The following is a 72,089-nucleotide window of genomic DNA, read 5'->3' as shown; positions in this document are numbered from 1 at the left end:
AAAAATAAAGACCATATGATCCTCTCAATAGATGCAGAAAAAGCATTTGACAAAATTCAACACTCTCTTATGATAAGAACGCTTAATAAAATTGGAATAAACAGGACCTACCTAAAAGTGATACAAGCCATATATGACAAACCCACAGCCAACATCATACTGAACAGGGAAAAACTGAAAGCATTCCCACTCAGAACTGGAATCAGACAAGGCTGCCCACTGTCCCCATTACTTTTCAACATAGTATTGGAAGTTCTTGCGAGAGCTATCAAGCAAGAGAGCAAAATCAAGGGTGTCCAAATAGGGAAAGAAGAGATCAAACTGTCACACTTCGCTGATGATATGATGTTATATCTGGAAAACCCCAAGGATTCATCCAAGAGACTCCTGGAATTAATTAATGAATTCAGTAAAGTCTCAGGTTACAAAATCAATACACACAAATCAGAGGCATTCATATATGCCAATAACATTCAATAAGAGAACCAAATTAAGGACTCAATACCCTTCAAAATAGCAACAAAGAAAATAAAATATCTAGGAATATATTTAAATAGAGAGGTAAAGGACCTCTATAGAGAGAACTATGAAACACTAAGGAAGGAAACTGCAGAACTTGTAAATAGGTGGAAAACCATACCATGCTCGTGGATTGGAAGAATCAACATTGTTCAAATATCTATACTACCCAAAGTAATCTATAGATTCAATGCAATTCCTATTAAATTACCAACATCATTTTTCACAGATTTAGAAAAAATAATTATACACTTTGTATGGAATCAGAGAAGACCCCGTTTAGCAAAAGCAATTTTAAGCAATAAAAACAAAATGGGAGTTATTAATTTTCCAGACTTCAAACTATACTACAAGGCTGTGCTTCTTAAAACTGCCTGGTGTTGGCACAAGTGCAGGGACACAGGCCAGTGGAACAGAACGGAAAATCCAAATATAAAACCATCCTCATATAGCCATCTAATCTTTGACAAAACAGACAAAAACATACTCTGGGGACAGGAATCCCTATTCAATAAATGGTGCTGGGAAAACTGGATAGCCACATGTAGAAGACTGAAACAGGACCCACAGCTTTCACCTCTCACAAAAATCAAATCACGATGGATAACAGATTTAAACCCTAAATGGGAAACGATTAGAATTCTAGAAGAAAACGTAGGAAAGAGTCTTACAGACATTGGTCTAGGCAAAGAATTTATGAATAAAACCCCTAAGGCAATCACAGTAACAACAAAAATAAATGAATGGGACCTGATTAAATTAAAAAGCTTCTGCACAGCCAAAGAAACAGTCATGAAAATAAACAGACAGCCTACAGAATGGGAAAAAATTTTCACATACTACTCATCAGATAAAAGACTGATAACAAGAATCTATTTAGAATTCAGGAAAATCAGCAAGAAAAAATCAAACAACTCTATCAAAAAGTGGGCAAATGACATGAATAGAAATTTTTCAAAAGAAGATATAAGAATGGCTAACAAACATATGAAAAAATGCTCAACATCCCTAATCATCAGGGAAATGCAAATCAAAACCACAACGAGATACCACTTAACCCTGGTGAGAATGGCCTTTATCAAAAAATCCCAAAACAACACGTGTTGGCATGGATGCGGAGAGACAGGAACACTCAAACATTGCTGGTGGGACTGCAAACTAGTGCAACCCCTGTGGAAAGCATTATGGAAATACCTTAAACAGATTCAAGTAGACCTACCATTCGATCCAGCAATCCCATTATTGGGCATATACCCAGAAGCACAAAAGTCATTCTATAACAAAGACACCTGTACCCCCGAATGTTTATAGCAGCACAATTCACAATTGCAAAGATGTGGAAACAACCCAAATGCCCACCAATCCACGAATGGATTAGTAAACTGTGGTATATGTATACCATGGAGTATTACTCAGCTATAAGAAATAACAGTGATACAACATCTCTTTTGTTCTCCTGGAGAGAGTTGGAACCCATTATATTAAGTGAAATATCCAAAGAATGGAAAAACAAGCATCACATGTACTCACCAGAAAATTGGTTTCCCTGATCATCACCTAAATGCACATAGGGGAAGGATACCAATTGGATATCAGACTGAGACAGAGGGTGGTGGGAGGGGATGGGTGTATGCCTACATGATGAGTGCCTTGCGCACCGTCTGGGGAATGGTCATTCTTGAAGGTGCTGACTCGGGGAGGTAGGGGGTGGGGGGAGGGGATGGAGGTATGACTGCATGGTGAGTGCCAGGCGCACTGTCTGGAGAATGGACACGCTTGAGGCTCTGACTCAGGGGAATGGGCGGGACATGGACAATGTATATAACCTGAGCTTTTGTACCCCCATGAAGAGCTGAAATAAAAAAAAATAATAAATAAATAAATAAAAAGAAAACATTTGGAGAAGAGAATAACCGCTTTCCCTTAACATTTTATTTTAATTCATAAAATAAAATGTATTTTATTTTTATTCATAATTCATAAAATAAAATGTATTTTATTTTTATTATTAAGCCTTAGAAAAGAAGTAAATCCTGCCACAAAAAGACAAATACTGTGTGATTCCATTTATATGAGGTATTTAGAGTAGTCAATTCATAGAAACAGAAAATAGAATGGTGGTTACCAGGGGCTTGGGGGAGATATAAAGGGGAGGTTTTTTTTTTTAATGGAATAGAGTTTCACTTATGCAAGATGAGTAAGTTCTAGAGATCTGCTGTACAATATTGTGCCTATTGTTAACAATACTGTACTGTCATCTTAAAATTTTTTGAAGAGGATCTCATATTAAGTGTTATCACCACAATATGACAAAGAGAAAAAAAGGGAATAGTTATATATAGCCTGTCCAGAAAGTGTACAGCCATGGATATAATATATACATGGATATGATAGCTGGATACTTTCTGGACAGGCCTAGTATTTTCATACTTGCAACTTTTAAGCTTGAGCTAAGCCAGCTATACAACTGAAGAATGGTCAAGTAGATGAAGACCCCAACAAAATTTGAATTGAATTTGTACTACCTCCAGTTGATAGAGTTGTTTTTTAATGTTAATAATATGATAATATTCATATTCCTGATATTTTAATGAGAAGAGTCATTTGGAAGTAAAGTCAACAGTTTTCAAGGGAGAACAATGTGTGGTATAACTAGCCCCATCTTGGCAGAAGGTCTGCAAAGGCAGAAGGGATTTACACAAAGGATATGGGAAGAGGAGATCCAAGGGGATGGTCTTGAGTTGAAAATAAAGATGATTGTGCTGAACCTGCGAACTCGTGGAATCTATCAAGTACCGGCTTACCTTTTAATGACTTGGACTTAGCTATTTAGCAAAAAGAGACTAAATAGCATAGATCCATATTCTCTCACTTGTTCTTCCTAGGGGACTATTACTGTATAAGAATAATCACTTACCCTGAAGGTTACAGCGGTTCTTATCCCCTGGTAAGATGATTTTGTAAATTGGCTTGGATAGCTTACTTGCTGCCTTGATGGGTCTTCTAAATACTTTTTGCTATCAATGGGGGTTGAGCTTACCCAAAGGAGTTAGGAAGCACACACAGTGAAGTTCACATCATGCATATAAAAAATGATATGAATACACCAAATATTAATAGTTTCAATTGGATGGTAAAATCTCAGGTGTTTTTTTTCCTTTATTATTCATTTCTATAATATTCAAATATTTATTACCTTTAATCAGAAAGTAAAAGTTAGTTTAAAAAGTAACTCTTCAAATTAAAAAAATTACATTTAGCAAGACTTTTTTGCATTTAGTTCAGCAAATATTTATTGACTATCCAATATAACCCAAACAAGGTGTTGCACGCACAGAGATGAATGAGGCATTGTCCCCTATTTAAAAGACTTGCTGTTGGATGGTGGCTGTCAGAGGTGAGGGAGGAGGATTCAGATACTTAGATAGGATACTGTGTGTATTGAAGCTGATTATTATTATGAATTAAAGAGTGATATCTTGTTAATAAATGCTATAAGAATTCATTTATGATTAGTAACATTCTATAATATATATGAATTTAAAAATAAACTTGGCAATGTTCTCTCTGGTCCCATGTCCCCCAAATTTACAAGATTTTCATCTAACAGCAAATTCCTTAAATTGTAAACACGAGATCCTAAGGGCCTAAAATGTGGTAGGCCTTATAGGGATATAATTAAGTGCACATTAAAAGACATCTGATTTCACTAGTGGCTTTAAATAACATACAATTTGTGACACAAAGTAAAAATCTGTATTTTGATCTCAATCCAACCCTTAGTAAGTGAAACTGTACTATAGTATATCCCTTCACTTGAAGTGTTTAGATATGACTTCAAATCCATAGAAATTAGAGATATAGATCTGCAAAACTCTTTTTATAGAAAGATGGATATAATCACATTGTAATACACTGTAAAGTGACAGCATACTTTGCATTAAACAGTCCCCTGTTATTGATGCGTACACATTCCATCACCCCCAGTGGATGCCTGGAACCATGGAGAGCACTGAAACCTTTATATACTTATATATTTCCCCATATATACATACCCATAATTAGGCATAGTAAGAGATTAGCAACAATAACTAATAGTAAAATAGAACAATTATAAAAATATACCTTAATAAAAGTTATGTGAATGTTCTCTCTCTCTCTCTCTCTTTCTCTCTCTCTTCCCTTTCCCTCTCCCCTCTCTCTCTCTTTCTCTCTAAAATATTTTATTGTATGTAAAATTTTTGGACTGAAAGTACAGAAAGTGAAACTCCAAATAAAGGGGGACTCCTGTAATCTGCTTTTTCTTTTATGGTAAAATCATCACTTCCATTATTCTCTTTTTGTTTTTACCTTTGGCAATATGGTAAAGAGATCCTGATAAGTTGAACTGAAATCTCTCAGAAGTATGTTTTAAGAGCCAGGGCAGCAGTAGAATGAAGTGGATTGTTACCATTTGTACCACTTACTTTCAAGAAAATGTTTTCGTAAAGAAAAGCCATTAATGATTTTAACAAAATAAATGTTATTTTGATCAACTATTTCTTAAAGTTCTTGTGGCATACACTAACTTGAAAATAAGATGTGGATCCAAATTCATGATTCTGTACTCCACAAGTTCAGTAAGTCCTGGAAAAACAAAGTTTCTTCCAAAAGGATTTCATTTAGAAACCCAGCATAACGGTCTTGTGCCTATAAGTTAGCATGGAAATGTTACATGACTTGTCTGGTTTACTTGCCATGCAGGAAGACCTCTAGTAGGGCCCTAAAGTACTCAGGAGGTCAAGCGACACCTGACCCTCATGGTTTTTAATCTGAGGCATGTGACTTTCCTGCCTGCCAGTTCTTCTATAAGGTAGGCCCTGATGCAGTACATCCTTGTGCTAGTTTTCATTGCTCTGTTTAAATTTCTGTTCAAACTGTTGCAACTCCCATTTCCCACATGAGAACAGCAGAGATTTAGAGGTCTCAAGACCATCCCCAGTAGGCTTGTTCTCTAGAAGGACTCACAAGATGCAAGGATTCACATGAGCACGTTATGCTCGTGGCTAAGTTTCACCAGAGGGAAAGAACATAGAACAAGAACAGCAGGGTAATATGCGCTGGGCAGAGTTTGGAGAGGCCGAGTGCAGGTTTCCTAGTCACCATTGTATAGGATGTGCCTTTTCTCTGGATGTGAACTACCAGGACTTTAATATAAAAAGGGACTTTGCCAATAGAAGGCTTTCATGGAGGGCTGGTTGTATAGACACATCTTGCTACACTACCAGCCATCATAGCCAAAACTCAGGACCCCAACAGTGAAACCAGGCACCTATCATCAATCTTGATATTTGTGCAAAAGAGTCTTGACAAGCTCATACGGCACAGTCGGTTGTTCCAGGGATACACAGCAGAATCATCACCATAAAGAGTCTTCTGAGGGCCAGATTACCAGGGGGCAGTTAAAGGTCAGCCGTGGTTCTGGAATCCCATGGAGACATACAAGGCGCAAGTCACCAGCCCTGCTCTGGTAACTCTTTTCACAGTGCTCTTTTCTGGTCAGATGGAATTTTTAAAAGATCTGAAAAACAAATTTATCATAAGAATTATTCTTAATCAAACACATTTGATGAAACTGGGCATTTTCACAGAGAAAATGTATGTGTTAATACATACCCCTGTACACATACACATACACACTATTTCTGCGTAAACTGTCAGGATTCAAGGGCAAATAATTTGTATGGGAAGCGATCCCAGGAAACAAAGGCAGAGGAGTGTGGAAATAAGAGAGGTAAAAAAAGAAAGCCAATAAAATTTCATTATCCAGCCAGCTATCATTGTGGGCAACCAGGGTTCCATCATGCTGAGAAAATCTGGAGACAGTACGGTATATTACTCAGAGTTATCCCAACCAACAGCAGAGATATAGAAATATTTATCTACTAAGGCTCCTTCCATCATTTTCGAAGGACTGCTTTTAGGGCATTAAATCCCCAGCACGTCTGGATTTCTGTGTGCAAGTCATATTTGCACCCACAGCCATTTTTTAAAAAACCTCAAATAAAGATATAATTTTTCAAGTAAACAATCATGTATGTGTGAAAATGAGTGCCAAGAGGATACAGGCAGGGGATTGAAAGTGTCTGCTACATATACATGCACAGACACAGAAATGTTAATGCACACAATTTTAGAAAGCCTATGTAGCTGTGAATCATAACCATGCTCTTGTGGACCCTAGAGATTAAATCAGTCTGAGCTATTACCAAATAAAATTGTATTTAAAATTAAAGCTTTAGGAATAAACAACAGTTACTTTTAAGGACTGGGTTACTTGTGTTGGAATGTCAAGCATCATGTGTGACAATCAGGGAACTGAATTGCTTATGAATAGTTGTCTAGTATCCCCCGAATCATAGGACATAAGCTACTGTATTTATAGAAATAACATAAAATCAGTACTACCTTTTTTTACCTCCTCAATAGAGAATGTTATTAATCTGAAAATAGCACTGATTATGTCATCATTTTATATTTTCACTGCCACATGATGACAACTGCAAAATGCGTTTCTATTTCTGAGATGGTAGAACGTGGAAAACCCCAAGTGCCTTAGAAGTGATAAAATATAGTAGTATCAATCCATTCAAAAGCTGCTGATAGGAAATGAAAGAAATGAAGTTGAAACTGCAGCCTTGATCATTGGTACAATAACCATGATAACATATTTAGTATTAATAAGCACTCTTTTGAAGAACATTCACTGTTTTGTCCTATGCTAGGTGACTTTCATCTCTGCACATCAAAACCTGTTCTGAGAACAATACTATGTGGTCACAGGAAGCTAAATGTTCTTGCCAATACCAATTGCAAAACTACTCATTCTTCTTTCAAATATGCCTTTTCTTATAAAATGTTCTGTTTCTAACTAAGAAAAAGGAGAGAGAGCAAAGCTTCATATTTTACTTTCATCCTGGTTATTTCCCTAGCCCATCTTAGACTTTGTTCAAATACAACCTCTACAAAGCTTTGCAGCACTCTGGCCTCTAGGAAATAAGCTAAAAAGTTTAATCAGGATTTTGAAGTTCAAATCATAACAGGAAAAATTTTTAACAGTATGTTCACAGTAGTGTAGGGATTTCCCACCAACCTTTCTCAGTCATCACCTGGGCTTGGATCATTGTGAAAGAAGAGAAAAGAGGAGATGAGCTGGTTCTTCATTTTTTTCTCTCTCTCTCCTGTCTACTTACTCTGTCATTACTACCTGCTATGACGAGTGTTTGTGCCCCCCCATTCATATGTTGAAAACTAATCACTAACGTGATGGTATTGGAAGGTGGGGGCCTTTGAAAGGTGCTTAGGTCATCAGGGTGGAGCCCTCATGAGCGGGATGGTGCCCTTAAAAAGGGAACCCCAGAGAGCTCTCTTGCCCTCTTTCTGCCATGTGAGGATACAACGAGAAGCTGAAGTTTGCATGCTGGAGGAAGGCCCTCACCAGACACTGAATCTATTGGCAATTTGACCTTGGATTTCTCAGCCTTCAGAACTATAAGAAATAAATTTCTGTTGTTTATAAACCACCCAGTCTATGGTATTTTCTTAGAGCAGCCTAAATGGGCTGAAACATTACCATTTCTACTTTTAAAGAAAAATTGTGTGGAGTCAGAGTGATATTTGAACTCATATGTGCAGATGATACTTCTGAAAGATAGAACTCATCTTTGATGAGTGATTTTGTGAAATATTTGATAAATGTAATGTGCAATTGGGTGCAAAATAATAAAGGAATGACCCAATTCTACAGGGTGCTTCCTTTTTTCAAATGAGATATTCAGGGCCAGTGAAACAGAATGGTTATCTGTGTGCACCCTGGAGCCCACCACCTTAATACACGCCAGCTCAGGGAGGCATGAAAATTTTTATTTCTTTATCTTTAATTTTCATTTCTTCTATAGAGTGGGAGCAATTCTAGTATGTATGTCATAATGTTGTTGTGAGGATTACATGAAATAAAGCCAATAGAGTCCCGTACCTACCCAATTTCAGGGTAAGAGCTTAATAAGTACCATTATTATTTTTCATTACTGGTTGCACTTAATACAAATGGTATTGAATATGGAGTCAGCAGTTTATGGCTCACATTTTTGATCCATAATTTTCTAGCAATGTAAATTTGTGTCATTTAACTACACAAAACTTCACATTTCTTCTTTAAAATAGGAAAAATAGGTCAAAATGAAGTAAATGATGGGAAAGAACCTATTTCAGTCTTTGATGACATGGTGTATTTGTATTTTAAATAAAATAAATACAAATTAAAGTGGATTAGTGAGGAATATAAAGTGCTAGTTTTATGAACAAATGTTTTTGTTATTTAATATACATTTTAAAACTCTACTCAGACATTAGTTTTGGGTGGTGTTATTATTATGTATGTTTGAAAGGGAGAGAAAATTCATTCCACTGACATTAAGTACTTGTAAGACAAGCATACTAATTGTACCTAAGGAGCATGACCTCTGAAACTGTGAGTTATAGAAATAAAATAAAAATGCTTTATAAATCTAAAGACTTATGGTTAAAATAAATTTTCCTTGTCATATATCCAGGTCAAAAATGGTTCTAAATGTGAAGGAAAAAAACATAATATGTCAGAAATTTCAGAGCTTTTATTATTGCTATAATATAATTGCTCTTTTGGAATTGTAGTAAGAGTCAGACTACCGTTTTCTTTTATTTCATCTGGACCATCCTCCCTTCTCCAACATTTTGATTATGCATATAAGTATTCAGAAAAAAGAAAGTGCTTCTTCTTGCAGGAGGGATTGCCTTTGGAGAGGGTGTCAAAAGGATGATTCACTCTTAGGATTGATTCCAGATATTCTATTGCCAAGCTGAATTTGCTAATACAGTCATCTATATCCTGATGTCCATGAAATGCAGTGGAAGGCAAATTTGTCCTTGTCATTACATGGCCAAAGGCCTCCTTTAAATGATACCAGAAAATTAATTAGATGCAAATTCATTCATAAAATGAAAATATAAGGCACAGATATCTAGAAGAAAATTTATTTATTTTTTATTTCAGCATATTATGGGGGTGCAAAGGTTTAGGTTACATATACTGCCATTTCCCCACCCAAGTCAGAGATTCAAGCATATCCATCCCCTGGATGGTACATAGCGTACACAATAGATATGAATATACCCATACCCTCCTCCCCGCTTCCGTCTGCCTGACACCCAATGAATGTTACTACTATATGTGCACATATGTGTTGATCAGTTAATACCAATTGGATGGTGAGTACATGCAGTGCTTATTTTTCCATTCTTGTGATACCTCACTTAGTAGAATGGGCTCCAGCTCTATCCAGGGATAAGAGGTGCTAGATCACTATTGTTTTTTGTGGTTGAGTAGAACTCCATGGTATCCATATACCACATTTCATTACTCCAGTCATGTATTGATGGGCACTTGGGTTGTTTCCACATCTTTGGAATTGTGAATTTTGCTGCTATAAACATTCTAGTGCAGATGTCTTTTTTACAGAATGTCTTTCTTTCCTTTGGGTAGAGGTCCAGTAATTAGGAAACTCAAGGTGTTTAACTCAAATAGCATATACATGGTGAAAGAGATAATGATATTTCATAATTATTCCCAATCCTGCAGTTAGTCAAGGAATAGCTAAAATGAATACTTCATCATTACTAAGTACACATAATTTTTTATGTTATAGTAACATCACCACACTCAATAATCTTAGCAGGCTTAGAAAGCATTTAAATAAAATAATGGTTGAGCTAGATAAACTCTGAAAGATCTTCAAAAGAAAATATAGCAGTGGCTGGGGTAAAGTGCCTTGAAACTAGATCAGGAAAGAAACTGTGCCTTTTTGTTATAAATTCAATCAATCACAGTGTAACTGTACAGGATGCAGGTAAAAAAATGATTTGCCATTGGGAGCATTTAAAATTTCTATGTGCCTTTGCTATTTTATAGTAAGGAGAAAAATTTTTAAAGAATGTAGAACATGAAGAAATTTCTTTTTACCTCAAAACCATTTGTTTATTTCTGATTGTTGAGCAGTATGGCTTTTCTGAGATAATAGAAACAAATTTTATGAAAGTGAGAATAGATTAAATAAAGGGTTCCCAACCACTTTCCTGAAGGGAATAAATGGCCTTTCTGGTTGTGTGCTATTTGCAGAACTTGGGTGAATTAAGAGAAGATGCAATTGAAATTAATTCCCACTTGGAAAATAACAAAGATTTTGACATAATGTATACAGAAGAGAATACTAGATGTAAGTTATGGCAAGTAGCTTTACCATCTTTAATTCATGATATATATAGAGAAAAAGAGCAATATTGAATGCTGTTTGCTTCATTGGCACCATTTTCTTACATGGGTCATATAAAAGCAGTAATTATGTCATATCTACATTAATAGAGCTAAATGTAAATGCCATAATTGAAAGAATAAGAAATATTTAATACCTATCGTTTCAAAAGTGTTTGAGCAAATGATGATTGAGTTACATCATAAATTTTGTATCTCTGTGTGTGGGTGGATAATTAGATTAGTACTTATGAAAATTTCTATTACTTTCTTAAGAATAAAGACCACAAAACAGTATCAGCAAAATGGAGTTGGCTTGATTAATACCAATTGGCTCCACGGGCACATCAAAAAAGAAATGTTAAAAACTTTGCTTTGAGAAACAAGTTAAATGTATGTAATTTGATGTTCTTAATCTTTCTCTTATTGCACTCAAATTTTCCACTATCTTTCTTTACAGCCAGCATTTCTAGTGTTTACAAAGAAAGCATTTAGTTTTTTATTACTTAATAAAAACTCAACAAGCAAGATAACCCTTAAGTCCATTCTTGAAGGAAATTAGTTTGGCAAGATATCATCTTAGAATGGTATGAATTATCAAACAACACAAGGAGACTATAAGGTGAAGTAAGGCTAGATAAATAAAAATGTTGAAAAAATTATTAAAGCTGTAATTACAATCTGCTGTTTACTAAGTACTGTGTAAGGCACAGTGGAAAATACAAACAAAGTGTAAGAGAAGAAGTCTGCTATCAATGCATTTTAACCCTCATTAGGAAGACAAATACTATACCACTTTTTTTGTCATGAAAAGCAAGAGATTTAGTAGTGTCAGGATTAACAAAACATTTTTTTCTTCAGTAATTTAAAATCATATTAAAAGTTAAATTAGCAGTATAGTAGAAGACACAGCTGAATGTCCTTTTAGTAACTACTACTGCATCATCAGGAACTACTACCACCACCACCACCACCACCACCCCCCTACCATTTACATACTGGCTGCCTACAATTTGCCAGGCACTGTTTCAATACCTTTACATTCATTAGCTCATTTAACTAATGAAACAAGCCAATTGTGCTGTAGTAGTCACAATTATTGCCCGTATTTTTAAAAATAAGGAACCCAGGGTATTGCAATATTAAAGTATTATAACTTTCTGAAGATTTTGAATGCAGGTATGCTGCTGCTTAAAAAACAAAGCCTAAAGGGTATCACCTTCCTGCAATAGAGAAAACTAGACACTTTCAAGGACCACTGACAGCATTCAGACATTAGATAAAAGAAAAAATACACAGGGATTTGTTTGTTTGGTTGGTTTGGTTTTTGGGGGGGTTGGGGTTTTTGTTTGTTTTTGTTTGTTTGTTTATTTGTTTGGAGACAAGAGTCTTGCTCTGTCACTTCAGGTAGAGTGTAGTAACATCATCGTAGCTCACAGAAACTTCAAACTCCTGGGTTCAAGCAATCCTCCTGCCTCAGCCTCCCGAGTAGCTGGCACTACAGGTGTACTCCACAACACCAGGCTACTTTTTCTATTTTTAGTAGAGATGAAGTCTTGCTCTCACTCAGGCTGATCTCGAACTCCTGAGCTCAAGCAATCCTCCCATCCCGGCTTCCCAGAATGCTAGTATTACAGGCATGAGCCACTGTGCCTGGCCAAAACAGCTTTTAGTGCAGTTCTGGACTCCTTGGAATTAAAGGAAATATTAACAAGCAAGTAGGAACCTGATTAATAAGTAATAAGGTATAAGAGGGTAAAAAGAAAATAATAATCAAACCAATAGTGCACTTCTCAATAGAAATGATGGAAAAAGAAGACAAAGAAATTATATTGTCAAAGTGCTAGAGAGATGGAGGAGATGCTGTCAATCCAGAATTGTATGTCCATAACAATTACTTTTCAAAAATGAGAGTGAAAAAAATATATATTTCACATAAACAAAAATTAATTTTGTTGAGGCCAGGTGCAGTGGTTTACACCTGTAATCCTAGCAATTTCAGAGGCTGAGGCAGGAGGATCGCTTGAGGCCAGGAGTTGAAGAACAGCATGAGCAACATAGTGAGACCTCATCTCTACAAAAAATAGAAAAATTATCCAGTGTGGTGGTGTGCCTGTTGTCCCAGCTACTCAGAAGGCTGAGGCTGGAGCCCAGGAGTTTGAGGTTGCTGTGAGCTATGATGATGCTTTAACCCAGGCAACAGAGTGAGAACCTGACTCAAAAAAAAAAAAAGTGAATTTTGCCACCAGCATTCTGTCACTAAACTCACATTTAAAGGAGTATTTTTTAAGAAAGGAAAATTATCCCAGAGCAGATGTTTAGGTAGCAAGAAAGACTAGTGAACACAGAAATCAATAAGCAGAAAATATATCAACACAAACATCATCTATGTAGAAAAAAAGAAAGAAGTTATAAAAAGAAATAAATATTGAATGTTGTCTTAATAAGAAAACAAATAATTAAAAAATTGTTTTAAAAAGTTCAGTTGGAAAAAAAAAAGAGGAAGCAGCAAGATGGAGGATGAGAAAACCCAACAGCCAGAGTGTTTCTGCAAGAAAGACAGATTTTAGAAGAAAGCAAAATAAATAAATAAATAAATTAAATTAAATAAACAAACAGACAAACACAGATTGGATGAGGGTAGGAAGGAAGGGTGCCTGAAAATACAGGAGACTCCAACAGAAGAAGTTGTGGAGGAGAACTGGAAGAAGAAAGGCCCCGGAGAGGATTGGAGACCAGCAACAAGGGTAGGTAGAGCAGTTAAATTTCACCTCTCTTGCAACTCAGACTGCTGGTGGGCTCTTGAACAGTTGGAGAGACCTGCCAACACCAGCCCAGAGATGGGCAGTCCCAGTGAGTGATGAGCCACTTGCAGTCAGGGCACCAGGCTCCCAGGTCCCTCAGGGCACCTTCTGGCCCACAGACCAGAGTCGATTGGCAGACACCATATTGGTTCATTCTCTCCTTCCTCTTCCCTACCTGTGGCTGCCAAGAGAGACAATTTAGCCACCACTCGGAGGCATCTGCAAGGAATGGGACTTTTCCTTTTGAGGTCCTACAGCAGACTGAGGAGTACACAGACTATGAGCTCCCTACCCACCATCCCTCCCAGGTGCTGCTTGCCTGGTGACTCCAGGAGAACAGGGCAAGTCCTCAGGTGGAGAGACATCGATCCAGCTTGGGCACCCCGTGGGTGACTTCAAATCAGCACTCCTCTCTCTTGCAGGGTCAGAGATTGATCTCCAGGACCCAGGGGTTAGGCTTGCAACCAGATCCCATACACCCAGGTCTTGATCACATTGTCCCAGGGCACAGAAGGGATATATGTGAATGAGCCTACAGAGGTGTGTGTGCCTTAAGGGGAAGATCAGCGTGCTTGAGAGACAACTATCCTCCCATGGAAGGGCCCTGCACCAGCTTGGGCTGTGATCCTAGGCAGAGACCATCCCAGCCCACATGACAGCCAGGGGAAATCCGCTGGCTTGAGGTCCTGCCTACTGGCAGAGACCCAGGAGAAACTGTGGCATAGGGATGGGTGGAAAGGAGTGAGGCCTGCTCCAGACTGCTAGTCTCAGATAGCCCCACCCCCACACACAGACTATTCAACTGAGTGGGGCCATTTCAGTCCCTACCTGGGAGCTTTGCCCAGAAGCAGAGAATAGAACTTTGACCACTGCTAACAGCATTTGTGGTGCTTAAGAGCAGGCTCACCCCACCCAGCTCATCCCATACTCATTCTCCATCTACCTCTAATGAGATGGAGAAAAAGGACACACCTGGAAGTCTCAGGACACCACCCACCACCTGATGCTCTAGAGTGCCTCTCCAGAGGAACAAGAGCTAATTACAGGAACCAAAAGCAACTCTCCAGCCTGCTCCTCCCATCAAGTGCCACCCACTGACAGGAAGATCATTCTGTACACCGTTTTATTGCATCTACTGACCTATACAGGGTGTGGTCGGATCTCACCCACAAACACCATCTACTGGCTCAGGGACTAAAAAGGGAATGTCATAATTCAAACAGAAATCTAAAGGTAAGAAGCAACAGCTGATCCAGATGGGAAGGAATCAGCAAAAGAACACTGGAAGTATGAAGAATCAAACAGAAAGCACACCCTAAAAGGGGAACACCAGCCCAGCTCTCTAGCAATGTACATCAACCAAATTCAGAACACTAGCACAAAGAAACCACAAAAAAATCCAGGACTTGGAAGAAAAATTCACTAAAGAGATTGAAATATTAAAGAAAAATCAAACAGAACTCCTGGAAATGAAGGATTTATTCAAGGAATTACAAAACAAGTGGAAAGCTTCAAGAACAGGGTACCTCAAACAGAAGAAAGAATCTCAGGGATTGAAGATAACAACTTTCAATTAAATAAGTCAGTCAAAGAGATAGAGTAGAGAAATAAGAGAAAAGAGCAAAGCCTACAAGAAATGTGGGATTATGTAAAAAGGCCTAACATGAGAATTATAGGCATCCATGAAGGTGAAGAAGAAAATATACAAGGGTTAGATAAGCTATTTGAGGATATAATAGAGGAAAATTTCCCTTGCTAAAAACCTAGATATCCAGGTACAAGAAACTCAAAGGACTCCTGCAAGATTCATCACAAACAGGAAGACACCATAACACACAGTCATCAGACTGACCAAAATAACTACCAAAGAGGCCCTCCTACGAGCTGTAAGGCAAAAAAAAGCAGGTCACCTACAAAGGAAAACCCATCAGAATAATGGAAGACTTCTTGACTGAAACCTTACAAGGAAGAAGAGACTGGGGCCCCATTCTTACTCTTCTTCAGCCTAGAATCTTGTACCCCACAAAACTAAGTTTTCAATATGAAAAAGAAATAAATACCTTCTCAGACAAGCAAAGACTGAGGGAATTCATCAAGAGAAGATACCCTGTAGGAAGTAATCAAAACAGTATTACACATGGATCAGCACAATAAACACTCATGAATGTAAAAATCATCCAAAAGCTAAAGGTCAAAGGCCAGATACCACAATGGCTCAAGAGAGAAAACAAAGCAATGAAGTTCAACTCAACAGGATGAACAGAAATCTACCCAACTTCAAAATTCTCTCAATAGATGTGAATGGCTTGAACTGCCCACTAAAGAGACATTGGCTGGCCAAATGGATAAATATACACAAGCCAAGTATCTGCTGTCTTCAGGAAACACATCTAACACACAAGGATGCATTCAGACTCAAGGTGAAGTGATGGAAAACAATATTTCAAGCAAATTGAAGCCAAAAGAAAGGTGGCATGGTGGTTCTGATTTCAGATAACTTAGTCTTCAAATCAACAAAAGTAATGAAAGACAAAGAGGGTAACTATATAATGGTGAAGGGTACAATTCATCAAGAAAACATAACAATTATAAATAGTTATGCACCTAACTCAGGTGTACCCAGATTCAGAAATCAAATTCTACTTGATAAAACAAAATTATAAACAGCAACACCATAATAGCTGGAGAATTCAACACTTCTCTGACAGAACAAGACAGATCCTACAAACAGAAAATAAACAAACAAACAAAAATGGACTTAAACATAACTCCAGAACAAATGGTCCTGACTGACATTTACAGAACACTCTACCCAAAAACCACTGAATATACCTTTTTCTCATCAGCTCATGGGACATTCTCTAAGACTGACCCTATCATAGGGCCATAAAGCATGTCTCAAAACATTAAAAAAAATAGAAATTATACCATGCATCTTCCCAGACCACAGTGGAATAAAATTAGAAATCAAATCCAACAGAAACTCTCATCTCTACACAAACTCATGGAAAATAAACAACTCTCTGCTGAAAGACTATTGCATTCAGCAGGAAATCAAGATGGAAATCAAAAGATTCTTTGAACTAAATGAAAAAGGAAACACAAGTTATCAAAATCTGTGGGACACAGCTAAAGCAGTCCTGAGAGGGAAATTTATATTTATAAATGCCTACATCCAAAAAACAGAAAGATCACAAATAAACAATCTAATGAAAATCCTCAAATAACTGGAAAAAGATGAGCAAACTGACCATAAACCCAGCAGAAGAAAAGAAATAACAAAGATCAGAGCAGAACTCAATGAAATTGGTAATAAAAAAAACTATAAAGAAGATTAATAAAAAAAAGGTGGTTCTTTGAAAAAATAAACAAAGTTGACAAGCCTTGGGCTAGATTAATGGGAAGCACAGATGAAAGAATTCTAATAAGTTCCATCAGGAATGAAAAAGGAGAAGTTACAACTGATGCCATGGAAATACAAACTATCATCTATGAGTACTATAAAAACCTCTATGTATATAAACTGGAAAATGTGGAGGAAATGGACAAATTCGTAGAAACACTCAGCCTCCCTAGGCTCAATCAGGAAGAAATAAAATTCCTGAACAGAGTAATATCAAGTATTGACATTCAAACAGCAATAAAAAAACTTCTTTAAAAGAAAAGTCCCCAACCAGGTGGTTCACTCCCTAATTTAGCAGACCTACAAAGAAGAGCTGGTGCCTATCCTGCATAAATTATTCCATAACATCAAGAAGGAAGGAATCCTCCCCAACACATTTTATGAAGCCAATATCACTCTTATACCAAAACCAAGAAAGGATGAAGCAAAAAAAGAAAACTACAGACCAATATCCCTTATGAATATAGATACAAAAATTCTCAAGAAAATAATAGCAAGTGCAATTCAGATGCTTATCAAAAAAAAAAAATAATCCATCACGACCAAGTGGGCTTCATCCCAGAGATGCAGGGATGGTTCAACATACCCAAATACATAAATGGAATTCACCACATAAATAAAAACAAAAACAAAGACCATATGATCCTCTCAATAGACGCAGAAAAAGCATTTGACAAAATTCACCACCCTTTTATGATAAGAACACTTAACAAAATAGGCATAGATGAGATTTACCTAAAAATGATACAAGCCATATATGACAAACCCACAGCCAACATCATACTGAATGGGGAAAAATTGAAAGCATTCCCACGTAGAACTGGAACCAGACAAGGTTGCTCTTTATCACTGCTTCTATTCAACATAATGCTGGAAGACCAAGCCAGAGTAATCAGATAAGAGAATAAAAGGAAGTGCATCCAAATGGGGGCAGAAGAGATCAAACTATCACTCTTTGCTGACAATATGATCTTATATCTAGAAAACCCCAAAGATTCTTCCATGAGACTACTGGAATTGTTAAACAAATTCACCAAAGTCTAGGGTGACAAAATCAATGTACAGAAATCAGTAGCATTCCTATATGCCAACAATAGTCAAACTGAGAACCAAATCAAAGACTCAATACCCTTCACAATAGCAACAAATAAAGTAAAATCTCTAAGAATATATTTAAATAAGGAGGTAAAAGACCTCTACAGCGAGAGCTATGAAACACTGAGGAAGAAAATAGCATAGGATGTAAAAAGGTGGAAAATGATACTATGCTCATGGGTCAGCAGAATCAACATTGTTAAAATGTTTACACTACCCAAAGTGATCTACAGATTCAATGCAGTCCCTGTTAAAATATCAATATCATTTTTCACAGATCTAGAAAAAAATAAGTCTACTCTTTGTATGGAACCAGAGAATACCTTGTAGAGAAAAAGCAATCTTAAGCAAAAAGAACAAATTGAGAGACCTCAATTTACCAGACTTCAAGCTATACTACAAGGCTATAGTAACTAAAACAGCATGGTACTAGAACAAGAACAGAGACATAGACCAATGGAATGGAACTGAGAATGCTGATATAAAACCATCCTCATATAGCCACCTAATCTTTTACAAAGCAGATAAAAACATACATTGGAGAAAAGAATCCTTATTCAATAAATGGTGCTGGGAAAACTGGATAGCCACATGTAGAAGACTGAAACACAGTCCACATCTTTCACCTTTCACAAAAATCACCTCATGGTGGATAACAGACTTAAACCTAAGGCATGAAACTATAAGAATTCTAGAAAAAAAATGTTGGCAAACTTTTATAGACATTGGCCTAGACAAAGAATTTATGTAGACATCTCCAAAAGCAGTCACAGCAGCAACAAAAATAAATAAATTGGGCCTGATCAAATTAAACAGCTTCTGCACAGCCAAGGAAACTATCATGAAAGCAAACAGACAACCTACAAAATGGGGGAAAATATTCACATGTTATACATCCAATAAAGAGCTCATAAGTAGAATAGATATAGAACTGAGGAAAGTCAGCAAGAAAAAAATCAAACAACCCTATTAAAAAGAGGGCAAAGGACATGAACGGAAACTTTTCAAAAGAAGATAGACTAATCGCTAACAAACATATGAAAAAATGCTCAACATCTCTAATCATCAGAGAAATGGAAATCAAAACCACAATGAGATATCACTTATTCCCAGTGAGAATGGCTTTTATCAAAAAGTCAAAAAACCAAATAAAGTCAATAAACCAAAACAATAAATATTGGCATGGATGCAGAGAGATAGGAACACTCATACACTGAGGATGGGACTCCAAACTAGTACAACCTCTGTGCAAATCAATATGGAGTTACCTCAAAGACAGACAAGTAGATCTACCATTTGATCCAGCAATCCCATTACTGGGCATCTGTCCAAAAGAACAAAAGTATAAGAAAGACATCTGCACTCAAATGTTTATAGCAGCACAATTCACAACTGGAAAGATTTGGAAACAACCCAAGCTCCCATCAATACAGGAGTGGATTAATAAAGTGTGGTATATGTATACCATGGAGTACTGCTCAGCTATAAGAAATAATGGTGATATGGCACCTCTTGTATTTTCCTGGATCGAGCTGGAACCCATTCTACTAAGTGAAGTATCCTAAGAATGGAAAAACAAGCACCACACGTACTCACCATCAAATTGTCATTAACTGATCAACACTTAAGTGGATATATAGTAATAACATCCATCACTTGTCGGGCAGATGGGAGGGGGGAGGATAGGATGGGTATATACACACATAATGGGTGCGGTGTGCACCATCTGAAGGATGGACACGCTTGAGCTAAAACTTGGGTGGGGCAAAGGCAATATAATCATTTGTACTCCTCTAATATGCTGCAATGAAAAAAGGTGGAAAGCATTCCCACTTCGAACTGGAACCAGACAAGGCTGCCCACTGTCCCCATTACTTTTCAACATACTATTGGAAGTCCTTGTGAGAGCTATCCCAGGCAAGAGAGCAGAATCAAGGGAGTCCAAATAGGGAAAGAAGAGATCAAACTCTCACTCTTTGCTGATGATATGATGTTATATCTAGAAAACCCCAAGGATTCAAACAAGAGACTCCTGGAATTGATCAATGAATTCAGTAAAGTCTCGGGATACAAAATCAATACACACAAATCAAAGGCATTCATATATGCCAATAACAGTCAAATGAAGAACCAAATTAAGGACTCAATACCATTCAAAATAACAAAAAAGAAAATAAAATACCTAGGAATATATTTAACTAAAGAGGTAAAGGACCTCTATAGGGAGAACTACAAAACACTGAGGAAGGAAATTGCAGAACATGTAAATAGGTGGAAAACCATACCATGCTCGTGGATTGGAAGAATCAACATTGTTAAAATGACTATACTGCCCAAAGTTATCTACAGATTCAATTCAATCCCTATTAAATTACCAACATCATTTTTCACAGATATAGAAAGAATAATCTTATGCTTTCTGTGGAACCAGAGAAGACGCCAGTTAGCAAAAGCAATTTTAAGCAACAAAAACAAAATGGGAGGTATTAATTTGCGAGACTTCAAACTATACTACAAAGCTGTAATTATTAAAACTGCTTGGTATTGGCACAAGTGCAGGGACACAGACCAATTGAACAGAGCAGAAAATCCAAATGTAAAACCATCCTCATATAGCCATCTAATCTTTGACAAAGCACACAAAAACATACTCTGGGGAAATGATTCCTTATTTAATAAATGGTGCTGGGCAAACTGGATAGCCACATGTAGAAAACTAAAACAGGACCCACAGCTTTCATCTCTCACAAAAATCAAATCACAGTGGATAACAGATTTAAATCTTAGGTGGGAAACTATTAGAATTCTAGAAGAAAATGTAGGAAAGACTCTTACAGACATTGGTCTAGGCAAAGAGTTCATGAAGAAGACCCCTAAGGCAATCACAGCAACAACAAAAATAAATGAATGGGACCTGATTAAATTAAAAAGCTTCTGCACAGCCAAAGAAACAGTCACGAGAGTAAACAACCTACAGAATGGGAAAAAATTTTTGCATACTACACATCATATAAAGGACTGATAACAAGAATATATTTAGAACTCAGGAAAATCAGTAAGAGAAAATCAAACAACCCTATCAAAAAGTGGGCAAAGGACATGAATAGAAATTTTTCAAAAGAAGATATAAAAATGGCTAACAAACATATGAAAAAATGTTCAACATCTCTAATCATCAGGGAAATGCAAATCAAAACCACAATGAGATACCACTTAACCCCAGTGACAATGGCCTTTATCAAAAAGTCCCAAAACAATACATGTTGGTGTGGATGCGGAGAGACAGGAACACTCATACACTGCTGGTGGGGCTGTAAACTAGTGCAACTCCTGTGGAAAAAAATATGGAGATACCTTAAACATATTCAAGTAGACCTACCATTCAATCCAGCAATCCCATTATTGGGCATCTACCCAGAAGAACAAAAGTCATTCTATAAAAAAGACACCTGCACCCGAATGTTTATAGCAGCACAATTCACAATTGCAAAGATGTGGAAACAACCCAAGTGCCCATCAATTCACGAATGGATTAGTAAACTGTGGTATATGTATACCATGGAGTATTACTCAGCTATAAGAAATAACGGTGATACAACATCTCTTTGGTTCTCCTGGAGAGAGTTGGAACCCATTATATTAAGTGAAGTATCCCAAGAATGGAAAAACAAGCATCACATGTACTCACCAGAATATTGGTTTCCCTGAACATCACCTAAATGCACATTGAGGAACAATATCAACTGGATATCAGACTGAGGCAGGGGGTTTGGGGAGGGGATGGGTGGTTGCCTACATGATGAGTGCGTTGTGCACCATCTGGGGAATGGTTGTGCTTGAAGGTGCTGACTCAGGGAAGGTGGGGAGGGGGTGGAGATATGACTACATGGTGAATGCCAGGCTCGCTGTCTGGGGAATGGACATGCTTGAGGCTCTGACTCAGGGGGATGGACGGGACATGGGCAATAAATATAACCTGAGGTTTTGTAACCCCATAATAAGCTGAAATAAAAAAAAAAAAAAAAGAAAAGATAAGAGACTGTAAGCCAGAATGAATAAGACAAAAATAGAAGATTCACATAAATACTAGAAATGAAAGATAAGACATTACAATTGATGCCACAGATGGAAAGTCTCATAAAAGATGCTACATGAACAATAATATACAAAAATTCATAAACCCAGATTAATGAATAAATTCCTAGATATATACAACCTACCAACACTGAATCTAAATACATAATATATGGAAACAGAGCAATAAAAAGATTGAATCCAATAAAGAACTTCTCATCAAACAAAAGCCTAGGAGCTGATGGTTTCCCTGATGAACTCTGCCAATCATTTAAAGAAGAGTACATAGCAATAACTTTACAAAACTTTTTCAAAAATGACGAGGAAGAAATACTTCTAAACATATTTTATAAGGCCAGAATAAGTCTGTTACCAAAGCTATACAAAAACACTGAAAGGAGAGAAAATTGCAGGCCAATATTACTAATAAATATAAATGTAAATATGCTCAAAATACATTCTAGCAAATCAAATGGAACAGCACATGAGAAAGATCATTTAACATGACCAAGTGGGGATTTATACCAGAAATAAAAGGATGCACCACCTTAACAAAATATGACCAATAAGAAAGTCATCTCAGTAAGCATAAAAACTTTACAAAAAACAACATTATCGTGGTTAAAAACTCTCAATAAATTATGTATATGTGGAATTATATATCTATATGTATGTGTATATATGTATGATGTCTATTGTATATCCCATAAACACACACAATATTCTGTATTGAATAAAAATAAATAGTTGAATACTTGTAAATTATATAGCTTAGTGCTATGATATAATAAATTTTCAACAAATGCTACAAAGAAAGAATAAAATAAATTAGGTATAGATGGAGTGCCCCACTTGTAATAAAGGTGATATATGAAATAAAAAAAAAGAAAAAAGGTACAAAAAGAAATATAAATTGAATAATCAAGTTGAAAAAATAATTCAATTATAATAATGCATTTAAATTAAAAGCCTCAATTGCTTTCATTTTCCAGGATTTTGATTCCAGTTAATGCCATCTTCCATATTATTTATTATACCATACGATGAATGACTTTTTACTTATTGGGAAACATTACTGAGGGTATAAGATGGAGCCTGACACAAAATAGGTCATCACATCTACACGATCTATTTGTATTTTACAGAGCTTCACAATATTTAGTAGTATAAAAGAAATTCTATGTTAATTTCTAATGGTTTCATTTGTATCCTTGTCTTTTTCCCAAATTTTGACGGAGTTGAATCTTATGCTTCATTTTTTATCTCTGCTCATTATTTGGTACATTAGTGATATCATGATGGTGTTGAATTAAATCTGGTTGATAGGATATGTGATTACAATCAATTTGAAGGACATTAAAGAATTGTTAACAGAAGTTGTGCTCCTCTGAGTGAACTCCTTGAGGTTCTTACAGAAGAAAAATCAAACTCCTATTACTGAGGGTTTTGTAGAACAATTTTTTTCTTCTTCATTTCTTTGTACATTAGGTTATTTTTAGCCTAACATAAAAATAGTAATGGTGACCTGTCATATGAGTAACTTATTAACCCAAGGGATTTAATATATTTATTTAAAATCTGTTTATTGATAATAATATAGCTCTTATCAGTATATTAGTCAAAAGTATAAGATTCTAATATTCTGTGCCCTAAAAATATTTTAAATGACAGAGCATAGCCAAGGTTAAGCATGATTTTCTTTAGAGACATTCTAATTTTAGAAATATTTTCAGGAAATGGATATAAAATAAACTTACTCTAATCAACCATACCCAGATAATTTTCTTTAGCACTGGACATCAAAATTAAAAAAGTAGATCACTAGCAATTTAGAGGACATTGAAAAGAAAATGATTAGAATGGGAATTGACTTATATCATGTCATTTGGACATCACTGAATGATCTAGAGATGTTAGTCTGGCGAGGAGAAGTTTTAAGTCAGAAACAAAAGCTGCTTTCAAGTATTTCATGTACTGCCATTAGAAATAGAAATTACATTTAGTGCATGTGGCTCCAGAGGCAAGAAACAAGGTTAAAAGATAAAAGTTTCTAAGAAACAAAATTCAATCTAATATAAGGAATAACTTTTAGGTAATTAGCAACATCCTAAAACATAATTTGAAAAATCGCCTGCTGGCACTGACCTTTAGTAAGGTATTAGGCTACGTGGCAACCATGGTGCCACCTAATGCTTTAGTTCTGTAACTTCACGATCTATAAGTTCTTCTCAACCACTCTTCAATGCCCTCAATCTGCATAAGCATAGGAAGCTTATCTCTATATCCATCTATTTATTTATCTATCTACTAATCTACATATCTATATAATATCTATAAAACTACATTCATTTTTATTGTCATTGTAGCAAGGTTTTTTTTTAAATATAACTTCTCTTCAGTGTCTGAATTCAATGCCTATTTATTGAGCTGGATAGAAATGGCAAAATCCTACATATAAAGTATAATTCTTTTTAAGTCATAGAATTTTCACTTTATCAAATAAATTGTTTATCTATGCTCCTTACAATGAATTATTTATTATTATTATTGATTCAGAAGTGTTTTTACTTAAACTATACTATTTAATAAAAATTATTACTCTTTTCATATGATGTTTGCATAAATCAACCTTCTCTCTCCAAAGAGGACTCAGCAGCTATTAACCTAAAAATAATATCAAAGTGCACCTACCAGGAAGTATGCTTTCAAATAAGTTTAGAAAAATAAAATGAAAATAAATCTCTTTCCAGAATTTGTTAGCCTAAATCCATATTACTTCTGCTTTATGCTTGGGATTCTCGGAGATTGTTTCTATTGAACAGCCAAAAGAGCACCAGAGAGACAAAGTGGTATTTTGACAATAGGTGAAGGCAACAAAGGGAATTTTATGAAGAATATTTTCCTCAAATTTATATTATAAATATTAACATGTTGAGTAAATGGGGATTAATATTGAGCAGATTTGAATGTTTCCTGTTTTAAACAATAAAAAGCAAATAATAACATGATGATTCTCAACTTGAAGAGTGCATCACAATTCTCTGTAAGGTAACTCTCTAGACCAGCTTGATATGCTACCTTATTTTGAATTATTAAGGCATGCTTAATGATTTTTCTCAAGAGGTCTGTTTTTATTTTTTGGTGCATTAGAGCTTGATGTTTGGTGTAAACTGGGTATTGATGTATACACACTTGCATTCAGCTCAGAGTTTGGCAGTGCTATTCCCTCACATTTATAATCTATAATACTTGACTTTCCACAGGGGTGGAAAAGACACCTATGTAAAAGGAGATAGAATTAAGACCCCTCTCCCTCCCACTCAAACCCAGACTATTTCAGTTCAAAATATTCCAATATTTCTCATTGATGAGTGTGGCTTGAGTCCATAATGTGAGAAAGAACAACCATGGCTTCTGAATTTTCTTCCGAAGTCTCTAGTACAAGTGCTTTTAGTATATTTCAATAGCTTCCCCTTCTCCTGGAAATCAAACAAAACAATTAATAAACAAACTGACCAAATTTTGCAAACTTGACTTTCAAAAGTCAAAATAAGCTGAAACTGGCCACGCCATGAGGAAAGAAGAATGGGGAATGTCAAGGGTATCTGGAGGCAACAGATCTTAAAATACTTCTAAATATATTCCTAGAACCATAATACACTCCCTGGTTGTGAAAAAATTACTCCAAAGAGCTAAAAAAATACCCTGAATTTACGATAACCATAGCAAGAGCTGAGATGAGCAAGGATGACATGCAGCAGAATCAGAATGTGGGGGAGTTAGAGGGTAAGGGCCAAAGAGCCTGCCTAGAAACCAGCATCAGCAAACATCCACAAACACCATGAGAGGCACATACAAGTCTTGAAGCTCAAGAAAGGATTCATCTTGAGGGTCATAGGTTGTGTCTGTTTACTGAAGTTGTTGATAGACTTCAGGATGGAAGTTTAGTGGCAAAAAATATCCTGGAAATGGTTGCAGTCAGAGAATACAGGATGCTAGCTAAACACTGCCTCTGTGGCAGCAGAAAAAACAGACTCCTCTATTTTAGGTAAACTGGACAGAGAATTAGGACTTTCGACTTTTCCTTCACTGATGTATAGCAGTATCCTGTAAATAGCTGATCCAGAAAAATCTAATTTATTCAAGGGTGAGTAGCCAAAAAAAAAAAAAAAAAAAAAATCTGCCACTTTATCCACAGAGAGAATGAAAAAAAAATCTTTAGAAAAGAAAAAAATGTATAAACAGAGTTTTAAAACCCACTTATCAAAAATATATTGCTTGGAATGAAAAAAAATATTATTTATCCTTTTTACACAAATTGATATAAATAATGAAACAATTATTTCTAAGAAGAACACAAAGCACAAATTAAAAAGCTCAGGGAAAAAATAGTGAGACAACTTAAGAAGAAGTAAATAGTCTAAATATACCAATTAAAAATGTGAATGGGTGATGGGCACAGTGGCACATGCCTATAATCCCAGCTACTCAGGAGGCTAAGCCAAGAGGATCGCTTGAGTCCAGGAGTTCAAGGCCAGCTGGGGCAATATGGCAAGATTCCATGTCAAAAAAAAAAAATTAAAAATGTGTATGCCTGGTACTAGCATAAAAATAGAAACAGACCAATGGAACAGAATAGAGAACCCAGAGATTAATCCACATATCCACAGCCAACTGATTTTTGACAAAGGCACTAATAATATACACTGGGGAAAAGATAGTCTCTTCAATAAGCGGTGCTGGGGAAACTGAATATCCATATAAAGAAGAATGAAACTAAACCCAACCCCTACTTTCACCCCATAAATCAACTCAAAATGTGTCTAAGACCTAACTGTAATATCCAAAGCTATAAAACTGTTAGAAAAAATAAAAAATTAAAATTAATTAAATAAATAAAAATATAGAATCAACTTAGGTGTCCAAAAACAAGATGAATGGAAATGTGATATATACACACAATGGAATACTACTCAGCCATAAAAAAGAATGAAATCCTGCATTTGCAAGAACATAGATGGAACTGGAGGACATTATGTTAAGTGAAATAAGGCAGGAAAAGATTAAACACTACATTTTCTCACTCATACATGGAAGATAGAAGAAAGTTGATCTCATAGAAGTAAAAAGTAGAACAGAGGATACTAGAGATTGGGAAGGGTAGGGGGGAGAAGGTATAGGAAGAGATTTGTTAAAGAATAAAAAATTACAGTTAGATAAAAGAAATAATTTTTATAATTGTGTAATATTGTGAGATGAGAAGAGTTAACAATAATATATTATATAGTTTCAAGTAGCTATTAATAGAAGGAGGATATTGAATGTTCCCAATGCAAAGAAATGATAAATGTTTGAGATAATGGATATGTTAATTACCATTACCTGCTCATTATAAATTATATGTATCACATCATTATATACCACATAAATATGTATAATTACTGTTTGTAAATTTTTAAAAATTTTTAAAAGATATAACCAGAAAAAGAAATAAATAAACCAATTAAAAAGCAGATATTGTCAGATTCAACTATAGGTTCTTTACAGAAAACCCACTTTAAGTATCAAAACTCATATAGATTAAAAATAAAGGGATGTAGAAAGATATAGTGTGCTAATACGAATCAAAAAACAGCTAGAATAGTTATATTAATTTCACACAAAGCAGACTTCAGAACAAGGAAGATTATTAGGGTTAAGGAGGGCCTTGCATAATGATAAAGAGTCAATTTTCCAGAGAGACATAATAATTCCAATAGACCTCACAACACCATCAAAATGAGTGAGGCAAAAATTGATAAAAACTGCCAGGTAAAATGGACAAATGCACTATTATAACTAAAGAGTTTGACACCTATCTTTCAATAACTCCTAAATAACACAAGCAGAAAATCAGTAAGGATATAGTTGACATGAACATCATTATCAGTCAACATAATCTAATTGACATTCATGAAATAGTTATTCAGCAATAGTAGAATAAACATTCTTTTCAATCTCTCATGGAGCATTTACCAAGATAGATCACATTCTGGACTACAAAAACACCTGAACAAATGTAAAAGAAAGCCAAGCTCAGTGGTTCATGCCTGTAATTCCAGCACTTTGGGTGACCAAGGCAGGGGTGATTGCATAAGAATAGGAATTCCAGAGCAGCCTGGTCAACACAGCAAGAATCTGTCTTTATGAAAAATACAAAAATTAGCTGGGTGTGGTGGTGCATGCCTATGGTCCCAGTACTTGAGAGGCTAAGGCAGGAGAATAACTTGAGCTCAAGAGTTTGAGGTTGAAGTGAGCTATGATGATACCCTTGTACTCTAGCCTGGGCAACAGAGCAAAGATCCTTTCTCAAAAAAAAAAAAAAAAAAAAAAAAAACGAAGATAAATCAGACAAAATATGTTCTTATACCATACAATGTAATTAAACTAGAAATAAATAACATAAAAATCCCATAGTATTTGGAGATGAATGCCATATTTCTAAAAAACACATGTCAGAGAAATTTTGAAATATTTTTGGTTAGATATATAAGAAAATAAAACTTATCAAAATTTGTATAATAAGTGATCAAAGTTCTTATAGGGAAAGGTGTAGTATTAAATGCATAAATTAGAAAAGAAGAAAAATACAACTCAATAATATGAGATTCTTAGGAAACTAGAAAAGAACAATTTAAGCCTAAAACAAAACAGAAAAAAAAATTATGGCAGATATCAATGAAATGAATTTCAACGAAATTGTAAACAGTAAAACAATAGAGAAAAAAACAAAAAAACAAAAAAAACCTCAACACCTGTTGTTTGAAAAAAATCACTAAAATTAATACACTACTGGTCAGGTTAACCAAAAACAAAAGAATGGAAACACAAATTACTCATATTACAAATGAAGAAGGGTCTTCACTACTGATCCCACAGACACTAAAAAGATAATGAAGAAATACTAGGAATAACTCTATGCACACAAATTTGATAACTTAGATGAAATGGACCTATTCCTTTAAAAGACACAAACTACCCAAAGTCATACAAGGAAAAGTATAAATAGGTCCATATATACTAAAAAAGTTGAATCAATAATTAATAACATTCACAAAAGAAAGCACCATTCCCAGATGGTATCACTGGTGAATTCTGCTAAATACTTAAGGAAGGAATGATACCAAATTCCCATAATCTAATCTAAAAACTAGAAGCAGAGGGTACAGTTTCCAACTCATTGTATGAGGCCAATATTATCCTAATATCAAAACCAGATAAAGCTATTACAAGAAAAGAAAATTACAGATCAACATCTCTCATGAACATAGACAAAAAATCAACAAGAAAATTTTAACAAATCAAATCCAACAATGTATAAAAATATTATATATCACAACCAAATGGGATTTATTCCATGTATGTCAAGCAGGATCAACATTAGAAAATTAATCAATATAATTACCACATCAATATGCCAAAATGAAAAATCATGTGATCATATCAGTTGATGAAGAAAAATAATTTGATAAATCCAGCATGCATTCATGGAAAGAGAAGTCTCAGAAAACTAAGAACAAAAAGGAACTTCTTTAATTCAGAGAGGAAAGATGTAATAAGTGGTGTTAGAACAACTGAGTAAACATCTAGAAAAACTAATTCTGGTCTCTATCTCACACTGTATACCAAAATACATCTCAAATGGCTAAAATATTCAAATTTTTTAAATTAATAATATAGCTGTAGCCATTGGCTCATGCCTATAATCCCAACATTTTGGTAGGCTAAGGCAGGAGGATTGCTTGAGGCCAGGAGTTCTAAACCAGCCTGGGTAACATAGTGAGACATTTTCTCTATAATTTTTTTTGAATTATCTGGTGTGGGAGCATTCTAGTCCCAGCTACTCAGGACACTAAGGCAGGAGGATCACTTAAGCTCAGGAATTCAGTGTTGTAGTGAGCTGTGATCAAGCCACTGCACTCGATAATGGACAACAGAGCAAAATCCTTTCTCTAAAAAAAAGTAACAACAGCAACAATCATAACACAATCTTGGAAAATATGTTTAAGCCTTGGATTAATAAAGGTCTTTTTAATTTATACTCAAAGCCTAGAAATTAATTTTTACATTGTGAAAACTAAAATTAAACAAACCTATTTTCAAAATAAAAATAAAAGTAAAAAGATTTCAAATAAACAACCTAATGATAGACCTCAAGCAATTAGACAAGCAAGAACAAACAAAACCCACAATTAGTAGAGAGAAAAATCAATAACAAATGATGAGATTGAATCAGTAATTAAAAAGACTCCCAACAAAGAAAAGCCCAGAACTGAATGTCTTTACTGCTGAATTCTACCAAACTTATACAGAAGATTTACATCAGTTCTTCTCAAACTACTTCAAAAAATTGAAAAGGAGCAAATTTTTCCTGATTTATTCTATGAGGCCAGCATTACCCTAATATCAAAGGCAGACAACTGAAAGAAAGAGAAAGAAAAGAAAGGAAAGAAAGTAAAGGAAGGAAGGAAGGGAGGGAGGCAGGGAGGGAGGGAGGGAGGGAGGAAGGAAGAAGGAAGGAAGGAAGGAAGGAAGGAAGGAAGGAAGGAAGGAAGGAAGGAAGGAAGGAAGGAAGGAAGGAAGGGGATATGCATATTTAGGGAAATAAATATTCTTAAAATCTTCAAGGACATATGCCTGCTAAATATACATCATATTTAAATGACTTAAACAAATGCTTCCATATTTTCGGTCTCAGCTATCTGCTGTCAGATTAGTTTAGACTTTATAATTCTTTCTGAGAACAATGGTATATTATTTCTTTAACATGTTTGTAAATAAAGACCCATTTTAATGATTTAATTATTTTCCCAAAGTGAAAGAGGTTTGTTCCAAAAATAAGTTGGTACTTCCTATAAACAGAAATTGGTAACAAATTTAAATCCCCTTTACCCAGCTTCAAAAAATCATTTCCATTAGAAAACTCCTTTTAAAGAGCAATAAATCACCTTAAACAAAAAAGAATGCAATGTGTAATGCCTTTCCGCAGCAGAACCCCAGAAGCTTTTCTTTGTACTGGGTGGCTTAAGGATAGACTTAAACCACAGAGAAAACACTGAAAAATTGTATAGACCCAAATAGGTGCTTCCAGGAAAGAGCTACAATTATACACAAACACCAACAGCAACCAAGCCAGCAGGAGAGAAATCCTGCCCCAAAGTAGAAAAAATATGTTAAAAAGAATAATGTCTAAAATAAAGGTGTAGCAGGGAGATTGAGAATATATAAAAATGCACACTAAGTTTTGAAATGTACAAACGATGATATAGATGGTTAGAATTGAGCTTCAAAGTCACCTTTCTACTAGTCTTAAATTGAAAACAAGCCCTGCATACCCCTGATAAATTCTTTCACTTTGCCAAATATCATATTTTTGAATAATGGCTTCAACCAACATTAAAGATCATTTTGATGATTTTTCTAAAGTAAAGGATATTTAGTCCAAAGATGAATTGGCACCACTTCTATAAATAGAAATCTGTGAGAAACTTTCAAATGCCCTTTCTCAAGGTATTATATAAAGGGCCAGGTGGTGGCCATAAGAATGTCCCTGTCAGACCAAAATACAGGGACTATAATTGACCAAGAGACCCAGAGCTTTCAAATCCGTCAGCCGGTTTGCCCAGAGCCCATTCTTCCCACAGGGCTACCCCCAGCTAATGAGGCAGGCGGTAGGCCGTGGCAGATACCAAGGCAGACCAGAGTTCCTCTCCCGGCTCCAGGACTGCCCTCCACAGCAGTCAAGGACACTTCCCCCAAACTTTTCTCCCTCTCTTGTGTGTCAGACCTGTGTTTTGGTCACGTGAATCCCCAAGCCTTTCGAAGCTCCCTCCCTAGTTTCTCTTACAAAAGCATTTCTGTTAATATCATCCATGCATGTTCATACAATCTTGATGTCTGGCCCAAAATATCCTGGAAAACTTATTCTTAAATCAGCATGCTTTCAGCTTCATGGCTTGATGATTCTGAAATTCCAGGGAAAACCCAAGCACTTATACCCTTTGTAAAATCTGCCTTAGAATTGGCTACTAAAAATTCTTCTCAAGGAAAACACCAAAAGAAAATGAAATGAAAAAGACAAAATGTTCATAATATAGCGTTAAGTAAAATGGGACTTAAAAAGGATATAACAATTATTAAAATTATGATCTCAGCTGTGTAAAACAGCATTCATGAAATAAGGGCGTCTTGGTCCATTGAGTGTTACTGTAAAGGAATACCTGAGGCTGGAAAATTTATAAAGAAAAAACGGTTTATTTGGCTCACTATTCTGATGGCTAGAAAGTTTGAGATTGGGTCTCCGTATCTGGTGGTGGCCTCAGGCCGCTGCCACACATGGCAGAGGGGGAAGGGAGGCTGGCATGTGCAGAGATGACATGGCGAGAGAGCAAGCAAGTGAGAAGGAAGGAGGTGCCAGGCTCTCTGTAACAACCAGCTATTGTGGGCATAAAGAGAGTGAATAGTCACTCACCCCCGCAGGAGGGCATTAATCTGTTCATGAAGGGTGTGCCCTCAAAACCCAAAAGCCTCCCATTAGGCCCCAACCAACATCAGGGATCATATTTCAACATGAGCTTTGGAAGGGGCAAGCATTCAAATCATAGTGGAGGGTAATGTATCATACTGGGTGTTTTTACTCTGTTTGCTGTTCATCTGTATATTCCAAGTTTGCTTAATTGAACATGGTAATATTTGATATTGTATTGGGAAGAAAAATAAATATATTTATGAATTATGCTAACCAAGTCTAGGGTAAGGAGGGGAATGAGACAAAAATCAAACAATGAAGAATCTCTCTTGGGTCTTTGTGTATCTGCTTTCCTCAAGAAACAGTGAGAACTAGACTGTTAATTGTTTTTCCTGATATGTGCCTGCTATGGTTTATATTTCTCCTCCAAAACTCATGTTGACACTTAATCACCAATGTGGCAAAATTGAAAGATGGGAACTTTAAGAGGGGATTGGTTCATGAGGACTCTGCCCTCATCCACCCGCGTATTAACGGATTAATGGGTTAATGGATTGAAGTGCTATCATGGGAGTGGAACTGGTGTCTTTGTAAGAGGAAGTGAGACCTGAGCTAGCACATGGCATGTTTAGCCCCCTCACCCTGTGATGCCATACGCTGCCTTGTGATGCCACTGAGAGTCCTCACCAGTAAGAAGGGTCTCACCAGCTTCACACAACTGACCTTGAACTTCTTAGCCTCCATAACTACAAGAAATAAATTCACTTTCTTTATGAATTACCCAGTTTCAGGTATTCTGTTCTAAGCAATAGAAAACTGACTAAGACAGTGCCCATTGCACCCTCTCATCACAGAAGACTTTGCCAGGTTGGAAACTTTTGCTTCTATGATAGAGGAGATGTATGTCTGATGTTTGTGTGCTAGTTTTTTTTTTTTTGTTTTGTTTTTTTTTTTTTTCAAGAAACTCCATCATCCTTAGTAAGCACCCAGAGATTCCCATCTCCCCACACTGGTGATCACTGCCATCAGCCAGTGTGGCTGAACACCCCTGCCAGTCCCTTTCTTCCACTCTGCTGCACTCTAAGTTCCTTGATCAGTAGACCTCTCTTTCCATATTGTTCATTAATTAAAACATCTATCATCAAAATGAATAAAATAAACTAGAAAAATAAATAAATAATTTTTTTACTTTCCATCATCCGCCTCCTTTTGCTTTAGAACTCCAATTCTCCATTGAAAGAAACATACTTAAAATTCTTAAGTAAACATGACTCCACTAAATGCAGTTTAAAACAGTATCTTCCAGGTAAACGTTCAGTCATTTCAAAATTAAACATTTCACCTCTCACAAAAATCAACTCATGATGGATAACAAACGTAAACCTAAAACATGAAACCATAAGAATTCTAGAAGAAAATGTTGGAAAAACTGTTACAGACTTTGGCCTAGGGAAAGAATTTATGAAGAAGACCCCCAAAGCAATCACAGCAGCAATAAAAATAAATAAATGTGACCTGATCAAATTAAAAAGTTTCTGCACAGCCAATGAACCTATCATTAGAGCAAATAGAGAGCCTACGGGATTGGAGACAATATTTGCAGGCTACACATCCAATGAAGGGCTAATAACTAGAATCTATATAGAACTTAGGAAAATTAACAAGAAAAAATAAAACAGCCCCATTAAAAAGTGGGCAAAGTACACGAATAGAAACTTTGCAAAAGAAGACAGAATAATGACCAGCAAAAATATAAACAATTGCTCAACATCTCTAACCATCAGGGAAATGCAAATCAAAACCACAGTGAGATATCACTTATCTCCAGTGATAATGGCCTTTATCAAAAAGTCCCGAGACAATAAATGCTAGTGTGTATGCAGAGAGATAGGAACACTCATACACTGCTGGTGGGACTGCAAATTAGTACAATCTCTATGGAAAGTAATACAGAGATACCTCAAAGGACTAAAAATAGAACTACCATTTGATCCAGCAATCCCACTGCTAGGCATCTGCCCAAATGAAAAAAAAAATCATTTTAGAATGTTTATGGCAGCACAATTCACTATTTCAAAGATGTGGAAACATCCCAAGTGTCCATCAATACATGAGTGGATTAATAAAATGTTGTATATGTATACCATGGAGTAAGACTCAATCATGAAAAACAATGGTGATCTAGCACCTCTTGTATTATCCTGGATGGGGCTAGGGCCCATTTTTCAAAGTGAAGTATCACAAGAATGGAAAAACAAGCACCACATATACTCAACATCAAATTGGTACTAACTGATCAATACTTAGGTGTGCACAAGGAAGTAATATTCATTGGGTGCCAAGCAGGTGGGAGTGGGGTGGAGGGGATGGGTAAATTCACAACTAATGGGTGCAGAGTGCACTGTCTGGGGGATGGGCACACTTGTAGCTCTGGCTTGTGTGGGGCAAGGGAAATACATGTAACCAGAATGTTTATACCCCCATGATATCATGAAACTTAAAAAAAAAAATTCATGAGGATTATTTTTCCTCACTTCAGGGGCTGCCTCATCTCATCCTTATTTCCAAGATCACATCTCTGTATAGGGAGAACTATGTGTAACCTCATGGCGTTGGGGAGCTGGGCTGGCATCTGCCTGTCATCTTCCTCTGCCTGAGGACACCCAACATGTCTGTGTAATTTAGCCTCCTATTGTTAATACTCATTCTGTGGAGGTGTCTGTGAATTGTTCAACTCATGTTCTGTTCTTTTTGACAAAGGCAAGGCATGGTGTTTTTCTCATGGAGGTTGGCCATCTCCCTCTGACTAGGCACCCCACTTTTTCTCTGACTTCAGATGACCCAAGTTATGGCAATGACTCTCTTGCAATCCAGACTTGGGAAGTCTGACACCTGTTGCTTCAGGGTCACTTCACTCCTCGTGGTGGTCACCCCTCTGCCACCGCCAGCACAGTGAGCCTATCCTAGATCCCCCGTAGGAGTACTCGGGAACTTCGGGACATCCACCATTCCGTGCAGGGTCCGTGGAAGTTGGGGCTCAACACCCACAGGGACACCTCCCTCAGCCACTTCTAATTTACCCCCCTGTATCTCTTTGATGCACAATGCTGGCCAAGTGATTTCTCTGATGAACTTTCCAGGGAAATACTCTCAAGAAATGAGTAGCGAGCCTCCCACCCTGGGGTTTTTCCAACATAAAATCTGAGTCTTTAAACACCTTACTGGCAATTCGCCTTCAGAAGTTTCAACATTTAACTCAAAGAAAAAAAGCACTTAACTGGCATCTATTTTTTTCACTGTTCATCTCTCCATGAATATCTGTGATCAGTAGAGGAAAGGCTTTCAACTTTCCTCTCGTGGTGAGTGAATGTTTCTCCACGTGGTGCTCTCCTCCACTCTCCGTTCTCCAGTGGTGCTACCCTTCCCTTCATTCAGCAGTAATCCTCATGGCCTTGCTTGCATTGCAAAAGGGCTGCTGAAGAAGGAAAATAGAAAACTGAATTACTGAAGCAGAAGATGCACCGGGAGTCATCCCAACACCGTTTGCTCATGCTTGAGTGTCTTTTACCAGTGCACCTGCTTTCGCAAGATAATATTTTTCATATATTTATTAAAAATTTAAGTCATTATTAAGTGATATAAAAGAGTTACTATTATTGTCCCTATTTTATAGATATTAAAAGTGAGGGCCGGGTGCGATGGCTCACGCCTGTAATCCTGGCACTCTGGGAGGCCGAGGCGGGAGGATTGTTTGAGCTCAGGAGTTCAAGACCAGCCTGAGCAAGAGTGAGACCCCGTCTCTACTAAAAATAGAAAGAAATTATATGGACAGCTAAAAATATATATAGAAAAAATTAGCCAGGCATGGTGGCACATGCCTGTAGTCCCAGCTACTTGGGAGGCTGAGGCAGAAGGATAGATTGAGTCCAGGAGTTTGAGGTTGCTGTGAGCTAGGATGATGCCATGGCACTCACTCTAGCCTGGGCAACAGAGTGAGACGGTGTCTCAAAAAAAAAAAAAAAAAGTGAGGCACAGGGAGGTGACATTATTTATCCCAGATTTCCAGATTTCTTAACTAAGTAGTGGTGTGTTTAACATCCTAACCCAAGCTTTCCTGAGTTGGGGGCCATTAATTCTCACCTTCATGCACACTAAATTCCCATGCTCTATCACATGTTCTATTTCCTCTCTTTCTTCTACATATAACCTATCTGCTGGTTGGGAAAACGGAGGAAAGGATGAGGGAAAGTAATTCTAATGCCAAGACACCCACAATCAACTACTTTCCTCAGCCATATCTCCCAGAAATAGGCATGCAAATAATCTGACGGCATTTGTTTATGACCCTGACATGCCTTTTTCCCCCAAATAATAGTTATATTTATTCATTTTTTTAAGAGTATGAATTCCTCAGCTCTTAAGGAGACCTGCATATATTCCTTCCGTAAAGCCTCTTAGCAGTCCAGATCTTTGCCTTATACGAGGATTTGATTAAAGCCTCCCTATTAGAAACAGTATTTACTGAGCACTGCCTATTGCAGAAACAATGTGAAAGTCATCTCTCCTCCTTTCTCCATTTCTCATGTAATGCACCACAACAGAAGACAACAATATGAAAAAAAAGATGGAAAAGATGTAAAGAAAAAATGAAAATAGCAGAACTAGGACGTTAACCAAGGTACCTGTTTAAGAGCATTTTCTTCAACATTCTGCTGAAGGAGAGGTTAGCATTAAAAGGTAATTTCAGAGATCTATGTATAGGCATAATTTGTGGCCTAATGGTAGGTCAATTTAGAAAATTTTTATATAATCTGGTCAGGACAAAATTAATATGTTATTCTTTAACAAAAAGTTCTTTTGTCTCCAAGTTTAAACAACATTACTAACCATGTCTGTTCCATATTCTTTTCCTAATTAGTGCACAGACCATAAACTCTGTTATGTATTATTATCTTCTAAAATTAATTTATGTTTATAAACTGAGGCCAAGATTTGATGATAGCCGAAAACACCTGGATGATGTGTAATAAACAAACATAATATTAGGACTTTCCCATTTCTGTAAGATAAAAGCCTAAACAGACCTACGACTGAGTGTATTTTAAACACTTCTAAGTAGGAAGTAGGAAGTTTGAGGATGTCACCTTATAATGACATTTTTAAAAAATTTTGTTCCAGTGAAAGTGGAAAAAAATTTCCTGCTTTCATTTGTGCAATTTCAACTACCTCAAATGAATAACTGGAACCTCTTAAACTTGTAACATCATAAGAAATGACTTATCCAATTATTTCTCAAAATAACACAAGTGGGGCTACTTTGTCCAAAGCATTTAACAGTACCCTGCTGCCTCAGCTAAGGGGTAGTTTGATGGTCACAAAGAGAAAAAGCACTGACGTTGGAGAATGCCACATCTTAATACATGTTTTCTCTTTCTGGAATCCATTTACTTAACCACTTTGGAACTCATTACTGTACTGCAAGACCAGAAATACTCAAGTTGCACTTAGCTTTGAGTCATCAGTTGATGGTGTGTTCATAGCGATCTTCATTAACTTTACCATCACTTGGTCATATTTTGATATGTGTCTAGAAAAGTTCTTTATTATAATTTGGGTTATATTTGTTTACTTGTCCCAATAGAAGATCCAATTTTATATTATCAATTTCCAAGCTCTTAGTATTTAATTTCCATGAATATTCTAGACAATCATTTTTCTAGGCTATACAGAGGATACAAAGAAAACTGCAGAATTATGTCTTCAAAGTAAAATCAATTTAATACCAGAGTTAAGATTAAAATGTCTGAGTTTATAGTAGCTAAGGAAAAAAAGGCCACATCTGTTTTAAGCAGGGGGACGCCAAGATTGGGGGTGGTGAAAACAGAAACAGTGCCCCCATCACACTGAAGTGCTGTTCAGGAGGAGATGCTGCAGCCACCACAGGGCCAGACGTGGTGCCTTGCTGCTGAAGTCCCGGGATGGTGGAGCCTGTATTCTCCTGCCCAAGCCTCTTCCACGCTGCTCTGGGGACTAGATGGGGCTGCTGCCATCACCAGAATGGTTCCCACACAGAGGCTTGGTTTGCACTTCATTGTCTCCGGACTCACAATCTGCACAGATGCATCTGATTGTCTGAGCCCAGGCCATTTACCTGCACCTTAGCCAAAAGAGAGCCTGGAAATGTCAACATTTGATTTGCATGGTAGGAATTTACAAAGAGACGAGTTTCCTCAAATACTGAAAGAGTACTTAAAGAGGGATAACTAATATTCACTAGACAACACTAAAGCAAATTAAATAAAATCACCCATTATATTACAGTATAAAATGAAATGCTTAATTTTGTGGCTTAAATTATATGTTCTCTGTGGTTTTAGTCAGCAGCAGAATCTTAAGAATAGTAATATTGGTTTAAAAATGAAGGAAATTCTGTCATTTTCAACAACATGAATGAACCTGGAGGATATTATGCTAAGTGAAAAATGCCAGACTCAGACAAACACTGCATGATCTCACTCATACATGGAAACTGATGAAGTCAAACTGCTAGAAGTAGAGAGGAGAATGGTGGGTATGGGGCAGGTGCGGGGCAGGGGAGATATTGCTCAAAGGATGCAAGATTTCAGTTAGGTAGGAGCCATAAGTTCAAGAGATTAATTGTATAATGTGGTGACTACAGTTAATAACAACATGTTGTATTCTTCAAAATTACTAAGAGAGTGGGCTTTAATTGTTCTCACCACAAAAAAATAGGTATGTAAAGTAATGCATATGTTAATTAGCTCTACTTAGCCATTTCACAATATATACATATTTGAAAATGTGTTTTGCATAATCATACAATGTTTGTCAACTAAAAATAAATTTAAAAAATTTAAAATACTAATATTAATTTAGAACTTACTATATCATAAATATTTCTCATGCACCAGCTCATTTAACCTTTATAGTAAGCCTGAAGATGATACCATTATAACCGTGCATTAGGCTGAGCAATACCCCTCAAAGATGTCCACACCCTAATTGCCAAAACCTAGGAATATTTTTTCTTTTATGGCAAAAAGGAACACTGTTAATGTGATTAAGTTAAACATCTTAAAATGGGAAGATTATCCTGGATTATCCAAATGGGCCCAATTTATAAGTGTATTTCTAAACCAAAGTTTAGAAAAGGAGATGTTATAATCTATAGAGGCAGAGATTGGAATAACGAGCTTTGAAGGAAGAAGGGCCAAGAGCCAAGGAATTCAGATAGTCTCTAGAACCTGGAAGAGGTAAGGAAACAAATTCTCCCCTGGAGCTTCCAGAAGGGATGCAGCTATGTTCACACCTTGATTTTTCCCTGTAAGATCCATTTTAGACTTCTAACCTCCAGGATGGTTAAGATAATAAATTATGTTGTCTTAAGCCCCTAAGTTTGTGATAATTTGCCATAGCATCAATAGAAAACTAATACAACCCTATTTCACAATTGAAGAAACCAAGGCTTATAAAATTTAATTCATTTGCCCTAATTTTCACAGCTCATGAATGGCAGAGTCAGGATCTGGAGTTATGTTTGCCTGATTCTGAAGTCTGCTCACTTACCTCTTGTTCCCTGCCCTTGACTGCGCTATAGACCTTTGTTCCTGTGAGACAGAGATTCCGGGAGGCAGGAGAAAGGAGAGAGTGTCTCATGCAATTTAGATGGCAGAACATTAAAGAATGGGTCGGATTTCAATACACATAGAGGGATGATAAGGGTTTTTTTGGGTGAAGTTATGGAAGTTATGGAAGCACCGCTCATTACCACAGCATTTTAAACAGATATACGAATCCCAGAGTCCTGCCTAGTGGCTGTAATAGCAGAATACACTAGAATACTAGCCCACTGTGAGGAAGAGGAGCTACCTTTTCCTTGTGTGATGCTTCCACATAAAAGTTTATCAACTAGTGTAACACCCTTGGTGACTCTATGCACATATACTTCCTTGCTTCCGAGGTTGCAGTTGGGAGAGGAAATGAGGATGCATAGCCCATACTCTTCCTCTTTTCCATCTTTTGGAACCCTGCCTACCTGCAGACAGTGTTCTTGTCAGCTCCTCCATGGTGTAAGTTTTATACGGTGTGGCTTCCCCATAGGAGCCTCTATTGTTTAATGCTTCCTGGGCAGAGGGGCAGGTCTTCGCTAATCTGAGGTGCAGTATTAATGAATCCTCTTTAATCTCAGACATAAGGGAATGCTCCCCAACATAGCCTTTATTATTAAAGAAGATGATATTTTCCTCCCTACATTCTGTCTCCAGTAGCTTTTGAGAACTCATTGGGGAAAGTGGGTGTTATATACTGAATTGCCTAAAACCCAACCTAAACAACTTTAAACTCACTATCCCTTTAGGCCATATTTTCATATTGTCTATTTGCAAACACAAACCTTCCTGAAGCATCTTTTCACCACCTCACATTTTCTTCAAACTGATAGTTTACAAATACTCCTACCTGAGGACACAGTTGCCTCAAAATAATTGACTTAGCTGTGGGCATATGTCTCATGCAGTTGGCCATCTCTATAAAGCACTGTTGAAGGACTGACTCTGGCCACTATGTATGGCAGTTAGAAGTGATTCTCAGGGACTTGAAGGATGGAAAGGAGAGAAATAACCAAGTTCTGGAATGCAGCTGTCACCTTATAAACTATCATTGGTTATATTGATTTTTTTAGTGGAAGAGTGTATAGTGAATTCTAGTGTTTTCAATATTCTCCTAAAAGTATTAAATATAAGAATATTATTCTTCTCTTAATTTTAGGTTTTTGACTAGGAACTTACCTTTTTATCGAAGTCAATTTCAGAGTCAGATATAGCGTTAGGTAAATTTATTTATCAAGCTTATAAATTATGTGGTTCAACTCTTCTATATCCTCCTTGAATTTTTTCTCTGCTTGATTTATCACTTATTAAATGACAGTATGTTAAAATTATCTTCTAGTACATTTGTCAATTTTTCTGTTGCATACATATTGATGCTATGTTATAACATGCATGCAAATTTACAATCAGCTACTTTCCTGGTAAATTGTACCTTTATAGTATCCTGGTGTCACCTTCTTTATCCTTGGCAATGCTTTTGTCCATAAAGTCTATTTTGTATAGCATTGATATAGCTATGTGAACTTTAGTTTGGTTATTACTTGCTTGATATAACTTTGTGTACCCTTTGACTTTCAACCTTTCTAATATTTCACAGTTTAGGTCCCCAGAATCTTCTTATAATTGATCTGACAATAATTGTACTTTAACTGAATAGTCTATTTACATTTATTATAATTATAGGCAATTTTTTGTTTATTTACTTCATATTTTATGAATTTCCTACTTGTTTCCTATTTTCTCCCCCTATACTGGTCCACCCCAACTTTCTTGCTTTTTTTGAAATAAGTTTGTTTTCCTTTTCCTTGTTTAACTTTCCTGAGGATAGCTCCCTTTCATAATCCCCTTGTTACCACAAGAACAGCCTTGGTTGTCTATGTGACCATCGCATCCACAGTTGACTGGACCTCAAGTAGGAGTTCAGGCAGGAACTCAGCGAAAGCCTATCACACTGCTTTACCAATAGATAGAAGTTTGGAACTAATAGCAGCAACTGGGGCTTGTTGCAGCTGAATCATATTAACAGCTGTTCCTCAAGTAAGATCCATGCATTCCCGATGCTGAGGCCCATGGCACCCCAATTCTTTTTTCTCTCAGAGTTATTTTTCAGCTTCTTCCTGGGATCAGCAAGAAGTGCTTGTAATTGTCTCTCATAAATTTTGCTTTTTATTTAAATTGTCTAAAATCAGTGTCTGTTTTGTAAAGACAGCAGAAACCACAATACATATACTTCTTGATTTTAATTAATGGGTACCATTTTTACATTAGTATTAGCAATTCCATTCCCAGGTGCAAGGTACTTGAGATAAAAACTGTTAGGTACTGATACAGTGTAAGTCTGTAATGATAGGTGAATAAATAAGTATAAAGTCTTCTAGGCATAGTAGGAGAAATGAAGGGATGAATACTTTACCTCTTGATATTCTGAATTTCTGAACATTATCCATTTGCTCCCTTATTTGTATTGATAAGTGCTAGGACAATTTACATGGGTTTTCTGTTATGGACAGTTGGCATGATCTTTTTGGCATGAGGTAAGAGTCCAATACCTACCGTTCTGTTTGTTGCATAAATTATCTCTTTTAATCCTTGTCACACCCATTCTAGAAGAGCTGCTACTGTCACAAATGAAGACTCTGTGGCTCAATGGCGTTATACAATTTCCAAATGGATCCTATTAAATGGTTGTTCCAGAATTCTAGATCAAGTTAATGATTCTAAAACCTTTTCTATGATGTCAGGATACTTCATCATCACAGAACTAAAAACGATTGCATGTTGGTGGTAAAATAAGAGACCTATAAAGTTATCCTCTTAATCTCATCCCTTATCAAAAATCCTTCAAGTTAAAATTAGAGTTCCTAACACCTCTCTTGAATAGCACTGGATTAGAATGCTCTCTGTATTCTGGTCCCCAGCAAGATTTTAATCCTCTGTAACTACACATTAGGTTACCTCAGTTATTCTGTGTCTTAGTCCATTTGGGATGTTATCATAAAATATTAATACCATAGACTGGGCAGCTTATAAATAACAGATAGGTTATTAAGTATGAAATGTCTAGTTTCCTTAAGTACTAAATTTGACAGTTGATATCTCTGACATTTCACTTTGACACTTCTTGTTTTATTTTTATTGTGAAGGTACATTCTCAGTCTTTCAAATGCATGCTTTGGTTTGTGATTATCTTTCAAATTTCTTAACAGTAATTTTTGTGAAACCATGGATAAGTCAAAAATTAATGTTATTTTTGAATATGAGTTCCATCATGGAACCAATGCAGTGCAGACAGCTCAAAATATCAACAAAGTGTTTGGGAAGGATGTGGATAATGAACACACAGTATTTTGATGATTTCAGAAGTTCCATTCTGGTGATTTTAATCTTGAATATGAGCCACATAGGTGACCTGAGACCAAGGTGGATAATGATGACCTGAAAGCTGTAATGGAAGTGAATCCATCTCAACCTATGTGTGAATTAACAGCAAGATTTGACATTACTATTCCAACAATGTTAGATCATTTGAAACAAACGGGCAAGGTAAAGAGCTGGATAGATGGGTTCCACGTGAATTAAACAAGCATCAGAAGAAATATCATTTTGAAGCTTGCTTTTCTTTGTTGTCACGACATAAAGGTGAACCATTTCTACACCATATTGTTACATGTGATGAAAAACGGATTGTTTTTGACAATCACAAGCATTCAGCACAATGGATGGATAAAGATGAACTGCCAAAACATGGTCCAAAACTGAATATTCATCAAACAAAACTAATGGTGTCTGTTTGGTGGTCCAGCATTGATATTATCCACTACAGCTTCATGAAACTTAGTCAATCAATTACAGCAGATGTCTACTGCAACCAGTTGGATAAAATAATGAGGATGCTTGTGATTAAGCAGCTGAGATTGGTCAATAGAGACAGGTCAATCCTCTTGTGACAACACTGGACCACATGTCAAACAAACAACACTGCTCATACTACAGAAGCTGGACTTGGAAACTCTCTGTCATCCACTATATTCAGCAGACCTTGCACCAACTGACTACCACTTCTTCCAGGCTTTGTACCACTTCTTGCAAGGAAAATATTCAATTCTCAACGAGCTGTGGAAAATGCCTTTTATGATTTCATTGCCACTCTTCCGAGGCTTCTTTGCTGCTGGCATAAAGAAACTACCATTAAGATGGCAAAACTGTGTCTATAGTTTAGGCACATACTTTGATTAATTATACTGCTTCTCGTTTGAGATATAATAAACTACACTTTTGATACAAAATTGGGCATTCCAAACTTAATGACCTATATTTATTTCTTGCAGTTCTGGAGACTGGAAAGTGCAAGATCGAGATGCCAGCAGATTTGCTGTCTGGTATGGGCACACCTTCTCATAGATAATAACTTCTTGCAATGCCCTCACATGGTGGAAGGAGCAAGAGGTCTCTCTTGGACTTCTTTTTAAAAAACACTAATCTCATTCATGAGTGCTGTGTTCCCATGACCTAATGACCTTTCAAAAGCCACAGCCCCTAAGACCATTACAGTGGTAATTAGGTTCCAATATATGAATTTTGAGGGACACAAACATTTAGATGAGAGAATTCTGCACCTGGTTTGCAATATTCATGTCCTTCTCCTGTGTAAAATGTATTCATTCCATCTCAAAAGCCCCAATAGCCTTGATTCATACCAACATCAACTCAAAAATCTAAAATTTAAAGTCTCATCTAAATATCATCTAAATCAGATATGGATGAAACTCAAACAATTCGTTTTGAGGTAAATAATCCTTTAGCTGTGAGTCTGTGAAATCAAACAAGTTATGTGCTTCCAAAATACAAGGATGAGATAAGTATAGAATAGACATTCCCATTCCAACAGGGAGAAATGAAGAAGATACAGGTAATAGATCACAAGTAACTTGAAACCCAATAGGGCAAACAACATTAAATCTTAAGGATTAAGAATAATCATCTTTGACTCAGTGCCCTGCATTACAGATAAATTGGGGCAGGGGTTGGGCCTTCAGGGCTCTGGGTAGCCCTGTCCCCATGATACTTTGCTGAGCACAGCCCATGCCGAAGCTCTCACTGGTTTTAGTCAGGTGCCTGTGGCTAGGCTGAGCTGGAATCACATGCTGGTGGCTCTACCAGTCTGAGGTCTCAAGAGTGGTCCTACCCCTATGGCTCCAGTAAGCATTGCCTTAACAGGGACTCACTGTGGTGACCCTGCTCTTGCAATGGCCCTCTTCCTGAGTCCCACACCTAGGGCTCCAGCAGCTCCATCCTTCAAAACCTAGGTGCAGATAGCTATGCCCCCGCACTTTGCATACTCTCCTTGCCAGTGGAAATGGCACTGCGCAGATGCCATCAGGGCTAACTGCCCATGCCCTCTGCAGAGGCAGTTATCACCGTCCGTGATACACCTGGGCCAGCTGAAGCAGGCCTAGGTTGCCAAGGAGTGCAGCACTGGAATGCAGAGATTGAAGCCTTGAGGCAGCACCAGCAGGAACTGCCGAGGTCCCACGGCTGCCCACAGTCTCTCCTTTAAAATCATCTGCACCCTAGTCCTCTACATTCTGGGGCTGTAATGGGTGTGGTAGCCCTAATGATCTTCAAAATGCCTTCAGGGTCATTCTTCCATTGTCTTGGTGAATAACACCTGGCCCATTCGTACTGATCTCCTTATCAAACCATCCCTTGGCTACATCCTAAATGTTAAGTGAAGAATTACTGTACTTTGGCAGCTGGAAGATCCCAGGTGCTTTCTGCCAGACTAGCTAGAAAATAGGAAGAACAAATTAAATGTAGTCATCTTCAACTGGCTCTCCACTGACATCACAACATTAGATTACAATTGCGACCAGGTAAAGATAAATGCTTGAGGTGATGGATATCTCAATTGTCCTTACCTGATCATTACACATTGTATGCTTATATCAAAGCATAAATATGGACAACTATTATGTAACTGTAATAACTAAAAATAAATTTTTAAAACAAAATTATCACCACTTGCTCACACCCATCTTTATTTGATGCATTCCTGAAATTTCTTCTCTTATTGTTTCCACGCACATGCTGCAGACAGCTGCCTTTCCCTCAAGGAGCATAGATACAGCTTTCTTCATTATCTTCAATGTTCTATCAGGCAAAGATATTGGGCTCTTCTGCCCACAGTTATCTCAGCCAAGAGAAGTGAGAAATCATGGAATATGGAGCTCTATCCACAACACATTCTAAAATATAGATTTCTCTTTTCTAGGAGTATGTGGGGGTATTAGAAGTAAAGTCACCTTCATTTCATGTGGTTTCAGGGAAGAATTCATACTGAATGAGCTCTTGATTGATCTCTGCTATAGTGTCCATCCAGCTGTGAATCTTCTCATTGTTCTAGGCATGGGTATATAGATGCAACGCCGACACTGGGCAGGAGGCATCCTTTGTACCTGGCCTAGTACCTAATCCATATTCAGTTTCTTGCATTGTCAAACTGACATTAAGTTTCTTACATAGTCAAATTGGGTTATAATTTTACATTTTCTACTTTTCAATGTTTCAGTATCTTGCCTCTGGTAGCATGGATGAACATCATTTGGGGACAGTCTTATAGTACTAGATCTGTTACTCTATAGTTGGTCATATTGACTACAACATGATTTTTGAATTTTAATACAAAGACCTACACGTGATCATCCTCTATCATAGGATCACTGATACTGGTGGACTTTTATGCCACATGCTTCTGTTTCATGGTATGATGTGCCCCTGTTTTGGCAACCTCTGACAATTTCCTGGACTTTACTGACTCTCCATTTTTTTCTTCATGTTCAGAATGACATCAAACACCATTCTTAAGAATCCAGGCTTTTTGGAGTTCTGGATTGTCTTCATCATCATCACTCTGAATCACAAACAGTAATAGAGGTTGTTTTACTACACACTGAAGACCACTGGGTCCTGCTTATTCCTTATCAACATCTGCAAGAGTAACTGCATAACTGTGAGCTGGAATATCGTTTCTACTCTCCCCAACACCACTCTATCTTCCTGCATCAAATCTTCCATTCTGCTAAGTATGTCAGCTACAAACTGCTGCTGTCCTGGCTGCAGATCCTGCTGAAGTCATTCTCTTCATCTGAGTTATCTGGGTGATGGCAATTCTTGTTGTGGGTGTTTGCATTATTAGTCTGGGCATTATTATCATTGTTGTTGTTGGAGTCCAGGTTGCTAATAGAGGCTGAGAAAACCCTAATTCCTGTGCCTGTGCTCAAACCAACTCCAGCACAGCCCTTAAGTGGTCCACAAAACATCTGGTCCAGTGAAATAAACTCCAAGCTGGACAACAATTCAATAAACTGGCCAAAGAAGTCAAGCTTCAAAGTACAGCATTGTGCTAGGTTGATATTAACCAATTAATTTCATCTTGAGTAGTCTGACATCCAATTGTATGAGTTACATAGATGAAGCAATTATAAATTACAGATAATTGATACAGGAAAAACCGCATTGAGTACCTTCATCCTTATGTCAGTGATGACACTGGGATTTTCTACCACATCAGTCAAACCATACATTGCCCGGTGTGTATTGGCCATTCTTCAGCAAGAACTCATCTACACATCCAGACAGATGGTTTCAAACTGGGGGGAACTCCAGCTCTTCCATCTTTAGGGCAGAAAAGACACCATCTTAGGTTAGAGAAGGTTGGATCCAAATGTCATATAACCTGCCGGCAGCAGTGATAAAATGAGGTAACCAAGATCTATTTCAAGAGCATTCTTGCAAGATCCCCAAACAACAGTGTAGTACAAATTTCTAAAACCAGCTGATTTCCAACTACCTCCAATTACGTATTAGATGAAACCTCCAAGGAAAAGAACTTGAACCATTTCTCAGTGTTCCAAATTTCCAACAGAGGCTAAGCCTGTTACTAAAGGGACATATTTCTAGGAATTTGCGGATTCTGCGCAATTCCTCATGATGAAAGTTCTTAAGCTGATGCAGAGACAGTCTTTATAAGGATGTGGTTTAGTTGAGTCTTACCCACTTCATATAAAGGTGCCTTAAGATTGGGCTACAAGGAATTTCAGAAACATTTACCCCAACTAAATGTAAAGTTTGCATTTTGACTCCCATGGGAGTTTTCAGTTTCTTTTCAGGAGGAATTAGAAATGCTCCATTACAATTACAAAATTTCCCCAAATATGAACATGTAGCATGTATGTCCAAATGAATTCTACCAACTCCAAATGATAGTTTTCCGTGCCCGCTAAGTTTGGACATACCTGCAAAGCTTCTAGGACTCCTAGAATGCTAATAGCCTCATGGTCAGGTACACTTCATCTCTCAAGAGATCTAGGGTGAAGACCATTTAGCTGTTTGATGTCTGGCATCTTCTCCAACAGTGTTAGCAAACTGGAATCTGCGAAGCCACTTGGCATGTATTCCCGAGACTGCCCTGCACAGAGATCCACAGCCTTCACAGCTCCCAGGTACAGGATCATTGCTTCCTTTAGTTCTAGGAGAGACATCGCATACACGTGATGTCCTGCAGAGGAAGTTACCTAAAAAATAAGGCAAAGCACTTCAAATGAAGGTTGATTTATACAGGCCTTTGGTTCCTCTGATGGTTTCCATGAGGATTTCATTATTCATGACACATATTTTAACACTTTTCTTTCGTGGCCCTATTGCTGCGCTGCCTCCAGTATCTAAGAGCGAATCTCCCCTCCTGGTTATTTGAGTGTGAGGCACCAATGATGACCTTCACGATCTGTTATTGTGGTTGAGAGGGAGGGAGAAATGCAGCAGACACTTCTAGCAGCCCCCACCAGCTTGATGCCAGGGATTGGCAAATTTAATATTAATATATCTAGAATGCAAAGAATTTTTAAGAACTGGTAATATGAACTTTTGCCAAGGGATAAATCTATGCACACAATTATGGAGGGCAGTGTTTTAGAAATAAAATTGGATTGGACAGGGAATTAAATCTTCAAAGTATTTACTTTTTTCCTACCCATATTTACATGAGTATTTCAAACAATGATTCATTGCTATAATAAATCATAAATCTCTTCAAATTCTATGTAGATTTGGTTCTAAAATTCATTTTAGGTCATTTAAGCCACCAGCAATCTGTGCTAAGGTGTTTCTAAATGAGATTATGCATATTTTCAATATTTTGGAAAGAAAACAAACAACATAAAATTTGTGATAACCAATGGAAAATTTAAGGTACTTATGAAAACAGTTATATTAAACTCTATTTTGTCTTCTTAAATAGGCTACATAGACTTAAATTTACTAGAATATTTACCCCCTGGACACAGAGGTTTTCTTTGGTTAGTTTACTGCTAATTTTCATTGCTAGAACAGTTTCTGGCATCAAATAATCACTCAATAAATATTAGTTAAATTAATGTTTGCAGAGGAAATACAAGAAGTGACTGTAGAGTTACGTCTTTTTTTTAGTGATGACTTTGAATTACCATAACATTTAGCCAGAATATAATCTTACTTAAATTAGTCGGGAAATAGGAGAGTTTTCTCTTACATTCAATGGTGTCAGCTTGCAAATTTTTATCTTAAACAATTGGGATTGTTGTCTGCCTGTTTGTTTTGCTTTATCCCTTCCTAGACTCCGAGATATCAATTTTTGATGTTCTCAGTGAACCTTCCTGGCAATGTCAATAATGATCTTTGCTGCCCTAAAATATCTTCAGAGGTCATAGCAGCAGGGACTGTGCCTTTTCCCCCTCCTATCCCCAGTGCCAAGCCTGGATCATTGTACATAATCCATGAACATAGTTCAGTTAGGTAACAACAAATATTATCTTTGGGGGACAAAGACTATCGACATCAGGTATCCTTGCTTTCGCTTAGCAAAATACTCTAATATTGGTTTTTTGTTTTGTTTTATGTACTTTTCAAAAGGTGTTTTTTTTTTTTTGCTATTTTATTTATTTATTTATTTTGTTTGTTTGCATTTTTTTAATTCTTATTTCAGTATATTGTGGGGGTACAAAAGTTTAGGCTACGTATATTGCCCTTGCCCCTCCCACCCCCCCCAGTCAGAGCTTCAAACGTGTCCATCCACTAGACAGTGTGCATCGCACTCATCATGTATGTATACACCCATCCCCTCCCCCCCACATCTGCTCGACACCCAATCAATGTTATTCCTAAATGTGATACCTAGAATGGACACATTTTGAAAAAACACCTGAAAAAACACAAAAGGTGTTCTTTTTAAATGTGTCCATTCTATGTATCTGAAAGAATGGGGGAAAAAAACTTTTTCCCTGTATTTCTACAAATAAGTGAAGCTATTATAAAACATTTCCAAATGTGATTGGAATAAAAAGGTGTTAGACTTACAATGGTACTTCTGTTTGGAATTGGCCCAGATGAGATCACACATAATCCTGTTTGGAACAAATGCATTTCATGAAAAGAATAATAACTAAACACATAACCACTGAGAAGAAACTATATTCTTAACCTGTAATAGAACTTATTTCTTTACTGACAGATGTTTCAACTTGGTACAATTATTCTGTTTCACGTAAATGAAAATCTTCACAAAAAAATTATATTTATGAATTCAGTATTAGAATAAAATCCCATTTTAAGGCATTTTACACATTGGCTAATGCTACTTAAATCAGGCAGACTGCAATATCTTCCGCCTCACAGACTTATTACAGAAAATTTATACTTAAGAGATCAAAAACATATACAATGATCAAAATGACAATAACATAATTAAGTCTCAATGAAAAATAAAATATCAATTAATTATAACTAAATTATTTTAATTAAATATGTGCATAGCAATTCATTTACTGAAAAAATAAAAACCTAAATTTCCATGCAAAAATTTAATCCCAAATTTAAACTTTAAAATTTTTAAAGATAAATTTTGATATTTGATTTTTCTACTTTAAAAGATAAGTGCTAACTTTTGAGATTTAATCAAATCGCCTTCATAACTAATTAAGAAAGCTATGGTATAGTTCCTTATTTGTTTCTTTATTATATTGCAACAATATCACTCTGCCTGGTTTTCTAGAACATAAGTGTTTTCATAAATTAATTTATTTGCTTGGTAGAATATATTTGTAACTTGAAATATTTCATAAATATCTATTCCAGTTTGAACTAATTAGTAGCTTATGAGGAAAAAGTACTGCCATATAGCTATATTTTGTACCCTGAACTATACTTAGTAATTACTGAATTACTTGAATAGCACATATAATCTGTATACATTCTTTCTTTTAATTCCAAAGAGGAGCAATTTCACTGAGCCAGTTTATACTCAATCCCCAAAACTAAGAATATAATTGACTAATACTGGGGAAATACCACTGAAGCTAAAGAAAAACTTAAGCTGTCATGATCTTACCATAGGAGCTCCCAAGACCTCAACAGCAGAATTTTTGAACTTCCAACTAGAACTTTGCTAACATGAGTTAGCTCTCAATTCTTAGCCTTTCCCTCCCTCCTTCCTCTCAGATGAAATTTTTGAGGATGTGCATATGCATATGAACACACAAAAGAAAGAAAAACAGACAGAGAAAGAGAGAGAGACAGAGAGAGGGATGAAGATTTGAATGGTCCAAATTGTTCAGATGTTGGCATCCCAGCCAGTCAACTCTTGTCTCAGGGCAGGATCGCAGAGTGAAAACGTGGGGCCTGGTAACAATAGCTGATACTTGTGGATCATGTCCTGCACATCAGACACTGTTCTAAGCACTCTGCATTATCTTACTCAAGCCTCTCAATGACCCCAGGATCTCTTTTCTAATACCCTGTTTTACATATAAAGAAACTGATGTTGATACAATAAGAAAATCATCCAAAGTTGCACAGTCTTAAGTGATAAAGCTGTTACTTTGACAAAGACAATCTGATTCCAGAGACCATGTATTAACCACCACACTCTGATGAATCTATGGTAAGGGCACAGTTGGCACAAGAGGTGGGTCAAGCTTATTCCACAGTAAGTATCCTAGGTGATAAATATCCTTTATCCTTTATCACCTAGGAAAATGAAAAATAATCAAAACCTCAGATTCATGTAACACCTTATGTTAATCCACAATGACCTTAGAGATTTCCAAAGTGGCTACAGATTCAATACAATCCCTATCAAAATACTAATGACAATCTTCACAGATACAGAAAAAACAAATCTAAAATTTTTATGGAACCACAAAAGACCCCAAATAGTCAAAGCAATCTTGAGCAAAAAGAACAAAGATGGAAGCATCATGCTGACTGACTTCAAAATATACTCCAAGGCTATAGTAACCAAAACAGGATGGTACTGGCATAAAAACAAACACATAGACCAATAGAACAGAATAAAGAATCCAGAAATAAATCCACACACTTACAGCCTATATTTGACAAAGGTGCCAAGAACATGCAATGGAGAGAAGACAGTCACTTTAATAAATGGTGCTAATGGCCGGGCGTGGTGGCTCACGCCTGTAATCCTAGCACTCTGGGAGGCCAAGATGGGCGGATCGCTGGAGCTCAGGAGTTTGAGACCAGCCTGAGCAAGAGCGAGACCCCGTGTCTACTAAAAATAGAAAGAAATTATCTGGCCAACTAAAAATATATACAGAAAAAATTAGCCGGGCATGGTGGCGCATGCGTGTAGTCCCAGCTACTCGGGAGGCTGAGGCAGTAGGATCGCTTAAGCCCAGGAGTTTGAGGTTGCTGTGAGCTAGGCTGATGCCACGGCACTCACTCTAGTCCGGGCTACAGAGCGAAACTCTGTCTCAAAAAATAAATAAATAAATAAATAAATAAATAAATGGTGCTAAAAAAACTGGATATTCACATTCAGAAGAAAAAAGCTAGACTCCTATCTCTAACCATATAAAAAATCAACTCCAAATGGATTAAAAACATAAATGTAAGACCTGAAACAATCAAACTACTGGAAGAAACCATAGGGGAAATGCTTCACATTGGTCCGGTCAAGGATTTTTTGAATAAGACCCTAAAAAAGCATAGGCAACAAAAGCAAACATTGCCAAATGAAATTACATGAACTAAAAAGCTTCTGCACAGCAAGGGAAACAACCAAGAGAGTGAAAAGAAAATATACATTATGGGAGAAAATATTTGTACATTATGTATCTGATAAGGGGTTAATATCCACAATATAAAAGGAACTCAAAAAATGATAATAATAATCTGATTTTAAAAATGATTAAAAGATCTGAATAGACATTTCTTAAAAGAAGACTTGAAAAAAAATGTCCAACATTACTAACCAACAGAAAAATGAAAATCAAAACTTCAATGAAATATCATCTCATAGCTGTTACAATGGCTATTATCGAAAAGACCAAAAAAATAGCAAATGCTGGCATGAATGTGGAAAATGTGGAGAAAGTGGAACTCTTATATACACTGTTGGTGGGAATGTAAATTAATATAGCCATTATGATAAACAGTATGCAGGTTCCTCAAAAAATTAAAAGTAGAACTACCATATAATCCAGCAATCCCACTCCTGGATATATATCCAAAAGAGATGAAACCAGTATGTTGATGAGGTAACTGCACTCCATGTTTATTGTAGTATTATTCACGTAGCCAAGACATGCAACCAACCTAAGTGTCCATCAATAGATGAATAGATAAAGAATATGTGGTGTATATACATACAATGGATTAGTACTTGGCCATAAAAAAGAATAAAATCCTGTCATTTGTGGCAACGTGGATGAACCTGAAGGATGTTACATTAAGGGAAATAAGCCAGGCACAGAAAGACAAATACCACATGATCACACTCATATGTGACATCTGAAGAAGAATAGTGGTTACCAGAGGCTGGGAGAGGAGGGGAGATGAGAGGACAGGAAGATATTGGTTAATGGATACACAGTTACAATTAAGTAGGAGAAATAAGTTTAGGTGTAGTGCACAGTAGGCTGAGTGTGGATACCAATATTGTACTGTATATTTCAAAATAGCTACAAGAGAGAATTTTTAATATTCTCACCAGAAATAAATGATAGGTGTATGAGGTGATGGATATATTACGTACCCTGAGTTGGATATATTACACACCGCACCCCATAATTATGTACAATTATTATGTGTCAATAAAAAAATTGAAATTAAAAAAATAAAAGCAGTTGAGGAGAGGATATTCTCTCCATTATACTGGACACAGTATATCTTTGGGGTCCCAAGAGAACATACACCTGATGGATCAAAGAAGTTAGGTTTCAACAGCAGCTGGGACCACTACTGGGGTGGTTAAGGAAGTAACAGGAGACCGTTACTAAGAAAACAGAAGCGAGAAGACTGATGCAGACACCTGAAATGCACCGAGGCCCTGCCATACGGACATTCCCGGTATCACTGCAGGTTTGAAGTCCTGGCTTGGCAGATGACATCACGAGTCCTTTAAACACTTTTATACATGGTCATTTTCACTTTGCACATTTTGCTCTTGTTTTCTCTTAACCACTCCAGAAATTTTACATTCAATATCAAGTAATATATCTCATTCATTCATATAAAATGTTTTGTTACCTAACTAATAAAGATTAAAATTCAGAAATTTTATAACATTAGGGGCTTGGTAAACAGTATATATCATTGGGAGGATTTATAGCAAAAACTACCCCAACATGGTCTCTCAGTTATATTTCGAGGAGCAAATCTTCAGCCAATCTGCATCCTTACTTTTTATGCACTATATGGTCTTAAAATGATGTGATTAAATCTAGGAAAGTTAAACATTACTTCTGTAATGGAAATGTTGACAGTTATCTTTCTTATTGCAACCTTTGCAATTTCAGATTAACTCTACAGTTAATAATATCTTTGTGTGGAAGAAAGGATTCTTAGAGAGGGGCTGTTCTGAAGGTTACATGTATTATTTTCTAATACCTTTCAGCCTCTCAGAGCTCTCCTGGCAATCACTGTAATATAAAATATGTATTTCACAAACAAAAGCAGAAGCTCAAACTCATTTTTTTCTTTTTGTACTAGTTCTGCCAAGTCCTTGATGCCTGCTATAGAAAAAAGAAATCTATGTTTTCCTTGTGAAAGCTGTCAGTTCAGGCCCTCCATTCAGAAGCCCTTTCCTCCATGGACACATTTTTCTCATAGAATAAAAGATGAAACTAATGTTTCATCGAAATATCAGAGCATAATTTTAAATCATTGTAAATAGGTTGGTAGTGCTAAGGAATGAAAGAATAAAAGGTTAGATGTTAAAGAATTTTATTCCTTATCCTCTTGCATGTTGAAAATTGAAGACATTTTTTTTTTTTACCTCATTAAAGTTTCATTCATCTATCCATTCGTTCATTCGTTCCTACTTTCTACAAGCACGAAGTAAGCATCTTCTCCATGTTAACTCCACCCTGGAAACTACAAAAGCAAAGAAGATAAGCACTTAACTAAAAGTAGCCTAAAGCAATCACTTATAAGACAGAAGTATGAAAAAATTATACTACAACCCAGAAGAACCATGAAGTAGGACTTGAGGGTAGAGGCGGATTTTACTATATGATAACAAAGAAAGCACACAAGTTTCTCTTTCCCCATATCCAACAATTATCTTCATCCAATGACACATAAGCCTCTAATATAAGTAGGCTGTCAAAATGAATATAAGGGAGGTTTTAAAAATAAAGTTTAAAACAAACTAAAAACAAAAATAGTAAATTAAGAAATATGTCTTTATTAATTCTTGCATGAAGATCATGTTTGAGATTATCATCATGAAAGAAATCCAGCATACTCCCCCACACTCCACATTATGTACTTGCAATTAGATAAATAGCTATACATGTAGTTATTAACAGTCATAATTTTTTTTCAAAGTACTACATATGCATTTAACAAATATTTAGTGAGTGCCAAGCACCATGCTAGATGTTGAAGATATCAGTCTGGAAACTAACATTTATGACAGTAGTTCCATGAGTTGTTGTTTCAGGGAGAAAGTGTATCCTTTCTAGATAACTGAATTTAAAGCATAGAAAGCATGTTGATTGTTGTCATATAATGGCAGTGCCTAAAGATCAAATTGAATTTTTTTCTATTTTCTATTTATTATGCCTACATAGTATTTCTCCCTAAACTTCATGGTATGGAAATAGGGTATTTAAGCCTTTAGGTTTTTATAGACTTTTGAAATAATGAGCCTTAACTTGGCCAATTGGCATTTTATTTTTTCAAGTTAATACCATTCACCACAATATACTCAGTAGAACAAAGACACAAATCCCCCTGAAGATAGTAAACATTTTTGCAAAATACAAAACAAACGTGGTGATCATAAACACACTAGGCTCAATGAAGAGACTAGGGATAAGGCTGATACATTTAACAATAGGCTTATGTTGTACTAATAATATATTTTTTAATTGTCTTTAGGAGAGGTGGGGCCAAAACACATTCCCATAAATTAGGTTGCTGCAGTTTTTCTTTAAGAGATTTGATGCTTCCATTGTTTGTCCCTCATTCTGGACAAATAAGATCCTGAGTTGGCTGGCCTTTTCAAAAGCTGGAGGGAAAAATTGCTCCATGGATCTGTGTGGAAGCAAAAGATGGAGAAGAGAAAGGAAGCATTCTAGATTCCAAGTGGTTCTAGATGTCAAAGGATTAGGGGGATAGTGTTGTCTTCCCTAAACTACACAGAACTGATATAAACCAAAGAACTGGTCCAGCAAGAAACCCCAGGACAAGTCTACCCTTGGCAGTAGTTTTTGGTTAACTTATTTAGGTCCCTGCCATTTACCTACCTTCTGCTTTGTTAAAGTTAACACTGGTTTCAATTTGGCTGTAGAGAGCTGGAATTGGGATAATTCCCATGCTCTGAGTTTCTTCCCCAGACAGCCAGATGGAGACATGGCAGTTGTAGTTGAAGAGAGTAGAGGGGCCACCACATCAACCACAGCAGAAGCTGAGGTTAGGATATTGTGGCAAGATGTGCAAAGAGGAGTGAAGTGATATGAGGATTCACAGGATCCATCTGAATTCAACTGAGGCCCTAGAATATTCGTTGACATGGCCAGGAGACACCTTGGGGGAGAGCGGTATTGAATTTAACCTATTTAGTTCAGGCAATATAATTCTAACATAAAAATTAAATGCTGTGATATTTTGTAATCCCCAGTTAAAAAAGACTTGGATATGTGGTTTCTCGGGCAATTTCTGCATTTTTACTTGGTAAGTTTTTGCACAGCACAGTTGTAGAAGGTGTCATGTACATCATGGCTTACTCCAATGGTGCTCTCTGGAATTATCCGCATATATCCATTCAATGACCTTGTCAAGTAGCAGCATTTGGCTTCCAGCTTTATGTGCATCAGTTCTTCCTTATGTACAGTATTTATTTTAATGCACTATATATCTTATCTCTAACTTCTTAGGAAACATTTGAATTCAGTTTCTTAGATTTTCCATTCTACTACTGACAATCTGTCTTCACAAGCCATGTAGAGCTCTTAGGAATACAAATCACTTAAAAAAACCATCATCAGCTTACAAAATCCAAAATTAAGTATACATTTTTCTAGTGCTGCTATTTCATGGGAAATTATATTTGCCATTTTCTTATTTTTACTTTCCATTTTCTATCTTTCATTATCTTCTGATGGCTCTGAAATGCCTAAGGAAGTAGATAAATATTTTGTTACAACTTTGCTGATTAAAAAGAAAACAGTTAAGCCTTGTACATTTCACAGTTATGCAGAGGGCTCATAAACATTTTATCAGGTCTGAAAATTTGTCACCAGATATGTGGGAATTGTTTTAGGGAGCCTGCCTTTGCCCAAATTTGAAATGTGTTATTATACTTAAAAATAAACATTGTTTCTTTTTCTTATTTATTAACAGTGAATGCAGTTGGTTTTATGATTCAAATTTTCTCTGGAAAATTGGTTTCATAATTGCATGGGAGACAGCAATTAGTTCTGTGAGGACTTTGTATCAATATGCTTTGGCTCTAAGTGGATGGTGTTTTTTGTGGGTGAATCTTGTGCCCATCTTTTTACATTAATGTTCTATTTTTTGTGAACTTGATAAAGGAAGCTATTGATGAAAAGTCCAATTTTGGATTTTCTTTTGCCAAAGCTTTCTTCCATTTTAACCTGTGGAATTTTTTTAACACTCCCCTCTGCCCATATTCTTATTCCAACCTTTCCTGTTCCCCTGGATTTTCTTAGTGTGTTTAAACAAGTAACCATGCATGCTCATTATTCAAAACTTCTACCCCTTTTGGTAGATGTCCAAATGGAAGCTGGATATTGTTCTGATCTTTTACCTTGTCATGGTATCTTCCAGATGACTGCTCTTTTGATATTGTCTGTCTTTAACATTTGCTTTTTTGCTCTAATTTACAATTCTTTTGACCTTTTGAAAGGCTAATTTGCGTGCTCTAAAAAAATAAATAATTCTGCTTTGAGCCGCTATTAATTGTACCTTTTGATTTTGCATTGTTTTGTAATTCTCTCTAATTCTAAATAATTTTTTAATAAAGTTTTTAGTAATCTAGATATTGTTAATTATCAAATTCTTAATTAATTAATATTTGAACCTAGATTTTTCTGTGCTTTTGCCACTTTCCCATTCTGAAGCACTTTTTAGACACTTCAGAATTTAAAGTCCACCAATTTCAACCCGTTTATATTCTTCCAACACAATCTATGTGCATCTGGAAACTAAATGACATAACCTTACAAAGGACAAAACTATATAATGAAAACTAAAATTCCCTGCCACTTACTCTGGTAAATTATCCACCTAGACAGCTATTATTGTTAAAATGAACCATGGCATTTCCTTCTATTGGTAATTCTAGAGGCTTTTTTGTGTGTGAATTGAAAAAGGATTGTGTTTTTCACAAACTTACATTCCAGATAGTTCTGGCTACCACTATTAGGAAGACAATAAAACATCTAGATAATGCATGTATCAAAAACATGAATTTGGAATATATCATAGGTTGGAAATTAACAATTTGACTGTCTACTGTTTTTAAAACTGAAGTAACAGAACCCCTCATTTTATGTGAATAAAAATAAAATATTTTTGTATGTCACCTCTAGTATTAAAGTAGCATCTTTACTTAAAGCACAATTAACTCATTATACATGTGCAATTAAATACATCATTCTATTATTTCAAAGTTTCAAAATGATGATGATAAACATGTAACATAAATTATAAACAAGATAGAAAAAGAAACATACTATTGTTCAAACTCTCAGTTCATAATATTGATACAATTTACTTTTTAATTTTACCTTTTACTCTTATCTCTTACTATATGTAAAGAAACAATGTTTCTAAAATATCAAATGATAATATTAATATTTTTTTTCTATTTCTATAATGCCAGCCTCACAATTATCACCACACCCTACATCGCACCCGCAATCCCACCAAAGGCAAGTGTTACTTCAGGGAAACGTGGCTTCCGCCTAGACCAAGGCACTGTTACTTGGTGTGCAGCCTGAAAGCTGACCTCTTCGAGTCTTTAGGGAAAAAATACTTTTGAAAGTCATACTTTATTAATAAAGGAGTTTTCTAAATTCCAAAAATTTCCCTTTAGTATATCGAGTCAAACCTAGTTGAATTGAATCATATAATCTTATTATAAGTGGTGTGATAGCAAAGACAGTCTTGATTTTTGCCTTTTGCTCAGTTGTCCCATCCAGTTTAGCATTTGTTCTTCTCTTTTTTTACTTTCAAAACTGTCCCAGTTTCAAGACTAGTTTAGATAACCATAAGGATAGATAAGAGAATGTAGATTAAGTTCCTACAAAACATGAATGAAAAATCGATAGCCCCTCTACTGTTTAAAAGATGAGGAAAAAGAGGGCAGAAAAACAGGAGTTCAGATATGGGTGTACCCGGTCTCAACCTCTCCTGGTGGTCAATCCTGGAGGTCAACCTAATGGGAGAGGACGGTAGACACATCCAGATAGATTTCATGGAGGAAACTAATGCACTTGCGTTTTGAGGTGAGAAATTAGTGTCAGGCTTGCTCCTTGCTTTCTTTGCCATATCCTAGGAAAGTTGCTAAACCTTTGGAAAATTTATATGCTCAGCATGATGCCACATTCCACATGATGCATGCCCTCTCTTAGATTCACAGTGGCTGAGATAATCTCCCAGGTTCCCTACAACCAACACATGGTGTGATGAGGTTCTCATACATTAATACCTAGTGATACACTTATCACTGATAAAATAAACCAATTGGCGGAGTAAATACAGTGTCAGAACAAGGAAGTCTCAGAATCTAATTAAGGGATGACAGACTTTGGCATAGAGACCAGAGTCAATAGACTAAACAAGAATATTAAACATGGATTCAAGATTCTTCCTGCCACCATGACAACACAAATCTTTTTCTGGAAGCCGACAGGGTAACAGAGGGAATGGCCTGGAAAAAAAACAGCAAAAAGATGTTTTCTGTCTCTTTAAAACTTCCTCCACTCTTTCTGGGAACTGAGGCCTGCATCCCTGACTTGGGGCTCGGGGCTGGGGGCTGGGGGCCGGTGGTCGGGAGGCGCAGGGGAATGTCTTTTGTTCCTTGTGTTACAGGAGATGGCTCAGCTGAGCTGTCCACTCCATCCCAGGGCTGGGGTCTGGCCCGGGAGGTCTGGGTGGGCCTCCCAAGTGGGCGACTGTCAAAGTTTTGCCTTCGGCAGACATGGGACAATTAGAATCATTAATAACAATAGCCTAGAACTGGGAGTCTTCTCTTTAAAGCTCTGTATTTCTGCGTATGGACAGGAATTTGGATTTTGAGATGAGAGTCTGCCATTTTTCTTCCTTTGCTGGCAAAGTAACATATTTCTCTTTCCTTCTCCTCAACCATTTGTTCTTGTTCTTCTGATGTGGCCTCATGGACAAGTGCCAAGCTTTCGGTAACAACAGAATCTTGAGAAGGACAAAAGGAGAGTGTTCTTAAAAGAACAGATACAATAGTAATAGGGAATTTGCTCTTTGATTAGACTGACATCCCAGCGTTTGGGCTGAGGTATTTGCTGTACTCTTTATCTTTATAATATCACACATCTATACAGAAACACACACACAAACACACATCCTTCTTAACATAGGCTTATTTGGTTTCAAAATATAAACATGAAATGTTTCTGGCATAAAAAATTTTAGAAAATATCTAGTTCAGCTTGCATTTATTTAGGTATACATGGGCAATTGAAGATGATCTGGAAATTAAAGTAATTGTTAAAGATCACATGATTGGTAAACAAACAAAAACTAACACTTTATCAAGATCAGTAGCCAGGTCAGTGCTTTTTTACACACAAAGGAATTGATTAAAATCACTTATTTTTTATCTTTGCAATTACAGAACTAACTGCTTCAATGTTTTATTTATCAGAAGGTTATTTAGTCCCATTATGAGTCAGTATCACTATGAGCAATTTGAATGGAAAGATGAATAAGTTATGTTCCCTACCATTATGAGCTTACAATTAAGGTGTAACACATTATTTTCATAAAAGGGATAAAATATATGCATAAAGGATTACAAATGTAAAATTATTTATCAATTTATCATAGATTACAGTATAACTGGGATGTCACAAACCCTGCCAATTGTTGAGTATAACTCTATAGATTTATAATCTAAATCTCAATTTGTCTACGAGAAGATCCCCCTATCTCCAAGTATTCTTCTTCCTAAATATTCCTTTAGAATCCTCAGTGATACTGAGACAAAGAACTAAATTCAGACCCTGTATAATCCTCCAGTGGAAGATCCTAAGTCAAACTTTTTTCCCTCTTGGAATTGCTGGGTCACAGAAGGTCCTTGTGGATGTCATGTATAATAAGAGCAGCTTCCTGCGGCATTGACATCCCTTGTTCCAGGACAGCTGCTCTGCCACCCTGCTGTTGTCTTTTCTGGTTTGCTATGCAGTATCATCGCATTTCCCAGCCTGCTGCATCTCCTTCAGGGGCCTGACCTGTCAGCCACTGTCTCCAGTGTCCCCCTCTGCTCTCTCGAGGGAGCAGACTTTCCTGTTTCTTGTCTAGCTTTTTATAAGCAAGGCTTTTAATTCATATTAGAATTCTTTCATTAATAGAATATGGAGGTGAATCAAACATATCCCCAATTTGTTGTTTAATTCTAATAAAAATTATTTTGCAGTTTTAATTTTGCATTGTTTTATATTTTCACTCATTTTATATCTTCTCACCCGAGTTTTGCACTTACTCTGTGCAGTAGCAAAGAGTACTTTCATTCTTGTTTTGTAGAGGATAAAATTTAGAATGAGAGTACCCTAGTTCACACTGCTAGTAAGAAGGTTGAAATGAGAATACAAGTCTCCTGACTTCAATTTTCTGGCAGTTTTCATAACCATGTGCTATTTAATACTTTAATTCAGCATTATGGCCAAAGAATCTTGACAAATGTCTTGACATGAATAAAATACTGGATTATTTAAATGCAATTCCTTCCCTAAATAAACTATTTTCCTATAATAGAAAGTCATTCATCTATTCAAGTAGTAAATCTTAAGCACTTGTTGTATGCCAGGCAGCCTCCTTCTTAACGGGAGGGTATACAGCAGGTTTGCATCATTGCTGACTAAGAAGTGCCCTATATTTACACAGGCTCTGTGCCCTTGAGCCCCGTGCTGCTGCACAGACGCACCTATTTCCAACATTCTTCCTCATCTGTCAGGATTTTCTCTCAAGAGCCCTACATTTATCCCTACACCAATAGGGTAGGAAGTATAAATTAAGGCATCTAGACGGAGATCAGGAAAATCTTTCTCTCCAGTCCTAATATAGTACTATGCACATAGCAGGTTCAAAATATCTATGGAAAAAAATGATACATAAGGTTGATCAAACACGTCTTCACACAGATTATATACAGGGGTTTTACTCCAAAATATGATTCCTTGATACATATTTTGAATTAAAGGCCCTCAGAAATCCACAGGTGTTGGAAGGAATTTTCCTTCTATCGCCATAAAGACCACAGAGACCCATCAAGAACAATTGTCTTTCTGTCCCCTCCCTGTTATCTCAATGTCTATTGCAGAAAGGTGATCAAGAATGCAACCAGATCTGGCCCAACCCGTTTTAAAACAATGCCTGTCTCTCAGTTTACGTTAGTTTCCAGAGAAAGTCTTTGTAAGTCAGTCTGTTTCCCCCATCCATTCATTCTCCCAAGTATCTATTCAACATCCCTAGTAATCACTTATTTCCCCTCAACAGAATTATCTACATTCCTGTCTCTCCCTCTGTCTAAAATGAGGACCCCACTGGCACACTGGGCAATCACACTACGATTCTCCCTGCAGGCCTGGTAAACAAATGTGTAATCTGTTTCTCCTATGAATTGGCGTATTGGGAGTTGACCTTTCAGTAAAACTTCTGGGGCAGAAGGGGTAATTTTTCTCCGCTTCCCCCCCCCACATTTATAAGGTTCAAATTTTCTTTCCAAATGATCTGAGAGCCAGGAAATTCAGGATATATTCTCATAAGTTAAAAAGTTCTTTATATCTTGGTTTGCAATTAGGAAATTACTCTTCCTTAAAAAAAGTAGATTAAATCCAGGATGGAGTAGGAAATGAAGTTATTTTATTACACAGCAAGCTATCACGGTCTTAATGTATTTTCAGCAGAACTAGTCTGTATTATATGAAATGCATGTAGAGCTTGAATAATTTTATAGAAAAGAACAATTACTTCTCTAATACCCCTGAAGTCAGATGTCATTCAGAATGTAAAATTTTCAGGTTTGGAAAAGATACTAAGGTTCATACACTATAAGTTACATTGCACCTGCTGGAAGGCCTGAGGCAGCAACGCCAAAATCAAATCCAGAAATATTTTTGGCAGCAAAATGTGTGCCTAGTTTCATTAAGTGGTAAATGAAGATTATAAATTGTCTGATACCATTTCAAACCAGGCTGTGTTGCCAAAAACAGTAAACGACATTGGAAAGGTAGATTAGGGATTGTGGATCTGTGTTGCTTTATCTACTATCATCCTAAGATAATTGAAAATTGCCAGAACTCCATCCTGACCTCAGATTAGGAACAGATACAGGTACCTTTGGCCTGCCTGGGTAATATTTGCCGAATATAGTTGGCTTAGAGAACAGGACTGGTTAGATAATCACAAATGTTCATTCTTTGACTGCAAACACCCAGCATCATCTCGGCTTCGCTGCCACGTCACTACCTGTTTCTTCTCATTCTCCTTGCTGGTCGCCTCACTCTCTTAACCGCTCCGTGTTGAAGAGCTGCAGTACTTAGACGTTTCCCTTCTTAGAATGCACCTACTCCTCTAGTCTGAGGGCTTTAAAGCCATATAAATGATTTCTAATTTATTCTGCATCTAACACTTCTTCTCTGAACTCCAGACTCATTAATACTGCTGTCTTCTCACCATTTCCATTTCAATGATAAATGAGCATCCTCGAGTATAGTATGTCCAAAACTGAGTATTTATTATCCCACAAAATCCACTCCCTCTTGCAGTCTTCCAAAACGTTTCCATGGCTCTTCCAGGCACAAACAGTGCTCCATTTGCTTAGCCACCTTATTACGTATATCTGTATCACCTTATACCATAATTTGTTTACATCTTTCCCCCAGTACAATCTGTGCTTCTTGAAGGCAGGAAGCATGACAAATAATGCTGGAGTTTAATTTTGTTTGACATTATTTGAGAGTGATTGCTTGATTATCAAGCCACAATTCTTAACAGTGACATACTCATGATTGCTTGCCAAGATTAGAGAATCTGTAGCCAATCAAAATGATGGTCCAATACATATCATGGCATCATTAGAATAATAGAGTGATATTCTTAACTAGAGTTTCTTGAAGGATGATTCTCAGAAATCTAGTCTTATAAGCTTTTGAAAAAAAGGTATCTTATAATCATTTAAGTATGGAACAGGTGGTACATATAAATTATTTTCCTCTTTGAGATTCGCAATACATGGGGTATAATAATAGTTCTCACAATCCTTCAGTAAAGTAGCTGTATCTAGAATTTCCAAGTTATTTGACAATGAAATACTTTTTTGCATAATGTCTTCTGATAGTTTTTGGAGATGATTCTCTAACCTTCTGAAATCTATATAAAGATATAATGGCCCTAAAGGGATCCTCCCTGGGCTAAACCTCTTGGTTAAATGATCTAGTTAAATGATGTCACTCAAGTCTTCCCTTTGAATTTTTAGGCAATCTGTCCAGGCCCGATATAGGCATAAGATTAAGCAGGCCTATAGTGTACAAAACTTCCTAGAATATTTTATAAATGGAAATATCAGTGTCTACTTCACAGAAATAGCTGTGTCTATAACTAATAGACCAAGTAGCTGCTGTCTATAACTGTGCTAGCTGCTGACTGAGCTGCAGGAACCCAGCTAAACACAAGGTTCCAAGGTTCCCATGGTAGGTCGCACGGTGTGACTGCAATTGAAAGCTGGGGCAGCCCATGCACATCACTCCAGTACAGGCCCAGGGAGGGCATGTTTACTTTGGCTCCAAGTGACTAGCATATTTAAGGGGTCTCCTGCTCAAGTCAACTGGGCAAATGCTTTGGGGTCATTTTGGAGATGGTTGCCTGAAAGCTTCAGGTAGTCCTAGAGCAGAGTCATAATATTAGGCACTATGATTTGAATGTTTTAGTTCTCTTAAAATTCATGTTGAAACTTAATTCCTAATGCAACAGTATTAAGAGATGTGGCCTTTAGGAGGCGACTGAGTCATTAGGGCTCTGCCCTCATGGATGGGATTAGGCCCTCTTAGAAAAGGGCTTGATGGAGGGAGTTCAGCCCTTTTTCACCCTTCTGTTTCCTCCACCAAATGAGGACAAAGCATTTCTCCACTCCAGAGGATACAGCTACAAGGAGTCATCCTAGAAACGGAGACCAGACCCTTACCAGACCCTGAACCTGCCAGTAGCTTTATCCTGAACTCCTAGCCTCCAGTACTGTGAGATACAAATGTCTGTTCTTTAGAAATTACCCAGTCTGTGGCGTGTTGTTATAGCAGCACAAAGAGACTAAGACATTAGGAGAATATGTCTGTCCTGTCTATTGGTCAGTGCAACAAAATAAAGGCTAAAGATTTAGTACTACAATACTTCACATAAACAACCTTCAGAAAGCCAGATAAAAGACTAAATAGGTCTCTAGTTTCATCCTGGTGAATCTACTTTTTGTTATTACCTCCTCATTATAAAAGTGGAATAGATCACACTGTCAAAACCATACTTGTTGATCTAAGTCTTCAAAGTCAACGTTTTAACTTAGGTAATACCTTCTAGTTCAAACTAATATCACTTAGTAACTTTGGTGAGTAACTGAATTAAATGAAATCTGGCAAATTTTAAGAAAACTGCTTAGGTTCAGATGATAATTGCACATACTCTTCCAGAAGTTTCCTTATTCACCAGTTAGATCTCTAACAATTTACTCTCAGAATTATGGCCTTATTTTCCAAGAGGCCATATTGCTTCTAATGTCTGGGACAATGTCAGTATTATTTTATACCCCTTCTAGTCTCAGACTGAGTTTTTTCCCCCCTAATCCCAGATTTACCTTCTTTTGGCACATACAAATAAGGGCTGTCTTTGTAGTCACTTTCACTATCCCTCGAGCTGCTGTCACTCTGGGTTCTTGCTTTAGAAGTCCTACTTTTATACAGTCTTCAATTTTACAGTTCTTAGCCTTTTGTTTCCTATTTTCCCCAATCCTAATATTCTGGACACTTTGTCTTTGCCAATCTACTCAGGAATCCTTTGCTTTGAAAGGATTCTTCCCCTAGCACAGAATCTGAATCACTCATTCCTGACTTCATGCATTCCAACTCCTTCTCCACCCTTTTTCCTCTGGCAAAAATCTCTTCATTATTCACAAGTTCAATATGAAATATGTTCTCTCCTATTGACATGAATAGAATATTATTTTCTGGAACATAATCATTGTGTGGATCTCATCTAGATCCTTTTCCTCATTACAATATAGAATATATTTGCATGTTAAAAGTATCACTTCTCTACCCTTTGTATTTTATTGACACTAATAAGTGTTCTATGGAAGAAGATCTGTAATATGTGACCCTTCAGTAGAAGCCACTATTTAAGTCCTTCTAGCTATTTGTCTCTTGATCAGCAACCGACATTTGGCTAACATACTGAAGTTGAAACTTGCATTAGCAAAATTAAAAATATTCAAGATAGGTGGATTGGCTTAAGTAATTTAGAGACAATACAACACCTTTAATAAACATATTATTTAAAGAAAACCCAGTGAGGTCTGTAATCTGTACTTTTAGGGAGGTTTGATCCTTAATTGAGGCTGTAACCAACATTGGTTTAGGAAGATTTCTGATAGCAAGATTATCAATCAAAGGGACTCCACATCCTGCTTCTAGAATGTTATTGGATCTGCCCAATGGAACAATTTCATATAATATATCATCAGGACAACTAAAAAGGCAGATGGAGAGAGAAAGGGAAAATCCATTGAGCTCACAGAACAGGTTGAATGACCAAGTTGAATTCTTGCTTACTAATAAAATGTTTGTGTAACAAATGGCTTTGTGGCTGATGCAATTTGATCTGACCTTACTCTTATACCTCATAATGGGATTTTAGAGAAGAAACTAATCTTTTCCTCAACTATCTTTAAGGGCTTGTCATTATCTACAAAAAATAATATAAGAAGTGTGCAGACCAAATTGGCTTAAGTTGGTTTGCAACACCTTACTTTTATATTTTTTATGTAAAACAAAGGCATGCAAAATTGGGTTGTTGTCTGTAGTCCATTCTCAATCTATCATCACAGTTTTTTGGTGGGAGGGAAGAAGGAGGAGGAATATTTTCACAGGAAGACTTAAAAAGCTTCTGGTTTATGAAAGAGACCTAAAGTTTTCTAAACCATATTAAATTTTTAATGTCAAAATTATTTAAAAAATAACAAATTACGCATAAAATAAATTTCTGGCATGCAGCTAGTGACTCATAAGCTTTTTTAAATTAAATTTTTCATTTGTAAATGATTAGAGATTCACAGGCAGTTGTAATAAATAATACAGAGATACTGTGTACCATAAACCTAGTTTCTCCCAAGGATAACATCTTGCAAAACTATAGTACAATATCACAACCAGGATATTGACCTTGACACTGATACAGTTAAGATGCAGAACAATCCCCTACTATACCAGCTATCTTTTCCATTGCCTTTTTGTAGCCACAAGCACTTCCCGCCCATATTCCTCTGCCATTCTTAACTCATGAAAATAACTAATATGTTTTCCATTCCTATATTGTCATTTTAATAAAGTTATATAAATGGAATCATGCAGCATGTAAACTTTCAGGATTGGCTTTTTTAACACTGTATAATTCTCTGGAGACGCATTCAAGTTGTTATATATATCAAATAGTTTGTTTCCTCTTTTTCTGTTGAATAGTATTCCCTATGGATATACTACAGTGTGTTAAAACTTTCACCTGCTGAAGGACATCTAGGTTGCTTTTACTTTTGACTGTTATGCATAAATCTGTTGGGAACATTTGTATACAGGTTTTTGCATGAATATAAGTCTTCATTTCTTGGATAAATGCCCAAGAGTGTAATTGCTAAGTAATATGGTAGTTGTATGCTTAGTTTATTAATATATTGTCAAACTGTTTCCCATAGTAGCTGTACCATTTGCATTCTTACAGGAATGTATGAGTGATCCAGTTTCTCCAGATCCTTACCAGCATTTGGTTCCGTCACTATTTTTTATTTTAGCCATTCTGATAGGTGTGGAGTGAAGATCAGTGATTTGAATTTTCACTTTCTTAATGGCTAATGATGTTAAACTTCTTTTCATTTGCTTATTTTCCATCTGTATATCCTCTTCAGTGAAATATTTGGTCATGTCTCCTGTCCATTCTCTAATTGGATTATTTAATTTTTACTGTTGAAATAAGTAAACTCTTTATATATTCTAGGTGTTAGTCCTTTGCAAATGTTATAATTATGATTATATCATAATATTTTCTAAGAAGTTTTATGAAGAATGAGTGGTGAATCTTGTCTAATCTTTTTTCTGCATTAATTGATATTATCATGTGTCATATCAATAGTAATATTTTCTTGTTTGGCCTGATAATATGGTGAATTACACTGATAAACTTTGAAATATTGAGCTAGCCTTGCATGCCTGGAATAAACTCCATTTGGCTGTGGTGTATAATTCCTTTTATACATTGCTAAATTTTATTTGCTAGTATTTTGTTAGGAATCTTTACATATATATTTATGAGGAATATGGTAAATTGATATGTATATAATAATTGTGTTAAATAATGTGTATTATGTGTACATTATGTGTATTATTATGTGTATAATAATTATGTGTATAATTATAATTATGTGTTCATCCTATTTCCTCAGAGAATGGTTATAATTTAAAGATAATCAAGGATGTGAGTGCCAATCTCAGTTTTTGATTCTTACCTCCCACCTATTTTGTTAGCTGAAATACAAATTCATGTTCTTTCCTTTGCTATAATTTTTTCCATGCTTCTTCTGGACAGCTATGGCTGTTATTCTTCTTTCATTACAGGTACCACCATCAGTGCTGGTTGCCTTAGAACTGTTGTCCTCTGCCCCTTTGTTTCTAATGTCCTTCTTTCATCGCTTGTCTGATATTGATCCTGAAGTTGAAGTGATATCATAACTCTCTGTTGAATATTGGCATTCAATCCGTGTAAGAAATTCCTGTCATTAAGAGATTGTACTCATGTGGGCCCCTAAATCTATCTGCCTTTCTAAAAAGAATTAAGAGCACCTCCCGGAGCTATGTCAAAGGACATCTGAGTGGCACACTACATGCTCAAATAAAAAGAGAACACATACTCCAAATCCTATGGAGATAGGTAGTAGAGTCCCTTGCCTTCCAGATAGGCAGTATCCCCAGTAAAAAGAAAACAAAACAAAAAAGTAAGATTTTTAGGTTGCCATTTGTGTTTGTACATAGGTTATAATGTAACTGGTGCATTTTGGAGTTGATGCGTTATTACATATACACTTCAGCCCTGGGGTGTAACTCATCAAGTCTTCACTAAAATGTCTCTTCTTTTGAGTTTATATGCTACAATGAATAAGGAATATTTGGTAATGGGAAGTGAATGACCACCCAGTAGTTTAATGGGTTTTAAAAAAAAGTGGGGGAATTACTAAATGAGTTAAACTAGTGCAAACTGACTTATAAAAGGAAATCAAAAGTGATCTGAATTTGAGAACTTTAGGAACTACTTAAAGAAATAAATAATACTAATATGTTTCCATGTCTAACAGTAACATGATCTTCTTATGATTTTTTTAATAAGAAGAAAAAGGATACACAAGTATATGTATCACCAGAGTGTAAGTAAATAATATTGTTTTGTAATAAATATTGAATAAATGCTAGCTGAAATTACTCCAGGGAAATAGAATCATACGTGGAACATGGAGTTCTGTAATTTTCTTTGGCCCATTTTCAATTAAGAAACCTGTGCGTTTGTATTCCAACTTCCCTGAGTAGCTCTCGCAGGGCTTTCTGGGTGAGGCAAACAGAAGGGGATTTGGATTATCTACTCAGAGGTCATCAAAGTAGTTCTCCTTTTACATATTTTACATATTTGGCTTTGGCTATGTTTTTTCCTTTGAAGAGTCAATAGATCTTACAGTTTTTGCTGATATATATCAGGTATGCTGAAATCGCAAGTGAAATTGAATTTAAAAAGTTATGAACCTTACTTCACCGTGATTCTGTCATACAACGGAATAAAAGTGGCCTAGCGTGGTCCTCTTTGCACAGTCATGGGAAACTAGGGCCTTAACTTTCATTGTGCATTTTGCAAGAATCTATTCTAGCTAAGGAGCCTATTAAATCTCTAGAAAAGTCATTGACGTTAAAATTTATATGCAGACTTACCCCATAAAATTGGGATGATACACAAACATATTCAGTCATACTGCTAAATCAAACAATATTATGAATTAATTGTGATCACATTGGAAGATTTACAATACAATTCAACATGCCATTAAAACTCCATTTCTCTCGCTGCAGAGTAAATGCAGACATGACTTATAACTTAACAACTAATGGGACTTTAAAATACTATTATGTGTCATTCTGCATATGAAATATACTACATCAGACCTGAGCTCCTATGAAGGAGATTTTTTCCACTGAACATTGATCCAGGCACACTTTCTCTTGTCCTTAGTTTACATGTAACATCATAATTTGGAACTCATATATTAAAATATGTTATTAAATTCTCCTAAATAATTTTGTTTACTTTAACTCACTTTTGTACTCTCTGAGTTTATAGCAGCAATATCACTTGCAGTTTCCATTTTTACGATCAGTGTTAGTTTCTCATGTGAAATAGATGCAGCAAGAATGTTGAGCACAGCTACATCTAACTAGAGGTAATATAGATCTTATTATAATTATAAAATTATTTTTTTATTTTACAACCCAGTTCCACAAATGATATAATTATAAAATTCAAGAGGAAGTTTCCATTGAAATCCAAGGCCTTTCTGCAAGTTATAAAACTAAATATTATAAAATAATATATGTAATAAAAAATCAAATAAATTTTGAATACATGTTCTGTACGAGACTAGAATAAATGCTTTATAAATATGAACTCA

General features: G+C 36.3%; 1 pseudogene; it reads right to left on the bottom strand.

Annotated features, from left to right (window-relative positions):
- Nucleotides 1-47,998: 47,998 nt before the first annotated feature.
- Nucleotides 47,999-57,229, bottom strand: LOC123637483 (annotated as a pseudogene).
- Between the last annotated feature and the right edge of the window lie 14,860 nt (nt 57,230-72,089).

The sequence above is a fragment of the Lemur catta genome, chromosome 4 (genome assembly GCF_020740605.2).
Source record: "Lemur catta isolate mLemCat1 chromosome 4, mLemCat1.pri, whole genome shotgun sequence".
NCBI lineage: Eukaryota > Metazoa > Chordata > Mammalia > Primates > Lemuridae > Lemur > Lemur catta.
Note: the sequence above shows the minus strand (reverse complement) of the source record. Positions and strands in the feature narration are given on the sequence as shown.